At 48.6% G+C, this 72,089-nt stretch overlaps 1 protein-coding gene and 1 long non-coding RNA gene across 2 annotated transcripts; one reads left to right on the top strand and one right to left on the bottom strand.

Moving 5' to 3' along the window:
- Positions 1 to 12,913: 12,913 nt before the first annotated feature.
- On the bottom strand, positions 12,914 to 58,000 carry LOC125942351 (uncharacterized). The gene is made up of 3 exons (XR_007465028.1): positions 57,804 to 58,000; positions 20,800 to 20,863; positions 12,914 to 12,960 (listed from the first exon to the last, which is right to left on the bottom strand). It is a non-coding gene; the product is annotated as an uncharacterized LOC125942351 (long non-coding RNA).
- Positions 58,001 to 64,348: 6,348 nt separating this feature from the next.
- Positions 64,349 to 65,165, top strand: LOC119444600 (transcription factor Sox-9-A). The gene is made up of 2 exons (XM_037708974.1): positions 64,349 to 64,945; positions 65,037 to 65,165. Exons 1-2 carry the CDS (start codon positions 64,349 to 64,351, stop codon positions 65,163 to 65,165), a joined length of 726 nt encoding a protein of 241 aa, XP_037564902.1.
- Positions 65,166 to 72,089: the final 6,924 nt, after the last annotated feature.

Below are 72,089 nucleotides of genomic sequence, written 5' to 3'. Positions count from 1 at the left end.
GCTCCTGGCAAGATCGTTGTCTAGGCAGACACTTTCTTTAGAGTAGTCATCGCGCGTATGGGCATTGAGATTGCAACAATGTCCGAAATTCAACAGTTATTGGGGACTGACATGGGCGTGAGGAACTTGCAAGCGACGAGGCTTTGAACCATTCTCTCATCACGCCTCAGCGGGCTGTGTTCACATGTTTAATTCGTTTTGAGCGTGCGCCAGTGGCGCTGAAAAATTATCTCGATATCGGTAGTGAGATTCTGGCCAGCTTTGTCGATGAATATCGTCTCGTTGGAGATGACAGTGTCCCTGTCTCGGAAATCCAGAAGATCTCAGTTTGCGCTTCCGGAGATGTTCAGCAAGCGCAATCTCTGATGAGCCCGCGGCGACGACATAGAACCAATACGGACGGGGAAAGATGGTTGGCCCGCAGTAGGGTTGACGCGGGTTTCGGAAATCACGTCCACCTCCTGGATGTAGCGATGGCGACATGAAAGCGACGAGGTAAGGAAAGGATGCATCGCGAGCGGTGGTGAAGCACGTATCCTCGCTGTCTGCCTTTATGGTGGACGTGTAGGGCAGATGCAGTGCTCCCGGCCTGGTATCGGCGAGCTCGAAGGCGAGAGCGTTCATCACTCGGTTCCGTGCCGTACCATTGCCAACAAGCGAGCACGTCTCCTCGGGGCTCACCACCCTGTCGATGTCCAGGCGTCTACACTAGAGCACTGCACGGGCTCGGCCTTACCCGAAAGCCCGGGCCCGGCCCGGCCCGTGGGCCGGGCCGGGCCGGGTAGAGCACTTTTTTCCCGGGCTCGGGCCGGGCTCGGGCACGGCGTGTGCTTTTTGACCCGGGCCCGGGCCGGGCTCGGGTTTTTTGACGCGGGCCTGGGCCGGGCTCGGGCTTTCTGCGAGTTATTCTCGGGCTTCTCAACTCTGAAAAACATGTATTTTTTTATCTCGGGCCGGGTTCGGGCCGGTCTCGAGCCGGGCTCGGGCCGGGCTCGGGCTTAAGGTGAAGGGGTGGCGGGCTGGGCCGGGCGGGTAACGTAGATTATTTCCGGGCCCGGGCTGGGCCCGGGTCTCGCCATAGAAGTTTTGATCGGGCTCGGGCGGGCCGTCCAATGTAAAAACGGGCCCGGGCCGGGCCCGGGCCGCAACAATCGGCCCGTGCAGTGCTCTAGTCTACACCACTCGTAGCGGGGAACGGTGTCGTAATGTTGTCTGTCCGGCATGTTCATGTTCCTGTTCTATCGGGATTAATGACACGTAATTTGTATGGCTTGGTTGGCCTGGGTTAGCGTTGATGTTTGTGTCGACACGATTGAACATGGCGTATGCTGACGGTTGCCCTTTGCGAAAAAAAATAAAGCACTTGTGCGTTCTACTTAAAATAAAGAGGTGCGAAAGTAATACGTTAACCACAGAAACAGAGCAAATATAAGTGTTGAAGTATTTTAACAAGGTTTTTCTCGTGGGTGATGTTTTATTGCAATTATATGGACACCTCAAGCGGATTTCTGCCGTCGGCGTTGCTGTCGCCGTGAGGTTTTGTATAGAGTCCAACGGCGATGAAATCGTCGCCGCGCGCCATATGCTGTATGTACGAGTGAAAGCGCGCGAGGGACGAGTTGCGCGAAAGGCCGTGGGGTGGACGGGAGGGAGCGAAGGGAGGCGATGTTTAGCTGTGGCACTAAATGCCTATTTATGTAGAAACGTTGCGAGGCGAGAAGGTGGTAAAGACTTCGGACGCTGCTCGACAAGTGTCCCCTTCTGATCTCGTCGAAATCCTCCGAGCCGCTGCCAGAGGCACCGGCAACAGTCACCAACGCCGCGCGCGTTCGATGCGAATGCGGGCAAAACGCCGACGGCGTCGAAAACAGTTCTGCGCGTTGCTGGTGCTGCTGCATGTCCAAGTTTACACAGCTGATAAAACTACTACCCCTACTCCGTACAGCTCTCTACAAATTTGCTATCGCAATTGATGCTTCGCTTTTCGGTTGAAACTGCGACATTTTTTTGCTCTCCATATTCTCCTTCATCTTCCAATAACTAATGGCGAGAGGATGATCGCGATTAATCGGCCCACTTTTGCAGCTTCTCCAACTTTCATCGTTTGGTTGGTCCGTAGTGCAGTAACACAACCCTTTGCTGAGGTATGGCCTCCCACCTCACCTTTTGTTTTGTAAATCTAATCTCTTCTAAGGGTTGCACGCCGGATGGGTGATGTGCGCGAGTACAGCGCACAGTGCATGGAGACCATACCAAGAAGGAAACCACCACGAGGAGTGGCAGCACGAGTGCACCAACGACATTCGTCGAAGAAGAAGACGACGCGCGGCTGCAGAACGAGGCTGGCAAAGTTACACGGCATTCTTGGTGGAAAGAACAGAAAAAAGGAAGATATTATGGAGATCCCGCGCTCATTTTAGAAGCTATTTGAAGCGAAGCTTTTATGAGGCAGTTATTAAGTGCTATAAATGTGTTCAGGTTCTACAATGCTTTTTGCAGCATAGAGATTACCTGCTTCTCGAGATGCGATTACTCTGGAACCTTCGATGACTCATGTATAAAAGCCGACGCGTTTTGACCGTCAGATCAGATTTTCGACGATTGTTCATTGAAGAATACACTTACAGGTTTTTACGTGCCAAAACCATGATCTGATTAGTATGGGCAGGCCATAGTGAGGACTCCGGAATGATTTGGACCACCTGAGGTTCTTTAACATGCACTTAGATTGTACACCGGTGTGTTCGCATTTAGCCCCTATCGAAATGCGGGCGCCGTGGCCGGTATTCGATCCCATAATCTCGTGCTTAGCAGTCCAACACCTCAGCGACTGAGTAACCACGGCTGGTAGAGGATTGTTCATGTTGTCGGTGCCTTTATGCGGCCAAATCACAATATTTCTAATATTTGCTGTAGTTGGCTAATTAGTCCAGATTAAATATTCAACTCAGCAAGTCATATATTTAGGGACAACCACGTACCATGAGGAAATAGTAGAGCGCGCTTGGAAACGTCCGATTCAGCAATAGTTAAATCCGTACCTATTGCACAGTATTTTTTCCGTGTCATATCGAATCGAGGTATCCCGGAGTTCCAGCATCCGCCACCACCGTCGCAAAGGAACGAACACCGTGCAACCAACTGACCGGGGCCGCGCTTCGGGTGCTGGTCACAGAATGCCGCTCCCTAGGCCGACTACCACATTCACGGCCACGGCGTCGGCTCGCTCTGCAGCGCGGCCCTACAACGGGCACCAGTTCCCCGGTCCTCTGCCACAATTACTGCGTGGGGCGAACAGAGAAAATGCCTTGTCCTCCGGTCAGTTAACGGCAGCTGGCGCACTCAAAGAGCCTAAATGCCATATGCACAAAAAATGCTTTATAATCAGCTATCCCCCACGATTCTGGAGGACGAAGACGACAACACATCTGCGGGCAAGTCGTCGTTCGACCAGGGCAGATTCCTGGGGACCCTAGGCTCTGCACACTGCGCCCCCCGGCGGAGGTCAGCCATCATCGTTAATTGGCCAATGCTCCACTGCAGCCTAGGACCACCAGAACGCGCCTGCCAAGCGTTCGGTGCCTGCTGCTGTTACAGACAGGATATCAGAAGCACAAGTTTGCGCGATCCTCATTCGCATTGTCGCGATTAGTGCCTGGATGCCGGACTGCAGTAATAGTTCATAAGTTCTATTCATCATGTCAAAGAATGAAAATATGATGCAATGGCTTTGTCTTCTTGCTTTAATGAAGAAACAGTTACCCCCTCAGTGGTGTCACGCATGACTGGCATCAATTACGCTAAGATCTCTGTTGCAGACGCCGACTACACTACGCCAGAAAAACTGCGGAGAAGAGTGAATACATGTCGCTTTCCTAGGAAATGAAGTGGGAGGCTAGGTACTCGCAAGCTCTATTCTGTTCCAGGGTCAAACTAGTTGATTTGATCACCGCTTGTGAGCTTCTGAGAGCTGTTGAAACAAAACAATCTCTGGCTCAGCGGCGTTGGTCATCGTAGCATTTATTAGCTGATCCACACGCAAAGCCGTTCGAATTGGCCAAGCTCGCCCATCTCCTGAATCATCTCATGCGGAGACATAGCTTTTCGCATCTTTAATGTCGCGGGGCAGAGCCACCAGCACCGTCCTCTAATAGGCAGATGAGGGTTGACATTCACCTTATGTGGTAAAGGCTAACATGAAACAGTTGATGTATAACATGTTGCTATCATTAGACCTTCAGAATTGAGCAGAACAATTTTTGCTCTTGAATGCAAAGTTTGTGCTTGAACTTGCGATTACCTAGATGTGCTGCCATAAATGGGGTTACGCGCTTAGCGGCAGTTTTATAATTATACTTCGTCTGTTTCATCATAAAGGTGAGATAGGCAGAGAAGGAAAGCTGAACAAACAGCTTGACTGGTTCCCGGCTAAGGTCCCAGTGCAGTAATCTAGTAGAGAATCCAAGTGTACATACCCAGTCACTCCTGTGGCAAACGATTTTGGACTGGACATCACCGTGACCGGCCCACGAAAACGGTGAGATAGGCTGGCCCGCCGAAAAGTGGCTAGACTTGGAGAAGGAAGCCCAGCATTAAAATCCCGCAGAACCCATTTCACGATAAAGAGGTTAATCCAATTAACATAAAGCATTGTAGCGACACACAGAGAGAGAAACTTTAATGAAAAACAAAAATTTGAGGTCACGTGGTTGGAGCCCCTAGTCCAGGGCTCCACTGTCGCGAGCTGCTCGTATTGCCAACTTAAAATGCGTCATGTATGCTAGGTATGTATGCAGCAGGCGCCGCCCTTGCGCATGGATGCGCAAGATGGATGGATGGATGGATGCTAGGAGCGTCCCCTTTGGAACGATGCGGTGAGTTGTGCCACCAAGCTCTTGTTATCATATTGCCGAATGTCCTACCTACCTAAAAAAATAGAAAAAAGAAAAAAAAGATCGTCGGCCCTTTCACTCCTTGAAGATGGTCAACCAGCGAAGCTGAAAGGTGCGGTCCCGGTGTTTATCAGTGGGTTAATCCCGAGGGTTCATTAAAGTGTTTCTCAATTATGAGATTGCACACGCGTTCGGCTGCGACGGAGAGAATGACGTCACTGACGCTATGCCCGCAGTCCACCGTTGTCGCTTGTGTTCGGTGTCTCGAGTTTGCTCAGTGGCGTGGTTAGCAGCGTTCGCCCGCCACATTGGCTTGCGATTTTTCGAAATTAAATTGCTTCAAAATTAAATCAGTCCGTCACGTTTGTTAAGGCAATGAATGGCTCGTACCCGCTTAAACAATGGCTCATACCCCCGTAAATGCGGCCACCTTGTTACGACGACAGAAGAGAAGTGACATTCTACGCTGGAATGATGAGCGGCAACGTAGCCAGCTGTGGAAGATGACGACGACGACGACAAACGCGGGAGCAGTGGCACGAGCGCGTGCCGAGCACGAGCACGAGTGCAACCCGAGGGGCACCAAAGAGCCAGCTGCGGAAGAAGACGACGACGATCGAGTCAATGCTGATGATGAGAGTTTTCTGTACACAGGTGATTACGCCCAGCCATTACGATTTCGCCTAGACATAAAGCTTCGCTTTAAAAATACTAGACAAATTCTGTGAATCGTCTACTAATGCATAAGCATTCTTTGGCTCCGGAAAAAGCGATGAGTATAACCATCGTATGCATGTCTATAGACATGCACACGCTAGCAACATATGTCAGCAAAAGCAAAGTAACAGCCTTGGTAAAGAATGCTTACGCATTAGTAGACAATTCTCATAATTTCTGTAGCATTTCTTTGTTTCCACCCTTTGCGTGTATTTTACTGTCTTTGTGTCGCAAATTTCCTTTCAATTATTTTGTGCATTGGTGCCAATTTTCTCGATCTCTTCCTCCATTCTGTGTCCTACCTTTTGAGTAACAGGTACTTGTGCACTTCAGCCGCCCATTTATTTTCTTCCATATTCCTGGCTTTTTCTTCAAAACTAATTTTATTGGCGCTTTTCCGACTTCAAAAGAGGCCCAACCTTTGTTGCCCTGCACCGCCTCGTTTGTGCTTTTACCATGGGCCCCCAAAGCAAACCAGCCTACCGATCTTTGGTTAACATACAACCCGGAGAAGATGTCTGATTTTAGGCACAGAACTGTTTTTGTGAACGTTAGCGCTGGCCCCATTAATCCTTTCCAGATTCCTCGCACCGCCTTATATTTATTGTATCCCTAAAGTGCTTCATGTTTCGTTATTGCAAAATTTAGCTTCCCCTTCTTTCTTGGCTTATCATGGTGTAGGGTTGAGATATGTCCTTGCTTCGTTTTTCGAGATACCCAGGTATTTGTATTGCTTCACTATGCGTATGGGTTCTCTCTATCTTATACCTTTCTATCTGCAAAAGCATTGCGGGCGTCGTAAGAAACACTCCCACAGCGTTAAGCGGGAGTTTCATGACTGAAAGAAAAAGCATTGAAAAAGAGTGATTGTACACATGCGTTGCAAGTTACAATGCCCATGTCTGAATTTTCGTTGAACAGCGCGCAAACGCGTTCAGAGACGTACTAGTGAACATTCGTAAATTATTCATTTATTTATTCGATCAATCACTCAATCAGTCATTAATTTTTTTACCATATTGTCACGAGCCTCGAGAAGTAGTCCTGAAGGTTTAATAAGCGTAGAGCAGCTGGCTCTTGGAAGACGCGGCCGTCGGGGCTGGCTCGAGCAGAGAAGGAGCGCGCGGTCTTCTTTCTTCTCTTGGGCTCGACCCACTCTTGCCCTCGACCAACTACCTACAGGTGGCAATATCCCCCCTTCCGAACAAAAGCATCGCCTCGATGCTTAAAAATGAATAGGCGTAGAAGACAAAGAAGAGGAAGCCAGGCAAAGCGAAAGTACACAAAAAAATGTAGCCGTCACGCCGGCACAATCAATGAACGAAGAAGCAAGCTCCCAAAGATAAATGAAAAGTAGAAACAAAGAAGGGAATGAGAGAAAAAAAATGAAAACAAAAAAAAATTACAAACGCGCAATGTACGGCTTCATGCGCACAACATGAACTATGTCTGAGGTCGGTTGTCTTTGTGTCCTACTCCGTGTCTGCGATGTTGTGTCCGGAACAACATCGTAGTTTACGTCACTGATGCGGCGGAGCACTTTATACGGACCGAAATACCGGCTCAGAAGCTTTTCACAGAGGCCACGACGGCGAACGGGGGTCCACACCAGAACTTGGTCCCCGGGGTTGTAGGACACGTCCCTGTGGCGGATGTTGTAGCATCGTGCGTCTGCCTGCTGCTGCTGGCCGATATGCAGCCGCGCGAGCTGCCGAGCTTCCTCAGCACGCTGTGCAAATTCCTCGGCGTCAGTTGTGAATAGGTCAGCGTCTTGACACGGCAGCATAGCGTCCAGCATCGTCTGGACTTCGCGACCGTAGAGAAGGCGGAAGGGCGTGAAGCGCGTCGTCTCTTGCACGGCGGTGTTATACGCGAAGGTCACGTAAGGCAAGATCCGATCCCATGTTTTGTGTTGAACGTCGATGTACATGGCGAGCATGTCTGTGACAGTCTTATTTAGTCGCTCGGTAAGTCCGTTGGTCTGCGGACGGTACGCGGTCGTCTTGCGATGTCTGGTGTTGCTCAATTCAAAAACTTCGTCCATAAGCTGCGCTGTGAATGCTGTCCCTCTGTCTGTTATTACAGTGGAGGGAGCACCGTGACGCAAGACGATGTGGCGCATAAAGAACTGCGCTACCTCTGAGGCCGTGGCTCGTGGGATCGCCTGCGTCTCAGCATAGCGTGTTAAATAATCAGTCGCGCCGATCACCCATTTGTTACCGTTGACCAAGAGAGGAAACGGTCCGAGAATGTCCATGCCGGCTTGGTCGAAAGGCGTATGAGGTGCTTCAATTGGCTGAAGTAAGCCAGCCGGTTTAACGGATGGTGTCTTGCGGCGCTGGCATTCACGGCAGCCTTTAACGTACTGTTTGACGCTTGCCGAAAGCCCGGGCCAATAGTACATTTCGCTTACTCTAGCGAGTGTTCGTGAAAAGCCTAAATGACCAGATGTCGGTTCGTCATGGCAAGCGAAGAGGATGTCGTCGCGCATGTCCCTTGGAACCACCAGGAGGTAAGCACGGCTGGTCGAACGAGCATTCTTCTTATAAAGCACGTTGTCTCGCAGACAGAAGGACGTCAGCGAGCGGGACAGATGGCGTGGTATGGTTGTGTCGTGGCCCTCTAAATGATCGATGATCGGTCTAATCTCAGCGTCGTCACGCTGCCGTCTGCTCAAGTCCGACGAACTAATGGCGCCCAGGAAGCCGTCATCATCCTCTGTTTCCTGACTGGCAGGATCAATGGGTGCGCGGGACAGCGTGTCAGCGTCTTCATGCTTACGGCCAGACTTAAAAACGATGGTGATGTCAAATTCCTGTAGCCGCAAGCTCCACCGTGCTAGTCGTTCTGAAGGGTCGCGCATGCTTGCCAACCAACAGAGGGCATGGTGGTCCGTCACTACTTTGAAGGGACGACCATAGAGATAGGGGCGAAACTTGATGATCGCCCACACGACCGCGAGGCACTCTTTCTCCGTAGTCGAATAATTCGCCTCGGCACGGGACAGGGAGCGGCTGGCATACGCTATAACTCTTTCCACTCCATCTTGAAGCTGGACGATCACTGCGCCAAGGCGAATGCTGCTGGCGTCGGTATGCACCTCAGTATCAGCATCATCGTCAAAATGTGCAAGAACGGGTGCCGACTGCAGGCGCTGTCGTAATTCAGCAAAAGCCGCCTGTTGCTCATTATGCCACACAAATGGCGTATCGTCCCTCGTAAAACGTGTCAGGGGTTCCGCTATCTTCGAAAAGCCTTTAATAAACCGGCGATAGTAGGCTCACAAACCCAGGAAGCGCCGGACGGCCTTCTTATCGGCAGGAGCTGGAAACGCGGCCACTGCGGCAAGCTTGTCGGGATCGGGTCGGACCCCTTTGGCGCTTACTACATGCCCGAGGAACTTGAGCTCTTCGTAACCAAAGTGGCACTTTTCGGGCTTAAGTGTGAGGTCTGCCGATCGGATGGCTTCTAGCACACTCCGTAGGCGGTGAAGATGCTGCTCGAACGTTTCAGAGAAGATGACCACATCATCCAGGTACACAAGACAGGCCTGCCACTTCAGTCCAGTAAGGACAGTGTCCATCATTCGCTGGAAAGTAGCCGGGGCTGAACTCAAGCCAAAAGGAAGCACTCGAAATTCATAGAGCCCATCTGGAGTCACAAAGGCTGTTTTCTCGCGGTCGCGTTCGTCTACATCGATTTGCCAGTACCCGCTTTTTAAATCGAGAGAAGAAAAATAGGGGGCACGCCGTAGTCTATCTAACGAGTCGTCGATACGCGGCAGCGGGTACACGTCCTTTTTAGTCACGTTGTTGAGCTTGCGGTAGTCGACACAGAAGCGTAGCGTTCCGTCTTTCGTTTTGACAAGAAGGACCGGAGACGACCACGGGCTGTTGGAAGGTTCGATGACGCCATCGTCAAGCATCTCCCGGACTTGCGTACGTATGGCTTCGCGTTCTTTTGCCGACACGCGGTAAGGCTGCTGGCGTATCGGGCGTGCGTCTTCGTACGTGATGATCCTGTGTTTAGTGATGGAAGTCTGGCGTACCTTGGAAGAATGTGCGAAGCAGGTCCTGAATTCAAGCTAGAGCTTGCGCAGTGCTGTCTGGCTATCGGTGGACAGTTCAGAATTGATGTCGAAATGGCCCAGAGACGTGTCTGCTGTCTCCACTACTTCTGACGTGAAGCAGTTGTTAACGTTTGCTACTGCGTCAGCAAACGCTAACGAAGTGCCGCGGAACAGGTGTCGGTGCTCGTAGCTAAAGTTGGTAACAAGCAATTTCGAATGACCAGCACGAATCTGTATAACATTTTGAGGCACACAAACACCTTGCTTCAGTAGGTGTTCCAAGTTACTTTCGGCCACCGCTTCGCCATCACGTAAGCCACAGCATGTAACGTCGACGAGGACACTGGCTCGTGGAGGAAGCATTACACTGTCTGCCGAAACACGAAGTACGTCGTCGCGCCGTTGGCCGTCTTGCACGTCGATTGCTCGTGCGGCAGAGAAAGTGATACGACGCTCTTGCAGATCGATAATCGCGCCGTACTCCTGCAGGAAGTCAACCCCAAGAATAACTTCGCGGGAGCATTCGCGTAAGACAAGGCAGCTCGCAACGAATGTAGATCCTTGAATCTCCACTCTAGACGTTCAGGCGCCCAACGGAGTAACGACGTGGCCGGCAGCCGTCCGAATCTGCGAGTTATGCCAGGGCGTGATCACTTTCTTCAGCTGCGTTGCTATTTTCCCGCTTAGTATCGTGTAGTCTGCGCCGGTGTCCACTAAAGCACTCACAGCATAACCGTCAATAGTCACTGGTATATCGAGCGAAAGCCGGTTGTCTCGTTCAGCTGCAGGTGATGGCGGAACGGTATGTTTCCGTAAGTGCGTCCGTCGGAGGTCTTCAGCGCTTCGACCGTCAGCGACCTCGCCCCCAAAGATCGCCTCAGTTAGTTTTCCCGGCGGGGACTGGTCGACCGCTCGGGAGAATAGCGCTGGGGCGGAGGTGAAAATCGTCTGGGAGACGGCGATCGCGACTGCCGCCTGGCAGGCGGTGGGAGGCGCTGCTGAGAGAGGTAGTCCTCAATGTCCCGGGGTCGCTGGCCGTATCGGGGTGGCGGCGAGTATGCGGAAAAGCCATGAATCCCAAGGCGCCGGTATGGGCACTGGCGGTACAGGTGGTCAGCTTCTCCGCAGTGGAAGCACAGAGGCCGATGATCGGGTGTGCGCCAAACATCCGACTTCCGAGGGGGCGGGCGTCTGTCGTCGACGTAGTGAACCGCTTGCTCCGAATGGTGGGCAAATGGAGCGGCATGAACAACCGGAGGCGGTGTATACCCAGCGTCGTAGTACGACATCGGCTGCGCCGACTGAATTGACACCGTAGGAGGAGCACGAACGAACAGCGGCGGAGAGGGAGCAGGGCGCTTCAGGGCTTCCGCATAGCTCGTACGCGGATATTCAGGAGGTACTGCCGCAGCGTTAGCAGGAGGCAAGGTGTCACGGAGTGCCTGGTGCACTTCGTCCTTGATAATGCTCGCTTTGGAGCTTACCGTAGGGTGAGGTGTTACGGCGGCCTTTTGCAACTCTTCACGCACGACAGAGCGGATGAGTTCTCGCAGACAGTCACCTTTGCTTCCTATGGCCGTGAAAATGTCAGCAGCAGACATGCTGTTCGCTTGTCGCTCATACATGTTAGCGATGCAGAAGCATCTTTTCCATAGTCACGGCCTCGGACAAGAACTCTGCGACCGCCTTCGGAGGGCTCCGTACGAGGCCAGCGAAGAGTTGCTCCTTGACCCCGCGCATCAGATGACGTAACTTCTTCTCCTCCGTCATGCTTGGATCCGCCCGTCGGAAGAGGCGCGTCATGTCTTCGACGTAAGTGGTCACAGTTTCGTTTGGCAACGGGACGCGGGCCTGAATCGCACGTTCCGCTCGTTCGTGGCGATCAGCACTGGTGTATGTCTCCAAAAGCTGACGACAAAACTCGCGCCAAGACGTCAGTTGCGCCTCGCGGTTCTGAAACCATGTACACGCGCCATCCTCCAGGTAGAAGTAGACGTGTCGGAGTTTTTCCGTGTCGTTCCGATCGTTCACGGAGGCCACACGCTCATATTCGACCATCCAGTCTTCGACGTCTTCGAAGACAGTGCCATGAAACGTCTTCGGGATCCGTGGGCTCTCAAGTGTGTAACGGTTCGACATCGTGCTTCCCGTACCGGTTGGGGCGGTTTGAAGAGAAGCGCTGGCCATACCGGTTGATGTGGTGGGAACTGTAGCGTTGACGACTTCTGGAGACAGTCCCCTGATCCTGCGGTTGGCCCGATGCACGGGAGTGTCGACAGGCACTGGATTCGTAGCGCGGATCCTTGGAGGGGTCTGCAACATACGTGAAGACGCTTACCCAGCACCTCCACCAGTTTGTCACGAGCCTCGAGAAGTAGTCCTGAAGGTTTAATAAACGTAGAGCAGCTGGCTCTTGGAAGACGCGGCCGTCGGGGCTGGCTCGAGCAGAGAAGGAGCGCGCGGTCTTCTTTCTTCTCTTGGGCTCGACCCACTCTTGCCCTCGACCAACTACCTACAGGTGGCAATACCGAGGAAAAAACCCTAAGGTCCGAGTGCTACTACATAACTACATTAGTGATACATTACTACTACTACTACTACTACTACTATTACTACAACTATTATTATAATGACTACGGACAAAATCATCTCGTCAGCCCTCTTATGGGGCCAAATCACACAATTTCTTGCATTTTCTTTAGTTGCTTAATTAGTCTAGATTAATTATGCGACTCAGCAAGTCATATATTTAGTGGCAAACACTTACAGTGCGGAAATTGTAGAGCGCTCTTGGAAACGTCCGATTCAGAAATATTTAAATTCGTACATATTACACAATATTTTTTCCGCGTCATAAAGAAATATTGCTAATTTATCGTTTCTCAAATTTTCATGCGGGATTTAACTACTAAGTTCATTGGCTTTTCCCACTCGTATCCTCGCGAGCCACGAGAGGGCATAGGCCACGAGCTAAGAAGAAGAAGAAGCAGCTCGTCGTTCAACCACGGCGATTGTCTGGACATCTAAATCTTTGGACGCCATGGGCTCTGTAGAGGCCGCTCCCGGTGACAGTCAGCCTTTGTCGTCGTCGGCTTCGCTTCAGCAGAGGACCACCAGCACGAGCCTGCGAAGCATTCCGCTCCTTCTGTCACAAAACGCAGCCGCACAGGCGACGGCGGTGCCTTCACTGGCCTCTCTTCCCGGCATGGCGGGTTCATCGATGAGCAGTGAGGTTCAGCACCGCTACCAGCTGCGGTCACGCATTCCGCGACCTCCAAGCGCCTTCATGCAAGCCGAAGAATGGCTGTTCCGGGGACCAGGAGCAGCAGCGAAGCATTTCCACGGCCGTGGCCTAAGATCCAGGTTTCCAGGAGTTCCATCATCCCCCACCACCGTCGCAAAGGAACGAACGCCGTGGAACCAGCGCTGCCCGTGGCGGCGCTTCAGGCGCTCTGGTCAGAGAATGCCGCTGCCTAGGCCGACGGCCACTGTCACGGCCACGGCGTCGGCTCGCTCGGCTGTGCGGCCCTACAACGTGCACCGGTTCATCGGTCCCCTTCCACCGTCACTGCGTGGGGCGAACAGAGAAAACGCCTTGCCCACCGCTCTGTTGACGACAGCGCGTGCTTTCAAACAACTTAAAACGCCACGTGCCCGAATAATGCTTCACAACGAGGTATCCTACACAGTCCTGAACGACGACGACGACAACTCGTCAGCGGGCACGTCGTCGTTCGACCAGAGTGAATTCCTGGAGAGCCTGGGCTCTGCAGGCGGTGCCCCAGGCGCAGGTCAGCCATCGTAGTCGGCAGCTGGCTCCCGTCCAGCATATTTGTATGACCACCAGTATGCGCCTGCCAAGCGACCGGTGCCTCCTGCTACAGGCGGGGTATTAGTAAAATAATATCGCGCGGAACTCATCTGCATTGTCGCGATTTGCGCGATTATACCGTATATTACTAATAGTTCACACGTTCTATTCATCATGACAAATAAAGAAAAGGTGATGAAATGGCTGCGTCCTCTTTCTTTAATGCAGAAAGAGTTACGCCCTCTGAGGTGTCACGCATGACTGGCATCAATTACGCTGAAATGTCGGTTGCAGACGCCGACGGCTGGTCGAAGCAGTTATAGACCCCGATGGAAAGGTACATGGACGCCGGAAAGTGCGTGCAGTATCCTTAAAATGCGTATCGTATAAAAACATACTTTAAGACGCGCCGCGAACAGCAGAAGCTAGGCAGAAAGCGATGGAGTTGGTTCTGCTCCGCACTAACTCTTGGAACTACCCTGCCGAACTTCGGGAATTTCCTAAGGTCCTTTTATCGCCCTGACGCATGGGAAAAGACATTCGACACTGTGGTTTTAGTGAAAAAAGTTGGAAAAAGAATAGCTAATCAATTTTACTATATTATGCAGCGTCCAGCAGGTGCTTTAAACACGACTCTCATTTACAACTTTGTCACGGAAACGCATACTATGAAATTGAGGTTCAATTCACAACGCTGTAACCATACCCCGAAGCGATATTGGCCGCTTTACTGAAGAACCAAAATGTGCGCTTGAATATAGCAGTCAGTAGACTACTGTGGATACAGGTGGTACAAGCTACAGTACTTAAGAAAAACGTGGGTCTCGAAAAAATATATTCAATTCGAAGCAGAACACTAAATTCAGCTGTACGTCCAGACGGGTTCCACTAAAGTGGTTTGAAAAAAACAAACAAAAACCTGGCTCCAACAGAAATATATTAATTGCAAGTACACAGTGATATATCGATTTCAGAACAACTCTCACCGATGTGTATAAGAGCTTGAGCAGTTAGTCAAGCGCCTGGAACAGTTCTTCAATTCCGCCGCACATTTCTAGGGGCCGCAAAAGCGTTGTCTGTGTGAGATCGGTTGCAAGAGCTTTAGCGATGATAGAAATCGCTCCTGTCAAGATCGTTGCCTAGGCAGACACTTTCTTTAGAGTAGTCATCGCGCGTGTGTAGCATTGAGATTACAACAATGTCCGAAATTCAATATTTATTGGGACTGACATGGGTGTCAGGAACTCGTAAGCGACGATGCTTTCAACCATTCTCTCATCACGCCTCAGTGGGCTGTGTTCATATGTGTAATTCGTTTTTGAGCATGCGCTGGTGGCGCTGGAAAATTCCGGAGATGTTCAGCAAGCGCAGTCTCTGATGAGCCCGCGGCGACGACATACAACCAATACGGCCGGGAAAAGATGGTTGTGCCCCCAGTAGGGTTGGCGCTGGTTGCGCATATCACGTCCACCGCCTGGATGCAGTGGTGGCGACACGAAAGCGACGAGGTAGGGACGAGGTAAGCACGTATCCTCGCTGTCTGCCTTTACGGTGGACGTGCAGGGCAGATGCAGTGCTCTCGGCCTGGTATCGGTGAGCTCGAAGGCGAGCGCGTTCATCACTCGGTTCCGTGCCGTAACGTGGCCACAAAGCGAGCACGTCTCCTCGGGGCTCACCACGTCACACACCCTGTCGATGTCCAGGCGTCTACACCACTCGTAGCGGGGAACGGTGTCGTAATGTTCCCTGTACGGCATGCTGATGTTCCTGTTCTATCGGGATTAATGACACGTAATTGGAATGGCTGACTGGCCTGGGTCAGCGTTGATGTTTGTGTCGATAAGATTGAACATGGCGTATGCTGAGGGTTGCTCTTTGCGGAAAAAATAAAGTACTTGTGCGTTATATTTAAAATAAAGAGGTGCGAAAGTAAAACCTTGAACACAGAAAGCAAGCAAAAATAAGTGTTGAAATATTTTTAACAAGGTTTTTCTCGTTGGTGCTGTTTTTTGCTCTCCTTCTTCTTCTTCAGCTTCCAATAACTAATGGCGAGTGGATGATCCTCATTGATGGGCCGACTTTTTCAGCTTCTCCAACTTTCAGCGATTGGTTAGTCCGTAGTGCAGTGACCCAACCCTTTCTGAGGTAGTGCTTCCCACCTCGCCTTATGTTTTGTAAATCGAATCTCTTCGAAGGGTTGCACGACGGATGGGTGATGTGCGCGAGTACAGCGCACAGTGCATGGAGACCATACGAAGAAGGAAACCACCACGAGGAGTGGTAGCACGAGTGCACCAACGACATTCGTCGAAGACGAAGACGACGCGCGGCTGCAGAACGAGGCTGGCAAAGTTACACGGCATTCTTGGTGGAAAGTAGAGAAAAAAGGAAGATATTACGGAGATCCCGCGCTCATGTTAAAATCTATTTGAAGCGAAGCTTTTATGAAGCGGTTATTAAGTTCTATAAATGTGTTCATGTTCTGCAACGCTTTTTGCAGCCTAGAGATTACCTGCTTCTCGGCAAATGAGAGAGATGTGATTACTCTGGAACCTTCGATGACTCATGTATAAAAGCCGACGCGCTTGACCGTCAGATCAGATTTTCGACGATTGTTCATTAAAAAATACACTTACAGGTTTTTACGTGCCAAAACCATGATCTGATTAGTAGGCACGCCATAGTGAGGACTCCGGAATGATTTGGACCACCTGGGGCTCTTTAACGTGCACTTAGATTGTACACGGGTGTGTTCGCAATTCGCCCCTACCGAAATGCGGCCGCCGTGGCCGGTATTCGATCCCATGTCCTCGTGCTTAGCAGCCCAACAGCTTAGCCCCTGAGTAACCACGGCTGTTAGAGGATTGTTCATGTTGTTGGCCCCTTTATGGGGCCAAATCACAAAATTTCTTATATATGCTTTAGTTGGCTAATTAGTCCTGATTAAATATTCAACTCCGCAAGTCATATATTTAGGGACAACCACTTACCATGAGGAAATTGTAGAGTGCTCTTGGAAACGTCTGATTCAGCAATATTTAAATTCGTACCTATTACACAGTATTTTTTCCGTGTCATAACGAATCGAGGTATCCCGGAGTTCAAGCATCCGCCACCACCGTCGCGAAGGAACGAACACCGTGCAACCAACTGCCAGGGGTAGCGCTTCGGGTGCTGGTCACAGAATGCCGCTCCCTAGGCCGACTGCCACTGTCACGCCCACGGCGTCGGTTCGGTCGGCTGAGCGGCCCTACAACGTGCACCGGTTCCCCGGTCCTCTGCCACCGTCACTGCGTGGGGCGAACAGAGAAAACACCTTGTCCTCCGCTCAGTTAACGGCAGCTGGCGCACTCAAAGAGCCTAAATGCCATATGCCCGAACAATGCTTTATAATCAGCTATCCCCCACGATTCTGGAGGACGAAGACGACAACTCATTTGCGGGCAAGTCGTCGTTCGACCAGGGCTGATTCCTGGGGACCCTAGGCTCTGCACACTGCGTCCCCCGGCGAAGGTCAGCCATCATCGTTAATTGGCCAATGCTCCACTGCAGCCAAGGACCACCAGAACGCGCCTGCCAAGCGTTCGGTGCCGGCTGCTGTTACAGACAGGTTATCAGAAGCACAAGATTGCGCGATCCTCATCCGCGTTGTCGCGATTAGTGCCTGAATGCCGGACTGCAGTAATAGTTCATAAGTTCTATTCATCATATGTCAAAAGAATGAAAATGTGGTGCAATGGCTTTGTCTTCTTGCTTTAATGAAGAAACAGTTACGCCCTCAGCGGTGTCACGTATGATTGGCATCTATTACGCTAAGATGTCTTTTGCTGACGCTGACTACACTACGCCAGAAAAACTGCGCAGAAGAGTGAATACATCTCGCTTTCCTAGGAAATGAAGTGGGAGGCTAGGTTCTCGCAAGCTCTATTCTGTTCCAGGGTCAAACTAGTTGATTTGATCACCGCTTGTGAGCTTCTGAGAGCTGTTAAAACAAAACAATCTCCGGCTCAGCGGCTTTGGTCATCGTAGCTTTTATTAGCTGATAATGATCCACATGCAAAGCCATTCGAATTGGCCAAGCTCGCCCATCTCCTGAATCATCTCTGTGCGGAGATATAGCTGTTCGCATCTTTACTGTCGCGTCGCAGAGCCACCAGCACCGTCCTCTAATAGGCAGATGAGGGTTATCATTCACCTTATGTGGTAAAGGGTAACATGAAACAGTTGATGTATAACATGTTGCTATCATTGGATCTTCAGAATTGAGCAGAACAAATTTTGCTCTTGAATGCTAGATTTGTTCTTGAACTTGCAATTACCTAGATGTGCTGCCATAAATGGGGTTACGCGCTTAGCGGCAGTTTTATAATAATACTTCGTCTGTTTCATCATAAAGGTAAGATAGGCATAGAAGGAAAGCTGAACAAACAGCTTGACTGGTTCCCGGCTAAGGTCCCAGTGCAGTAATCTAGTAGAGAATCCAAGTGTACATACCCAGTCAATCCTGCGGCACACGATTTTGGACTGGACATCACCGTGACCGGCCCACGAAAACGGTGAGATAGGCTGGCCTGCCGAAAAGTGGCTAGACTTGGAGAAGGAAGCCCAGCATTAAAATCGCGCAGAACCCATCTCACGATGAAGAGGTTAATCCAATTAACATAAAAGCATTCTAGCGACACACACAGAGAGAAACTTTAATGAAAAAAAAACAAAATTTGGGTCCCGTGGTTGGAGCCCCTAGTCCAGGGCTCCACTGTCGCGAGCGGCTCGTATTGATAACTCTAAAATGCGTCATGTATGCTAGGTATGTATGCAGCAGGCGCCGCTCTTGCGCATGGATGCGCAAGATGGATGGATGGATGGATGCTAGGAGCGTCCCCTTTAGAACGAGGCGGTGGGTTGTGCCACCAAGCTCTTGTTATCATATTGCCTAATGTCCTACCTACCTAAAAAAATAGAAAAAAGAAAAAAGATCGTTCGCCCTTCCACTCCTTCAAGATGGTCAACCAGCGAAGCTGAAAGGTGCGGCCCCGGTGTTTATCACTGGGTTAATCGCGAGGGTTCATTTTCGCTTGCGATTCTTCGAAATTAAATTGCTTCAAAATTAAATCAGTCCGTCACGTTCGTTAAGACAATGAATGGCTCGTACCCGCTTAAACAATGGCTCATACCCCTGTAAATGCGACCACCTTGTTATGACGACGGAAGACAAGTGACATTCTAAGCTGGAATGATGAGCGGCAATGTAACCAGCTGTGGAAGATGACGACGACGACGACGAACGCGGGAGCAGTGGCACGAGCGCCTGCCGAGCACGAGCACGAGCGCAACCCAAGGGGCACCAACGAGCCAGCTGCGGAAGAAGACGACGACGATCGAGTCAATGCTGATGATGAGAGTTTTCTGTACACAGGTGATTACGCCCAGCCATTACGATTTCGCCTAGACATAAAGCTTCGCTTTAAAAATACTAGACAAATTATGAGAATAGTCTACTAATGCGTAAGCATTCTTTGGCTTCAGAAAAAGCGATAAGTAGACAAGCATACGCTAGCAACATATGTCAGCAAAAGCGAAGTAACAACCGTGGTAAAGAATTCTCATAATTCTGTAGCATTTCTTTGTTTCCACCCTTTGCATCTATTTTTCTGTCTTTGTTTCGCTAATTTCCTTTCAATTAATCTGTGCATTGGTGCCGATTTTCTCGATCTCTTCCTCCATTCTGTGTCCTACTTTTTGAGTAACAGGTACTTGTGCACTTTAGCTGCCCATTTACTTTCTTCCATATTCGCCCCTCTTTCTTCAAAACTAATTTTAATTGGCGCTTTTCTGACTTCAAAAGATGCCCAACCCTTGTTGCCCTGCACTGCCTCGTTAGTGCTTTTACCATGGTCCCCAAAGCAAACCAGCCTACCGAACTTTGGTTAACATACAACGCGGAGAAGATGTCTGATTTTGGACAGAGAACTGTTTTTGCGAACGTTCGCGCTGGCCCCATTAATCCTTTCCAGATTCCTCGCACCGCCTTATATTTATTGTATCCCTAAAGTGCTCTATGTGTCCTTATTGAAAAATTCCGCTTCCCCTTCTTTCTTGGCTTATCATGGTGTAGGGTTGAGATATGTCCTTGCTTCGTTTTTCGATACAGCAAGGTATTTGTATTGCTTCACTATGCGTATGCGTTCTCTCTATCTTACCTTTCTATCTGCGCCAGCATTGCGGGCGTCGTATGAAACACTCCCAAAGCGTTAAGCGGGAGTTTCATGACTAGAAGAAAAGCATTGAAGGAGAGTGATTGTGCAAGTTACAATGCCCTTGTCTGAATTTTCGTTGAACAGCGCGTAAGCGCGTTCAGAGACGTAATAGTGAAAATTCATTTACCATACCGAGGGAAAAACTCTAAGCTCCGAGTGCTACTTTATAACTACATTAGTGATACTACTACAACTACAACTTCTACCACCACTACTACTACTTCTACAACTACTACCACCACTACTTCCACTACATCTACTACTAATTTCTTGCATTTTCTATTACTACAGCCGCTGCTGTGCTGCCGCCGCCACCACTACCACCACTGCCACTACCACCACTACCACTACTACTGCGACGACTACTACTACTACTACTACTACTTCTACTACTATTATTATAATGACTACGGACAAAATCATCTCGTCAGCCCTCTTATGGGGCCAAATAACACAATTTTTTGCATTTTCTTTAGTTGCTTAATTAGTCTAGAATAATTAATCGACTCAGCAAGTCATATATTTAGTGGCAAACACTTACAGTGAGAAAATTGTAGAGCGCTCTTGGAAACGTCCGATTCAGAAATATTTAAATTCTTACCTATTACACAATATTTTTTTCCGCGTCATAAAGAAAGATTGCTAATTTATCGTTTTTCAAATGTTATGTGGAATTCAACTGCTAAGTTCATTGGCTTTTTCCACTGGTATCCTCGCGAGCCACGAGAGGGCATAGGCCACGAGCTATGAACAAGAAGAAGCCTGTCGTTCGACCACGGCGAATCTCTGGACATCTACATCTTTGGACGCCCTGGGCTCTTCAGAGGCCGCTTCCGGTGAAAGTCAGCCATTGTCGTCGTCGGCTTTTCTTCAGAGGAGGACCACCAGCACGAGCCTGCGAAGCATACCGCGCCTTCTGTCACAGGCAGCAGCAGAAGCGGCGACGGCAGTGCCTTCACTGGCCTCTCTTCCCGGCATGGCGGGTTCATCGATGAGCAGTGAGGTTCAGCACCGCTACCAGCTGCGGTCGCGCATTCCGCGACCTTCAAGCACCTTCATGCTGTTGGCGCAGGAAAAGAGGCGATCGGTGGCCGCTGAGAACCCGAACGAGAACAACCTGCGCGTAAGCAGCCACCTGGGGAAGCTGTGGCGTTCCCTCAGTGCCGTCGTCAAGGAGCCGTACCAGCGCAAGTTGGCCGAAGCTGCAGTCGCCCACCGAAAGAATCACCCGGACTACGTCTACAACCCACGTGAGGCCCACCAGCACAAGGGGCAGGAGCGCAGGGCCATGCAAGGCGGTTGTTAGCAAGCCGAAGAATGGCTGTTCCGGGGACAACGAGCAGCAGCCGAGCATTTCCACGGCCGTGGCCCAAGATCGAGGTTTCCAGGAGTTCCATCATCCGCCACCACCGTCGCAAAGGAACGAACGCCGTGGAACCAGCGCTGGCCGTGGCGGCGCTTCGGGCGCTCTGGTCAGAGAATGCCGCTGCCTAGGCCGACGGCCACTGTCACGGCCACGGCGTCGGCTCGCTCGGCTGTGCGGCCCTACAACGTGCACCGGTTCACCGGTCCTCTTCCACCGTCACTACGTGGGGCGAACAGAGAAAACGCCTTGCCCACCGCTCTGTTGACGGCAGCGCGTGCCTTCAACCAACTTCAAACGCCATGTGCCGGAATAATGCTTCACAACCAGGTATCCTCCACATTCCTGAACGACGAAGACGACGACTCGTCAGCGGGCACGTCGTCGTTCGACCAGAGTGAATTCCTGGAGAGCCTGGGCTCTGCAGGCGGTGCACCAGGCGCAGGTCAGCCATCGTAGTCGGCAGCTGGCACCCCTCCAGCATATTCGTATGACCACCAGTATGCGCCTGCCAAGCGACCGGCGCCTGCTGCTAGAGGCGGGGTATTAGTAAAATAAGATCGCGCGGACCTGATCTGCATTATCGCGATTTGTGCGAGTATGCCGGACATTACTAATAGTTCATACGTTCTATTTATCATGTCAAATAAAGAAAAGGTGATGAAATGGCTGTGTCCTCTTTCTTTAATGCAGAAACAGTTACGCCCTCTGAGATGTCACGCATGACTGGCATCAATTACACTGAAATGTCGGTTGCTGACGCCGACGGCTTGTCGAAACAGTTATAGACACCGATGGAAAGGTATATGGAAGCCGGAAATTGCGTGCAGTATCCTTAAAATGCGTATCGTATAAAAAAATACTTTAAGACGCGCCACGAACAGCAGAAGCTATAGGCAGAAAGCGATGGAGTAGGTTCTGCTCCGTACTAACTCTTAGAACTACCCTGTCGAACTTCGGGAATTTTCTAAGGTCCTTTTGTGGCCTTGACGCATAGGAAAAGAGATTCGTGACTGTGGTTTTAGTGAACAAAGTTGGAGAAACAATCGCTGATGAATTTTGCGATATTATGCAGCGTCCAGCAGGTGCTTTAAACACGACTCTCATTTACAACTTTGTCACGGAAAAGCATATTATTAAATTGAGGTTCAATTCACAACGCTGTAACCATAACCCGAAGCGATATAATAATAATAATAATAATAATAATAATAATAATAATAATAATAATAATAATAATAATAATAATAATAATAATAATAATAATAATAATAATAATAATAATAATAATAATAATAATCTTTATTTTCATCAGTTCACTGACAGGAAAGCTGCGGGTAAAAGCTGCTCTTTGTAGAGGCAGCTTGACAAGAGCCCGCAACTACCTTTGTGTAGTAAATACAACAGTGGCATGTGTTAAAAAAAAAAGAGGCATAGCACACTTTAGTCAAACAAAAACAAAAAGACATACATAGCAGTAACGCAACTTAGATTCCTAACATATGTAGCTCACGTAGTTTAGGCAGTGTACACTTGTAGGGATCAACACAGGCTTTCACATATTCATTAAGTAGTTTAGGAAGAATGTGCGATAGTTTACCTTCTGAGTAATTTGTTCTGGGTGTTTTTACTTTCCACGTGTCTTTACTTCGTGTGTCAAGCGATGTAACGTTTTGCTGTAGGTTGGAAAGGTCATGTAAAAATGTCTATTTTCTTTGACGTCGCGTCTGATTGCTAAAGTAAATTTAAATGCATACAGGTTATGAACGGGTAATATTCCAGCCTGCTCAAACAAGCCGCGCGTGTGGGCATCATACGGCAAATTGGAAAGTATTCTTATGTATTTCTTCTGCATCAAGTATAACTTTTGTAGGTTTGTGTAAGTTGTAGTGCCCCATACCAAAAACAATAGGTAAGGTGTTAATAAATAAGTGATTTATACAGTAAAAGCTTTACATTATATGGTAACACTGTTTTGCAACGGTGTACCATGCCCACAACGCGCGATAACTGTTCCAACACGCTGTTGATATGTTCTTTCCAAAGCATATTACTTGAAAATGTAACTCCTAGAATTTTTATATGATTTACTAACCCTATTTCGGTAGCACCGTACACAAGATGTAAATTATCGTTTGCCGGTTTGTTCTTTGGTCTGAAAAGTACCGCCTTTGTTTTACTTGTGTTTATACCTAAATTATTGGAACATGACCATATTTTTAGTTGTGCAAGAATCTGGTTCATCTTTTGCTGAAGTATTTCGCTGTTTGCAGCAGAAATAAATATGCTGACATCATCAGCATATAGAACATACATAGCATCAGGATAAATGCGTATCAAATCATTTATAAAGGCAATGAACAGAAGAGGACCAAGGATGCTTCCCTGTGGCACACCTTTAGTTATTGGCTTTAACGTCGAACAGTTACGATTTATTTCAACTACCTGTTTCCGATGTTTCAAATAACTTTTAAACAAGTCCAACGCATGACCACGAATTCCATAGCAGTATAGCTTTTCAAGTAATGTAGAGTGCTGAATGTTATCGAAAGCTTTGCTAAAGTCTACGTACAATCCCAAGACGACATGTTTCTTTTTTTTTTTCAAATTGAGACAAAATGAATTCCTTTGTTGCAGTAATGCCATTTCTGTGGACCGGTGTTTTCTAAAACCAAACTGAGTAGGTGAGATTACATTGTGATTGTCGAAGAATTGGTATAGCTGACGGTGCATTAGCTTTTCTAATCCTTTGGATACTACTGATAGAATAGATATGGGCCTATAGTTCATTACATCATTTTTGTCACCTTTTTTAAACAAAACACTAACTTTCGCTATCTGCATTCTTTCGGGGAAGACTGCGTTCGACAAACAAAGATTAAATATTTGAGTAATACAAGGCACGAATATATCCAGCACATATTTGATAGGCCTAATTTTTATGCCATCAATATCACGAGAGGAACCATTTTTAAGTTGCCAAATACTGAATAAACATCTTGTTCTGAAACAGGTTTGAAAAACATACAGAATGAATTTGGCCGCTGTACCGAAGAACCGAAATGTGCGCTTGAATATAGCAGTTAGCAGACTACTGTGGTTGCAGGTGATACAAGCTACAGCACTTAGGAAAAACCTGGGTCTCGAAAAAATATATTCAATTAGAAGCAGAACACTGAATACACGTCCAGACGGGTTCCACTAAAGCGCGTTGAAAAAAACGAAAACAAACACCTGGCTCCAACAGAAATATATTTATTGCAAGTACACAGTGATATATCGATTTCAGAACAACTCTCGCCGATGTGTATAACAGCTAGAGCGGTTAGTCAAGCGCCTGGAACAGTTCTTCAATTCGGCCGCACATTTCTAGGGGCCGCAAGAGCGTTGTCTGTGTGAGATCGCTTGCAAGAGCTTTAGCGATGATAGAAATCGCTCCTGGCGAGATCGTTGCCTAGGCAGAAACTTCCTTTAGAGTAGTCATCGCGTGTATGGGCATTGAGATTGCAACTATGTCCGAAATTTAACATTTATTGGAGACTGACGCGGGTGTCAGGAACTGGTAAGCGACGAGGCTTTGAACCATTCTCTCATCCCGCCTCAGCGGACTGTGTTCACATGTTTAATTCGTTTTGAGCATGCGCTGGTGGCGCTGGAAAGTTATCTCGATATCGTCAGTGATATTCTGCCTAGCTTTGTCGATAAATATTGTCTCGTTGAAGATGACAGCGTCCCTGTCTCGGTAATACATAAGATCACAGTTTGCACTTCCGGAGATGTTCAGAAAGCGGAGTCCCTGATGAGCCCGCGGCGACGACATACAACCAATACGGACGGGAATGATGGTTGGCCCGCAGTAGGGTTGGCGCGTGTTGCGCAGATCACGTCCACCTACTGGATGCAGCGGTGGCGACATGAAAGCGACGAGGTAGGGCACGACGAGGTAGGGACGAGGTAAGCACATATCCTCGCTGTCTGCCTTTACGGTGTACGTGTAGGGCAGATGCAGTGCTCCCGGCCTGGTATCGGTGAGCTTGCAGGCGAGCGCGTTCATCACTCGGTTCCGTGCCGTAACGTGGCCACAAAGCGAGCACGTCTCCTCGGGGTTCACCATGTAACACACCCTGTCGATGTCCAGGCGTCTACACCACTCGTAGCGGGGAACGGTGTCGTAATGTTCCCTGTACGGCATGCTGATGTTCCTGTTCTGTCGAGATTAATGACACGTAATTGGAATGGTTGACGGGCCTGGGTTAGCGTTGATGTTTGTGTCGATAAGATTGAACATGGCGTATGCTGACGGTTGCTCCTTGCGGAAAAAATAAAGGTACTTGTGCGTTCCATTTAAAATAAAGAGGAGCAAAAGTAAAACCTTGAAGCACAGAAAGCAAGCAAAAATAAGTGTTGAAATATTTTTAACAAGGTTTTTCTCATTGGGGCTGTTTTTGCTCTAATCCTTCACCTTCCAATAACTAATGGCGAGTGGATGATCCCCATTAATCGGCCGACACAGCTTCTCCAACTTTCATCGATTGGTTGGTCCGTAGTGCAGTGACACAACCCTTTCCTGTGGTATTGCCTCCCACCTCGCCTTTTGTTTTGTAAATCCAATCTCTTCGAAGGGTTGCACGCCGGATGGGTGATGTGCGCATGTACAGCGCACAGTGCATGTAGACCATACGAAGAAGGAAACCACCACGAGGAGTGGCAGGTCGAGTGCACCAACGACATTCGTCGAAGACGACGACGCGCGGCTGGAGTACGAGACTGCAAAGTTACACGGCATTCTTGGTTGAAAGTAGAGAAAAAAGGAAGATATTATGGAGATCCCGCGCTTATTTTAGAACCTATTTGAAGCGAAGATTTTATGAAGCAGTTATTAAGTGCTATAAATGTGTTCATGTTCTGCAACGCTTTTTGCAGCATAGAGATTACCTCCTTCTCGGCAAATGAACGAGACGCAATTATTCTGGAACCTTCGATAACTCATGTATAAAAGCCGAAGCGATTTACCCTCAGATCAGATTTTCGACGATTGATCATTAAAAAAATACACTTACAGGTTTTTACATGCCAAAACCATGATTTGATTAATAGGCACGCCGTCGTGAGGACTCCGGAATGATTTGGACCACCTGGGGTTCTTTAACGTGCACCTAAATCTAAGTACACGGGTGTGTTCGTATTTCGCCCCAGTCGAAATGCGGCCGCCGTGGCCGGGATTCGATCCCGCGACCTCGTGCTTAGCAGCCCAACACCTCAGCCACTGATTAACCACGGCGGGTAGGGCATTGTTCATGTTGTCGCCTCTTTATGGGGCCAAATCACAAAATTTCTTATATTTGCTTTAGTTCGTTTATTAGTCTAGAATAAATATTCAACTCAGCAAGTCATATATTTAGGAACAATCACTTACCACGAGAAAATTGTAGAGCACTCTTGAAAACGTCCGATTCAGGAATATTGAAATTCGCACCTATTACGCAGTATTTTTTCCGTGTCATAACGAAAGCCCGCGAATTCATCTTTTATAAAATTTCAAGTGGAATTGAACGTCTAAATTCATTAGCTTTGCGCACTCGTGTCCTCGCGCTCCACGAGAGGGCACGAGCTGCGAGCTATGAAGAAGTAGAAGAAGAAGCTCGACGTTCGACCACGGCGGATCTCGCGACGTCTATATCTTCGGACACCCAGGGCGCTGCTGCCGACGTTCCCGGTTGAAAGTCAGCCATCGCCGTCGGCTTCGCTTCAGCAGAGGAGCTGCGAAGCATTCCGCGCCTTCTGTCACAGGCAGCAGCAGAAACGGCGACGGCGGTGCCTTCACTGGCCTCTCTTCCCGGCGTGGCGGGTTCATCGATGAGCAGTGAGGTTCAGCACAGCTACCAGCTGCGGTCGAGCATTCCGCGACCTCGAAGCGCCTTCATGCTGTGAGCGGAGGAAAAGAGGCGATCGGTGGCCGATGAGAACCCAAAAGAGAACAACCAGCGCGTGAGCAGATGCCTGCGCAAGCTGTGGCGTTCTCTCAGCGCCGCCGTCAAGGAGCCGTACCAGCGCAAGGCAGCCGAAACTGCCATCGTCCACCGAAGAAATCACCCGGACTACGTCTACAACCCACGTGAGGCCCACCGGCGCAAGGGCCAGGAGCACAGGGCCAAGGCGGTTGTTAGCAAGCCCAAGAATGGCAGTTCTGGGGACCAGGAGCAGCAGCCGAGCATTTCCACAGCCGTGGCCCAAGATCGAGGTTTCCCGGAGTTCCAGCATCCACCACCACCACCGTCGCAAAGGAACGAACGCCGTGGGACCAGCGCTTCCCGTGGCAGCGGTTCGGGTGCTGCTCAGAGAATGCCGCTCCCTAGGCCGACGGCCACTGTCACGGCCACGGCGTCGGCTCGCTCGGATGCTCGGCCGTACAACGTGCACCGGTTCACCGGTCCTCTTCGACCGTCACTGCGTTGGGCGAACAGAGAAAACGCCTTGCCCACCACTCTGTTAACGGCAGCGCGCGCATTCAAACAGGCTAAAACGTCATATGCCCGAATAATGCTTCACAACCAGGTATCCTCGACACTTCTGAACGACGAAGACGACGACTCGACAGCGTGCACGTCGTCGTTCGACCAGAGTGGATTCCTAGGGAGCCTGGGCTCTGCAGCGGTGCCCCAGGCGAAGATCAGCCATCGTAGTCGGCAGCTGGCTCCCATCCAGCTTATTTTTGTCTGCCAGTACGCGCCCGCCAAGCGATCCGTGCCTGCTGCTGCAGGCGGGGTAGCAGCGAATTAAGATCGCATGGTTCTCACCTGCATTGCCGCGATTAGCGCGAGGATGCCAGATTGTACTAATAGTTCAGACGTTCTATTCATCATGTCAAAAAAAGAAAAGGCGATGAAATGGTTGTGTCTTTTTCTTTCTTTAATGCAGAAACGGTTACGCCCTCCGACTTGTCACGCATGACTGGCATCAATTACGCTGAGATGTCGGTTGCAGACGCCGGCGGCTGGTCGAAACAGTTAGAGACACAGATGGATAGATATATGGACACCGGAAAGTGCGTGCAGTATCCTTAAAATGCGTATCGCATTAAAACATTAAGACGCGCCGCGAACAGCAGAAGCTAGGCAGAAAGCGATGGAGTTGGTTCTGCTCCGCACTAACTCTTAGAACTACCCTGCCGAACTTCGGGAATTTTCTAAGGTCCTTTTGTGGCCTTGACGCATAGGAAAAGAGATTAGTGACTGTGGTTTTAGTGAACAAAGTTGGAGAAACAATAGCTAATGAATTTTGAACTAATGAACTGGTGAACTAATGAACTCGGTCACTGAAACGCATACTATGACATTGAAGTTCAGTTCACAACGCTGTGACCATAACCCAAAGCGATATTGGCCGCTTTACTGAAGAACAGAAATGTTCGCTTGAATATAGTAGTCAGACTACTGTGGTTACGGATGGTACGAGCTACAAGATATTCAATTAGAAGCAGAACACTGAATACAGCTGTACGTCTAGACGGGTTACACAAAAGTGCCTTGAAAAAAAAACATGGCTCCAACAGAAATATATTAATTGCAAGTACACAGTGATATATCGATTTCAGAACAGCTCTCACCCATGTATATAAGAGCTAGAGCAGTTAGTCAAGCGCCTGGAACAGTTCTTCAATTCGGCCGCACATTTCTAGAGGCCGCAAAAGCGTTGTCTGTGTGAGATTGGTTGCAAGAGCTTTAGCGATGATAGAAATCGCTCCTGTCAAACTCGTTGCCTAGGCAGATACTTCCATTAGAGTAGTCATCGCGCATATGAGCATTGAGATTGTAACAATGTCCGAAATTACACATTTATTGGGGACTGACATGGGTGTCAGGAACTCGTAAGCGACGAGGCTTTGAACCATTCACTCGTCAAGCCTCAGCGGGCTGTGTTGACATGTTTAATTCGTTTTTGAGCATGCGCTGGTGGCGCTGGAAAATTATCTCGTGGAAGATGACAGCGTCGCTGTCTCGGTAATACAGAATATCACAGTTTGCGCTTCCGGAGATGTTCAGCAAGCGGAGTCTCTGATGAGCCCGCGGCGACGACATAGGACCGATACGGACGGGAAAAGATGGTTGGCCCCCAGTAGGGTTGGCACGGGTTTCGGAAATCACGTCCACCTACTGGATGCAGCGGTGGCGACATGAAAGCGACGAGGTAGGGCACGACAAGGTAGAGACGAGGTAAGCACGTATCCTCGCTGTCTGCCTTTACGGTGGACGTGTAGGGCAGATACAGTGCTCCCTGCCTGGTATCGGTGAGCTCGAAGGCGAGCGCGTTCATCACTCGGTTCCGTGCCGTACCATCGCCACAAAGCGACAACGTCTCCTCGGGGCTTACCAGGTCACACACCCTGTCGATGTTCAGGCGTCGACTCGACTCGTAGCGGGGAACGGTGTCGTAATGTTCCTTGTACGGCATGCTGATGTTCCTGTTCTATCGGGATTAATGACACGTATTTGGAATGGCTGACCTGCCTGGGTCAGCGTTGCTGTTCGTGTCGATAAGATTGAACATGGCGTATGATGACGGTTACTCTTTGCGGAAAAAATAAAGGTACTTGTGCGTTCGATTTAAAATAAAGAGGTGCGAAAGTAATACCTTGAACACAGAAAGCAAGCAAAAATAAGTGTTGAAGTATTTTTAACAAGGTTTTTCTCGTTGGTGCTGGTTTTTGCTCTCGTTCTTCTTCTTCAGCTTCCAATAACTAATGGCGAGTGGATAATCCCCAATAATCGGCCGACTTTTTCAGCTTCTCCAACTGTCATCGATTGGTTGGTCCGTAGTGGAGTGACACAACCCTTTGCTGAGGTATTGCCTCCCACCTCGCCTTTTGTTTTGTAAATCCAATCTCTTCGAAGGGTTGCACGCCGGATGGGTGATGTGCGCGAGTACAGCGCACAGTGCATGTAGACCATACGAAGAAGGAAACCACCACGAGGAGTGGCAGGTCGAGTGCACCAACGACATTCGTCGAAGTGGGCACGAGAGCAGTGCTACCGGCATGGCTCTTAATCGCTTCCCCTTGGTGATGCAGGCTTTCATCGCCGTGCTTTTCGTCTGGCTGCCAACTGATTACCATGCTACGCCACTATCTTCTTCGCAACCGTCATCCGTGCAAATGCTGATCCGCGGCATCGTCAAGAGCGTTCCTTTCTTTGATGCAACCTCACCTGGCGGGCTCGTTTACCCGAGTCCAGCCACATCGTCAACGCCTGCAGTACAAGCCGGTGACATAAATACGCCACTTGCGCCGGTCAACTTCAGTGGGCACGAGAGGAGTGCTACCGGCATGGCTCTGTTGCGTCCCGAATCGGCCGGGCGCATTCTTTGATTGTTTTCCATCGAGGCAGGCCCTTTCATGAGCGTCGCCGAGACGGCGACAGTGCCAGACACCGACGAGACGGGCAAACAAGCGCCCCAACTCGGCAGTGCCCATTCTTTGGGTGCTTCCCCCGACGCCATCCCTTTCATCATCGTCGTCCAGACGGCGACAGTGCCAGACACCGACGAGACGGGCAAACAAGCGCCCCAACTCGGCAGTGCCCATTCTTTGGGTGCTTCCCCCGACGTCATCCCTTTCATCAGCGTCGTCCAGACGGCGACAGTGCCAGACACCGACGAGACGGGCAAACAAGCGCCCCAACTCGGCAGTGCCCATTCTTTGGGTGCTTCCCCCGACGCCATCCCTTTCATCAGCGTCGTCCAGACGGCGACAGTGCCAGACACCGACGAGACGGGCAAACAAGCGCCCCAACTCGGCAGTGCCCATTCTTTGGGTGCTTCCCCCGACGCCATCCCTTTCATCAGCGTCGTCCAGACGGCGACAGTGCCAGACACCGACGAGACGGGCAAACAAGCGCCCCAACTCGGCAGTGCCCATTCTTTGGGTGCTTCCCCCGACGCCATCCCTTTCATCAGCGTCGTCCAGACGGCGACAGTGCCAGACAGTGGCAGTGACGCCATGACAAAGAAGCTCACTTAGAAGCGAGCGACCACAACCGCCACCCTTCGTTAGACGCGGGGATTAGTGCAATAGGCCATTCTCCCGACCCTGGCAACATGACCGTCGGAGGGCAAGAAACAGGTCACCGACTTTCATGGAAGTAGTGTCAACCCCCTGTTTCCGGATTGCCTCGTCCTTGCTTCGAAGGTGCAACATTAGAGGCGGAGTTCAGCGAACAAGACGGCCCGTCTGATTGGCCGCATCAAGGTCATCTGATTCCCTAGTCGGGTCAACTAGGGAAGGCCGATGTTTTATAAGGAGACACCTTGAGTGCAGTGGGGTGTCCTGACCTGTTCTGATATGTGCTCAGACATGTAGTGAGCTGAGACTTTCAAAGTGCTCCCCCATGGAGTGGGCTTCCATATTTGGAGCCACTGTAAATAGTGTAAAATAACCCCTTTTTTTTCTCGCTCTTACTCCCGGACGTACTCATCCCTTTGGCTGAAGGATCACCGGCCTAAACGCTACCCGAGTCTCAACAAACTGGCAGCAGCGGCTGAATAATCTCCGACCCGCAACAAGGGATGGCAGCGCTGAGAGGAAACGCCAACCCGTTCGCAACAGCTCTTAATCGCTTCCCCTTGGTCATGCAGGTTGGGGCAAAACTATCGTTATATGCTAAGCGATTTAATTCCTTGTGTCTGCTACTGTTCCCGTGCCCACGGGTATTGAGCGAGACGTTATGTGAATGCTTCTATATGACTTTTCTACTTTTATGTGCCGGTGACATTGAGACTAACCCTGGCCCTCAGACTCGTTCTGAATCCCTTCTAGAAATCGATTCCCTTCCTAATAAGCCCGCTGAACAAATGAAGGTTCTCTTTGACTTTATAAAAGATGTGCATAATCGCTGACTTCAAAGCAGCTGGTTCCAAGCTGAATTTGCTGCAGATATTAAAGCGGTTAAGAATGGACAAAACAGCTTGGATAATAAGATTAGTGGAATGAACAAAAGACTAGAAGTGCTTGAACAAAGAACAAAAACACTAGACCGGTACGAGGAACAACTCGGAACAATGCAAAAATCACTTGAAGAGCTCACTACTAGGAATGAGCTGTTAGAATCTCGACTGAATGAACAAGAAGATCGGTCACGTCGTGACAATTTAATCATTCATGGTCTACTAGACACCAATGAAACTTGGCAACAAAGTGAACAAAAAATAGTAGCAACTTTTACCTCGGTTCTTGAAAGCTTTTCTTTCGACCTAATCGAGCGAGCACATCGAATTGGTCGCTTTGCACCCAATAAATGTCGGCCATAAATTATAAAGTTCAGTTGCTTTAAAACCAAAGAAAGGCTTCTTTCGATGCTCAACTTGTTTAAACAAAAAGGCATGGCTATAAGCGAATACTTCTCGCCTGCTACACGCTTCGCTAGAAAGAGGCTTTTCGATTTTGGTAAAAGCCGGGCTTCTACTGAACCTATCAAGCTTCATCATGATAAGCTGTATCTAAATGGAAGGTGCTATTTCTTTAACGCTACTACTGCCTTCGTTCATGAATTCTTGGCACAGCGTAACAACACAATGAACACTGGCAATCATTCACCCCATCCGACACGTGTACCATCGTAGGAAAACACGAGGGGTAGTGGCTGTCTACCGCCGTCACGTCCTCCAACATCAGTCCTGTTTACCAACGTTCGCAACATTCTTAATAAATATGACCCCTTATCATCCGCAAGAGACTCGTGCGAGGCCCAAATCGTTGCCTTAACCGAAACATGGTTGCCACCTCATGTGAGTGACGTTGAACTTTTTCACTGTGCGCAGAACTACACTGTATATCGTTGCTATCGCGGAGCACACAGAAGAGGCGGTGTTCTCCTCGCAGTATCAAACGACATACCTTCATCTGCGATCAGCGTCATTGGGGTCCTGGAAACAGTCTGGGCTTCCATTACACTTGATCATCAAACCATAATAATAGGTGTGTTCTACCGCCCTCCTTCTACGTCATCTTTATTTGCAAATGAATTCCATGACACTATTTGTCATGTACGCAATCAATTTCCTTCATCGCCCATAGTAGTCCTCGGTGACTTCAACTTTCCAAACATTACGTGGAAAGCTGACCAACCCACGCTATCGCCTTTTTCCCAACAAGCTAAGGAATTTTTAGACGCATGCTCTGTTTTCTCGCTTTCATAACTCGTTACCGATCCTACCCGATCTTGTGTCAATGTAGCAAACACCCTAGACTTAATTCTAACGTCCCATCCCGACCGCATATCTTCCATCACACATTTACCTGGCATAAGCGATCATTTTCTTCATTTCACTTTCAACTCATCAATTCCCAAAACCACTAAACAACGGAAGATTATACACGATTACAAAAACGCAACTTTGACGCAATTAACAGAGAATTAACCTCATTCCTAGACGACTTCTTCCCTGACTTTGAAAACCGTTCAATTCAAACTAACTGAGACCTTTTCGTGTCTAAAGTAAACGAACTAACCAACAAACACATACCAACTCGCAAAATTGTTGTAAATCCACAAGCCCCCTGGTATGATACCCATATCAAGTGGCTTGCCAATCGAAAGAAACGTTTTTTTTTTTTTCGCTTGGCTAAAAACTCACCCACCGAATCGAGGTGGGCTACTTATAAATTAGCATTTGATGCTTACGTAGCCGCATTGAAGGTTGCTAAGCATAAATTTTTGTCTACCACTCTTCCATCAATGCTAACAAATAATGCTAAAAACTTTTGGAGAACTATCAATCCAACATCTAGTGACCACATCGCCTTGGATGACTCTTCTGGTTCCCGTCTTCCACGTGACCAGTGTGCTGGTCTCTTAAATGAAACCTTTGTCAAAAACTTTTCCACCAAGTGTAAAAGTGTTCTGCCTGCCACACGTGAATATGACTATATACAAATGTCTGCAATTATTGTTGAAACGTCTGGTTTCCTAAAACTGATAAATTCCCTCGTTATTAACTCTTCTCCCGGCTATGATTCAATTAATACAAAATTTTTAAAAAGTACTAATGTTGTTAGTTCACTTATTCTTACAAAGCTTTTTCAGCAGTCCCTAGATACGTCAACACTACCTAAAGAATGGACGGTCGGGAAAGTGGTTCCTCTACATAAGTCATGCAACAAACATTCACCAAATAATTACCGTCCCATTTCATTGACTAGTACGTGTTGTAAACTACTTGAACATATCATTTTTTCTAACCTTGTCAATTTCCTCGGGTATAATTCATTCTTCACCCCAGCTCAGCACGGCTTTCGCAAAACATTTTCATGTGAAACACAACTTGTTTCATTCAGTCACGACCTACATAAAATTTTGGATCGTTCTTCGTTTGCCGATTGTATTTTCTCAGATCTCTCTAAAGCGTTTGACAAAGTTTGCCACAGACTTCTCTTGTACAAATCAAATGAACTAAATCTACATCCTAACCTTCTCAAGTGGATTAAGTTTTTTCTAACAAATCGCACTCAGTTTGTTACAGCTAATGGTTTTAATTCTTCTTTCAATGATGTAGATTCTGGGGTTCCCCAAGGTTCAGTTCTGGGCCCTCTCCTTTTTCTCATCTATATTAACGACCTTCCTGCTTCATTATCCTCTAACGTACACTTGTTAACTGACGATTGTGTTATTTTTCGCGAAATAACCAATAAAACCGACAAAACTAGTGGCAACTCGATCTTAATGCAATATCCAAATGGTGTGACTCGTGGTTAATGGAACTAAATACTAACAAATGTAAAGTGCTTCCTGTTTCCCGTGTTTTTCGTCAATAAGCTACTTACCAATTAAACAACGTTCCTTTAGAAACAGTAAACTCTTACAAATACTTAGGTGTCCATATAACTACAAATCTGTCATGGGCAATTCACACCGAATACGTTATTAACAACGCTAACCGCATGTTAGGTTACTTGCGCCGTAACTTCTCTAGCTCACCATCTAACCTAAAACAACTACTCTATAAAACTCTAAAACGGCCTAAATTAGAATATTCTACTTCTGTATGGGATCCCTGCTAGGATGCCCTGAAAACCCGCTTAGAACTAGTCCAAAATAACTCAGTTCGATTGATCTTTTGTAATTATAATTGAACTGCAAGCATTTCTTCCATGAAGTATAATCTTGGTCTTCCCTTATTGTCTATTCGACGTAAGATGGCACGTCTAGCACTCTTTCATAGGCTTTATCATCATCGTACCTTGCACACGCAATTCTTTACAAGACCCCATTATGTATCACACCGTGTTGATCATTGTCATAAAGTCGGGACATATGTATGTAACACAAAGCATTTTTCCCAGTCTTATTTCCCTCGAACATGTATAGATTGGAACCACCTTCCCGCTGATATTGTAAAGATTACTGATAACAGCCTTTTTCGTGAAACATTAGCTAACTTTGTATAACCAGGAGTTAATTTTTTGTTACGCAGCACCTAACATTATATTGAAAGAAACCTCTTGTATTCTAGCATTGTGTTTTGTTATATTAATCACTACGTTTTGCTTACTTCCTATGTACCACATTTGCTTTTGTGCCACTCCCCTCTATAATGCCTCTGGCGCTGAGGGTATTATGAATAAATAAATTATAAATAAAAGACGAAGACGACGCGCGGCGGCAGCACGAGGCTGGCAAAGTTACACGGCATTCTTGGTGGGAAGTAGAGAAAAAAGGAAGATATTATGGAGATCCCGAGCTCATTTTAGAACATATTTGAAGCGAAGCTTTTATGAAGCAGTTATTAAGTGCTATAAATGTGTTCAGGTTCTACAACGCTTTTTGCAGCATAGAGATTACCTGCTTCTCGGCCAATGAAAGAGACGCGATTACTCTGGAACCTTCGATGACTCATGTATAATAGCCTGAGATCAGATTTTCGACGATTGTTCATTAAAAAAATACGCTTACAGGTTTTTACGTGCGAAAACCATGATCTGATTAATAGGCACGCCGTCGTGAGGACTCCGGAATGATTTGGACCACCTGAGGTTCTTTAACGTGCACCTAAATCTAAGTACACGGGTGTGTTCGTATTTCGCCCCAGTCGAAATGCGGCCGCCGTGGCCAGGATTCGATCCCGCGACCTTGTCCTTAGCAGCCCAACACCTCAGCCACTGAGTAACCACGGCGGGTAGGGCATTGTTCATGTTGTCGCCTCTTTATGGGGCCAAATCACAAAATTTCTTATATTTGCTTTAGTTCGTTTATTAGTCTAGAATAAATATTCAACTCAGCAAGTCATATATTTAGGAACAATCACTTACCACGAGAAAATTGTAGAGCACTCTTGAAAACGTCCGATTCAGGAATATTGAAATTCGCACCTATTACGCAGTATTTTTTCCGTGTCATAACGAAAGCCCGCGAATTCATCTTTTATAAAATTTTCAAGTGGAATTGAACGTCTAAATTTATTAGCTTTGCGCACTCGTGTCCTCGCGCTCCACGAGAGGGCACGAGCTGCGAGCTATGAAGAAGTAGAAGAAGAAGCTCGACGTTCGACCACGGCGGATCTCACGACGTCTATATCTTCGGACACCCAGGGCGCTGCTGCCGACGTTCCCGGTTGAAAGTCAGCCATCGCCGTCGGCTTCGCTTCAGCAGAGGAGCTGCCAAGCTTTCCGCGCCTTCTGTAACAGGCAGCAGAGAGGCGGCGACGGCGGTGCCTTCACTGGCCTCTCTTCCCGGCGTGGCGGGTTCATCGATGAGCAGTGAGGTTCAGCACAGCTACCAGCTGCGGTCGCGCATTCCCCGACCTCGAAGCGCCTTCATGCTGTGAGCGGAGGAAAAGAGGCGATCGGTGGCCGATGAGAACCCAAAACAGAACAACCAGCGCGTGAGCAGATGCCTGCGCAAGCTGTGGCGTTCTCTCAGCGCCGCCGTCAAGGAGCCGTACCAGCGCAAGGCGGCTGAAGCTGCCATCGTCCACCGAAGAAATCACCCGGAATACGTCTACAACCCACGTGAGGCCCACCGGCGCAAGGGCCAGGAGCGCAGGGCCAAGGCGGTTGTTAGCAAGCCCAAGAATGGCAGTTCCGGGGACCAGGAGCAGCAGCCGAGCATTGACACAGCCATGGCCCAAGATCGAGGTTTCCCGGAGTTCCAGCATCCACCACCACCACCGTCGCAAAAGAACGAACGCCGTGGGACCAGCGCTGCCCGTGGCAGCGGTTCGGGTGCTGCTCAGAGAATGCCGCTCCCTAGGCCGACGGCCACTGTCACGGCCACGGCGTCGGCTCTCTCGGATGCTCGGCCCAACAACGTGCACCGGTTCAATGCTCCTCTTCAACCGTCACTGCATTGGGTGAACAGAGAAAACGCCTTGCCCACCACTCTGTTAACAGCCGCGCGCGTATTCAAACAGGCTAAAACGTCATATGCCCGAATAATGCATCACAACCAGGTATCCTCGACACTTCTGAACGACGAAGACGACGACTCGACAGCGGGCACGTCGTCGTTTGACCAGAGTGGATTCCTGGGGAGCCTGGGCTCTGCAGGCGGTGCCCCAGGCGAAGATCAGCCATCGTAGTCGGCAGCTGGCTCCCGTCCAGCATATTTTTGTCTGCCAGTACGCGCCCGCCAAGCGTCCGTGCCTGCTGCTGCAGGCGGGGTATCAGCGAAATAAGATCGCATGGTTCTCAACTGCATTGCCGCGATTAGCGCGAGGATGCCATATTGTACTAATAGTTCAGACGTTCTATTCATCATGTCAAAGAAAGACAAGGTGATGAAATGGCTGTGTCTTTTTCTTTCTGTAATGCAGAAACGGTTACGCCCTCTGAGGTGTCACGCATGACTGGCATCAATTACGCTGAGATGTCGGTTGCAGACGCCGGCGGCTGGTCGAAACAGTTAGAGACACAGATAGATAGATATATGGACATCGGAAATTGCCTAAAGTATCCTTAAAATGCGTACCGCATTAAAACATTAAGACGCGCCGCGAACAGCAGAAGCTAGGCAGAAAGCGATGGAGTTGGTTTTGCTCCGCACTAACTCTTAGAACTACCCTGTCGAACTTCGGGAATTTTCTAAGGTCCTTTTGTGGCCTTGACGCATAGGAAAAGAGATTCGTGACTGCGGTTTTTAGTGAACAAAGTTGGAGAAACAATAGCTGATGAATTTTGCGATATTATGCAGCGTCCAGCAGGTGCTTTAAACACGACTATCATTTACAACTCGGTCACTGAAGCGCATACTATGAAATTGAAGTTCAATTCACAACGCTGTGACCATAACCCAAAGCGATATTGGCCGCTTTACTGAAGAACAGTAATGTGCGCTTGAATATAGCAGTCAGACTACTGTGGTTACGGATGGTACGAGCTACAAGATATTCAATTAGAAGCAGAACACTGAATACAGCTGTACGTCTAGACGGGTTACACAAAAGTGCCTTGAAAAAAAAACATGGCTCCAACAGAAATATATTAATTGCAAGTACACAGTGATATATCGATTTCAGAACAACTCTCGCCGATGTGTATAACAGCTAGAGCAGTTAGTCAAGCGCCTGGAACAGTTCTTCAATTCGGCCGCACATATCTAGGGTCCGCAAGAGCGTTGTCTGTGTGAGATCGCTTGCAAGAGCTTTAGGGATGATAGAAATTGCTCCTGGCAAGACCGTTGCCTAGGAAGATACTTCCATTAGAGTAGTCATCGCGCGTATGAGCATTGAGATTGCAACAATGTAAGAAATTACACATTTATTGGGGACTGACATGGGTGTCAGGAACTCGTAAGCGACGAGGCTTTTAACCATTCTCTCATCACGCCTCAGCGGGCTTTGTTCACATGTTTAATTCGTTTTTGAGCATGCGCTGGTGGCGCTGGAAAATTATCTCGTTGAAGATGACAGCGCCGCTGTCTCTGTAATACAGAAGATCACAGTTTGCGCTTCCGGAGATGTTCAGCAAGCGGAGTCTCTGATGAGCCCGCGGCGACGACATAGGACCAATACGGACGGGAAAAGATGGTTGGCCCGCAGTCGAGTTGGCGCGGCTTGCGCATATTACGTCCACCGCCTGGATGCAGCGGTGGCGACATGAAAGGGACGAGGTAGGGAAGAGGTAAGCACGTATCCTCGCTGTCTGCCTTTACGGTGAACGTGCAGGGCAGATGCAGTGCTCCCGGCCTTGTGTCGGTGAGCTCGAAGGCGAGCGCGTTCTTCACTCGGTTCCGTGCCGTAACGTGGCCACAAAACGAGCACGTCTCCTCGGGGCTCACCACGTCACACACCCTGTCGATGTCCAGGCGTCTACACCACTCGTAGCGGGGAACGGTGGCGTAATGTTCCCTGTACGGCATGCTGATGTTCCTGTTCTATCGGGATTAATGACACGTAATTGGAATGGCTGACTGGCCTGGGTCAGCGTTGATGTTTGTGTCGATAAGATTGAACACGGCGTATGCTGGCGGTTGCTCTTTGCGGAAAAAATAAAGTACTTGTGCGTTATATTTAAAATAAAGAAGAGCGAAAGTAATATTTAAAAAACAGAAAGCAAGCAAAAGTAAGGGTTGAATTATTTTAACAAGGTTTTTCTCGTGGGTGATGTTTTATTGCGATAGCAATTATATGGACACTTAAAACGGATTTCTGCCGTCAGCGTTGCTGTCGCCGTGAGGTTTTGTATAGAGTCCAACGGCGATGAAATCGTCGCCGCGCGCCGTATGCTGTATGTGCGACTGAAAGCGCGCGAGGGACGAGTTGCGCGAAAGGCCGTGGGGGGGACGGGAGGGAGCGAAGGGAGGCGATGTTTAGGTGTGACACTAAATGCGTATTTATATAAAAACGTTGCGAGGCAAGAAGGTGGTAAAGACTTCCGACGCTGCTCGACGAGTGTCCCCTTCTGATCTCGTCCAAATCCTCCGAGCCGCTGCCAGAGGCAACGGCAACAGTCACCAACGCCGCGCGCGTTGGGTGCCAATGCGGGCAAAATGCCGACGGCGTCGACAACAGTTCTGCGCGTTGCTGGTGCAGCTGCATGTCCAAGTTTATACAGCTGATAAAACTACTATCATTTCTCCGTACAGCTCTCTACTAATTTGCTTTCGCAACTGATGCTTCGCCTTTCGGGTGAAACTGCGACATTTTTTTGCTCTCCACCTTCTCCTTCATCTTCCAATAACTAATGGCGAGTGGATGATCGCCATTAATCGGCCGACTTTTGCAGCTTCTCCAACTTTCATCGTTTGGTTGGTCCGTAGTGCAGTGACACAACCCTTTGCTGAGGTATTGCCTCCCACCTCGCCTTTTGTTTTGTAAATCGAATCTCTTCGAAGTGTTGCGCGCCGGATGGGTGATGTGCGCGAGTACAGCGCACAGTGCATGGAGACCATACTAAGAAGGAAACCACCACGAGGAGTGGCAGCACGAGTGCACCAACGACATTCGTCGAAGACGAAGACGACGCGCGGCTGCAGAACGAGGCTGGCAAAGTTACACGGCATTCTTGGTGGAAAGTAGAGAAAAAAGGAAGATATTATGGAGATCCCGCGCTCACTTTAGAACCTATTTGAAGCGAAGCTTTTATGAAGCAGTTATTAAGTGCTATAAATGTGTTCATGTTCTACAACGCTTTTTTCAGCTTAGAGATTACCTGCTTCTCGGCAAATGAGAGAGATGTGATTACTCTGGAACCTTCGATGACTCATGTATAAAAGCCGACGCGCTTGACCGCCAGATCAGATTTTCGACGATTTTTCATTAAAAAATACACTTACAGGTTTTTACGTGCCAAAACCAAGATCTGATTAGTAGGCAAGCCATAGTGAGGACTCCAGAATGATTTGGACCACCTGGGGTTCTTTAACGTGCACTTAGATTGTACACGGGTGTGTTCGCAATTCGCCCCTGCCGAAATGCGGCCGCCGTGGCCGGTATTCGATCCCATGACCTCGTGCTTAGCAGCCCAACAGCTCAGCCCCGATTGTTCATGTTGTTGGCCCCTTTATGAGGCCAAATCACAAAATTTCTTATATATGCTTTAGTTGGCTAATTAGTCCTGATGAAATATTCAACTCAGCAAGTGATATATTTAGGGACAACCACTTACCATGAGGAAATTGTAGAGTACTGTTGGAAACGTCTGATTCAGCAATAATTAAATTCTTACCTTTTACGCAGTATTTTTTCCGTGTCATAACGAATCGAGGTATCCCGGAGTTCCAGCATCCGCCACCACCGTCGCAAAGGAACGAACACCGTGCAACAAACTGCCAGGGGCAGCGCTTCGGGTGCTGGTCACAGAATGCCGCTCCCTAGGCCGACTGCCACTGTCACGGCCACGGCGTCGGCTTGCTCTGCTGCGCGGCCCTACAACGTGCACCAGTTTTCCTGTCCTCTGCCACCATCACTGCGTGGGGCGAACAGAGAAAACGCCTTGTCCTCCGGTCGGTTAACGGCAGCTGGCGCACTCAAAGAGCCGAAATGCCATATGCCCGAACAATGCTTTATAATCAGCTATCCCCCACGATTCTAGACGACGAAGACGACAACACATCTGCGGGCAAGTCGTCGTTCGACCAGGGCGGATTCCTGGGGACCCTAGGCTCTGCACACCGCGCCCCCAGGCGAAGGTCAGCCATCATCGTTGGCCATGGCTCCACTGCAGCATAGGACCACCAGAACGCGCCTGCCAAGCGTTCGGTGCCTGCTGCTGTTACAGACAGGTTATCAGAAGCACGAGATTGCGCGATCCTCATCCGCATTGTCGCGATTAGTGCCTGAATGCCGGACTGCAGTAATAGTTCATAAGTTCTATTCATCATGTGAAAGAATGAAGATGTGGTGCAATGCCTTTGTCTTCTTGCTTTAATGAAGAAACAGCTACGCCCTCAGCGGTGTCACGTATGACTGGCATCAATTACGCCAAGATGTCTGTTGCAGTCGCCGACTACACTACGCCAGAAAAACTGCGGAGAAGAGTGACTTTTCTAGGAAATGAAGTGGGAGACTGGGTAGTCGCAAGCTCTATTCTGTTCCAGGGTCAAACTAGTTGATTTGATCACCGCTTGTGAGCTTCTGAGAGCTGTTAAAACAAAACAATCTCCGGCTCAGGGGCTTTGGTCATCGTAGCTTTTATTAGCTGATAATGATCCACATGCAAAGCCATTCGAATTGGCCAAGCTCGCCCATCTCCTGAATCATCTCATGCGGAGACATAGCTGTTCGCATCTTTACTGTCGCGTCGCAGAGGCACCAGCACCGTCCTTTAATAGGCAGATGAGGGTTATCATTCACCTTATGTGGTAAAGGGTAACATGAAACAGTTGATGTATAACATGTTGCTATCGTTGGATCTTCAGAATTGAGCAGAACAAATTTTGCTCTTGAATGCTAGATTTGTTATTGAACTTGCAATTACCTAGATGTGCTGCCATAAATGGGGTTACGCGCTTAGCGGCAGTTTTATAATAATACTTCGTGTGTTTCATCATAAAGGTGAGATAGGCAGAGAAGGAAAGCTGAACAAACAGCTTGACTGGTTCCCGGCTAAGGTCCCAGTGCAGTAATCTAGTAGAGAATCCAAGTGTACATACCCAGTCAATCCTGCGGCACACGATTTTGGACTGGACATCAGCGTGACCGGCCCACGAAAACGGTGAGATTGGCTGGCCCGCCGAAAAGTGGCTATAGACTTGGAGAAGGAAGCCCAGCATTAAAATCCCGCAGAACCCATCTCACGATAAAGAGGTTAATCCAATTAACTTAAAAGCATTGTAGCGACACACAGAGAGAGAAACTTTATTGAAAAAAAATTTGAGGTCCCGTGGTTGGAGCCCCTAGTCCAGTGCTCCACTGTCGCGAGCGGCTCGTATTAATAACTCTAAAATGCGTCATGTATGCTAGGTATGTATCACGGAGTAAGATAAACAGGAGCGCCGACTCCGCCGCCGCGCAACGCATTCGCTCGGGACAAACCGTGCAACGCAAATTATACATCGCGTAGCGCCATCTGTCGAGGCGCGTGGAAAACACTCAACAGCTTGCTTCCATGTGCGCATGCGCTGAGTGGCGGCGACGGCGGCGCAGAACGGGCAGCGCGGCACCCGCAGAGCGTGTCGTCTGCTACAAACGTGGACCCTCGGCCGTCTCAATTTGACAGCAATGAAACACAAAAATATGTGCGCACGAATCATAAAAGCGCAAATAAACACGCGGTAGCGCTTTTATGCACGCATACGAATCATTTTTAGATGTCTTTAGAGGGAACAGACGATAAATGATGCTCTACAAAAAGACACAACAGAAGTACTTGTTTTTCACTCCTCTACGTCTGCGCGGAAACGAAGGTGGGAAATTTTCGTCTTCCTCGCTTTGTTTACCATGTCTGCAGTATGTTTATTCATGCCTGACGGAACAAGGTATTTTGATACTTCTGCGTGAAGAGACTGAGCAACAGGACAGTGCTTTGTTCCCGGCTGTAAATTTGGTTATGGCAAAGGACGCGAGAAGTTTTCGCTCTTCGCTTCGCCATCTGATCTTCAACTACTCCACCAGTGGCGTCAAAAAATGCCTCAAATAAGCGAGCGCTTAAAGCAATGGACAAAATATGTGCGCGACACTTCGAGAAGCAGCTTATTTTTATAGTTACTTCAGCAAAGACAAAGGTGATGTCCTACTAGATGTAAAGAAAGTGCCTCGACTTCAAAGCGGAGCAGTTCCTTCAATTTGTTTAGGGAAGCCTGCCGTAGCTCAATGATGCTGAATGCCAGGAGGAACCAGAAGACGCCAATGCGGAAGGACGGGAGGAGCTCAATTTAAATTTGTCTACAACTACACACAGTGCAGGTGCTTTTTTTGTCCAGAGACATGCCGTAATGTAGAGAGAGAGAAAGGAAAAGGAAGACAAGGAGGTTAGCCAGTGTAAATATCGGCTGACTACCCTGTAAATTCTCAGCCTTGCCTTCGAGATGATTCCCCGAGTTATGCAGACACATAATCAGAGCTTCTCTTGTGAAATAATGAGCAAGAAACACTGGCAGGAATTCCAAATTATTATGTTTAATGAGAATGTGGCGATTCTGCTCGCAAGAGAACCGGGCGACACGAAACGCACCGCGAGAAGCAAAGAAGCAAGCGAAGCATCTTAGCACTTGATGCGTGCTCAGATAAAAAAGAGTGATAAACGTCAGCTTTTGCGTAAAACTTCTTTTTGCTGTCGTCTTTCATTGCTTGAGACCACCCGAACTGCCGTTTATCGCCTTACCATTGCTATAGTTTTTCATTCCATCTTTGTTTATTTTCTGTTCCTGTGCCTTGTAAAGTTCTATGTAGGCCACCTGACAAATGCCCCGCATTTGGCCTGTATAAAATAAACTAAATAACATGATACATGACTTGTTTCTCCTGCTAACGTCACTCCGTGAACCGCAAGAGCGCCAGGGCGTGCGCGGAGCAGACGACAAAACGGATAGGCAAGCAGGTGCCGCGAGAGAGCCCCCGCGCCTTTGCTCCTCTCCGCTGCAGAGTTTTTCTTCATTCGTAGCGCCGTCTGGCGAACACGCTGTGAAGCAGGAGCCGGCGTTGCAGAATGTGTCCCTTCCAGACGAGCGGAGTCGGCGCTCCTGTCTTATCTTACTCCGTGGTATGTATTCAGGAGGCGCCGCTCATGCGCATGGATGCGCAAGATGGATGGATGGATGTATGCTAGGACGGTCCCCTTTGGAACGACGCGATGGGTTGTGCCACCAAGCTCTTGTTATCATATTGCCTAATGTCCTACCTACCTAAAAAATAGAAAAAAGATCGTCGGCCCTTCCACTCCTTGAATATGGTCAACCAGCGAAGCTGAAAGGTGCGGCCCCGGTGTTTATCACTGGGTTAATCCCGAGGGTTCATTAAAGTATTTCTCAATTATGAGGTTACACACGCGTTCGGCTGCGACGGAGAGAATGACGTCACTGACGTTATGCCCGCAGTCCGCCGCTGTCGCTTGCGTTCGATGTCTCGAGTTTGCTCAGTGGCGTGGTTAGCAGCGTTCGCCCGCCATTTTCGCTTGCGAGTCTTCGAAATAAATTGCTTCAAAATTAAATCTGTCCGTCACGTAAGACGATGAATGGCTCGTATCGGCTTAAGCAATGGCTCATACCCCCGTAAATGCGGCCACCTTGTTACGACGACGGAAGAGAAGTGACATTCTACGCTGGAATGATGAGCGGCAACGTAGCCAGCTGTGGAAGATGACGACGACGACGACGAACGCGGGAGCAGTGGCACGAGCGCGTGCCGAGCACGAGCACGAGCGCAACCCAAGGGGCACCAAAGAGCCAGCTGCGGAAGAAGACGACGACGATCGAGTCAATGCTGATGATGAGAGTTTTCTGTACACAGGTGATTACGCCCAGCCATTACGATTTCGCCTAGACATAAAAGCTTCGCTTTAAAAATGCTCGACAAATTCTGAGAATCGTCTACTAATGCGTAAGCATTCTTTGGTTTCGGAAAAAGCGATGGGTAGACATGCACACGCTAGCAACATATGTCAGCAAAAGCGAAGTAAAAGCCGTGGTAAAGAATGCTCATAATTCTGTAGCATTTCTTTGTTTCCACCCTTTGGATCTATTTTACTGTCTTTGTTTCGCTAATTTCCTTTCAACTATTCTGTGCATATGTGCCAATTTTCTCGGTCTCTTCCTCCATTCTGTGTCCTACCTTTTGAGTAACAGGTACTTCTGAACTTTAGCCGCCCATTTACTTTCTTCCATATTCCTGGCTCTTTCTTCAAAACTAATTTTAATTTGCACTTTTCTGACTTCAAAAGAGGCCCAACCCTTGTTGCCCTGCACTGCCTCGTTAGTGCTTTTACCATGGGCCCCCAAAGCAAACCAGCCTACCGATCTTTAGGTTAACATACAACCCGGAGACGATGTCTAATTTTAGGCACAGAACTGTTTTTGCGAACGTTAGCGCTGGCCCCGTTAATTATTTCCAGATTCCTCGCACCGCCTTATATTTATTGTATCCCTCAAGTGCTCTATGTTTCCTTATTGAAAAATTCCGCTTCCCCTTCTTTCTTGGCTTATCATGGTGTAGGGATGAGATATGTCCTTGCTTCGTTTTTCGATACACCCAGGTATTTGTATTGCTTCACTATGGGTACGGGTTCTCTCTATCTTACCTTTCTATCGGCGCCAGCATTTCGGGCGTCGTATTAAACACTCCCACAGCGTAAGCGGGAGTTTGATGACTAGAAGAAAAGCATTGAAGGAGAGTGATTGTACACATCTGTTGCAAGTTACAATGCCCTTGTCTGAATTGTCGTTGAACAGCGGGTAAGCGCGCTCAGAGACGTAATAGTGAAATTCATTTACCATACCGAGGGAAAAATTCTAATGGTCCGAGTGCTACTATATAACTACATTAGGAATACTACTACCACTACTACCACCACTACTACTACTGCTACCTATACTTGTACTACTACTACTACTACTACTACCACTACTACCACCACTACTACTACAACTACTACCACCACTACTACTACTACTACTACTAATTTCTTGCATTTTCTACTACTACTGCCGCTGCTGTGCTGCCGCCGCCGCAGCCGCCACCACTACTACCACCACTACCACTAGTACTGCCACTACTACTACTACTACTACTATTATTATAATGACTACCGACAAAATCACCTCGTCAGCCCTCTTATGGGCCAAATAACACAATTTTCTTGCATTTTTCTTCAGTTGCTTAATTAGTCATGAATAATTAATCGATTCAGCAAGTCATATATTTAGTGGGAAACACATAACAGTGAGGAAATTGTAGAGCGCTCTTGGAAACGTACGATTCAGAAATATTTAAATTCGTACCTATTACACAATCCTTTTTTCCGCGTCATAAAGAAAGATTGCTAATTTGTCGTTTTTCAATTTTATGTGGATTTAACCACTAAATTCATTGCTTTTCCACTCGTATCCTCGCGAGCGACGAGAGGGCATAGGCCACGAGGTATGAAGAAGAAGAAGCCTGTCGTTCGACCACGGCGAATCTCTGGATATCTACATCTTTGGACGCCCTGTGGTCTGCAGAGGCCGCTCCGGAGAAGAGTCAGCCATTGTCGTCGTCGGGCTTTGCTTCAGAGGAAGACCACCAGCACGAGCCTGTGAAGCATACCGCGCCTTCTGTCACAGGCAGCCGCAGAAGCGCGACGGCGGTCCCTTCACTGGCCTCTCTTCGCGGCATGGCGGGTTCATCGATGAGCAGTGAGGTTCAGCACCGCTACCAGATGCTGGTCGCGCATTCCGCGACCCCTCAAGCACCTTCATGATGTTGGGCGCAGGAAAAGAGGCGACGGTGGCCTGCTGAGAACCCGAACGAGAACAACCAGCGCGTTAGCAGCCACCTGGGCGAGCTGTGGCGTTCTCTCAGTGCGGCCGTCAAGGAGCCGTACCAACGCAAGGCGGCCGAAGCTGCCATCGTCCACCGAAGAAATCACCCGGACTACGTCTACAACCCACGTGAGGCCCACCAACACAAGGGGCAGGAGCGCAGGGCCAAGGCGGTTGTTAGCAAGCCAAAGAATGGCCTTTCCGGGGACCAGGAGCAGCAGCCGAGCATTTCCACAGCCGTGGCCCAAGATCGAGGTTTCCAGGAGTTCCAACATCCGCCACCACCGTCGCAAAGGAACGAATGCCGTGGAACCAGCGCTGCCTGTGGCGGCGCTTCGGGCGCTCTGGTCAGGGAATGCCGCTGCCTAGGCGGACGGCCACTGTCACGGCCACGGCGTCGGCTCGCTCGGCTGTGCGGCCCTACAATGTGCACCGGTTCACCGGTCCTCTTCCACCGTCACTACGTGGGGCGAACAGAGAAAACGCTTTGCCCACCACTCTGTTGACGGCAGCGCGTGCCTTCAACCAACTTCACAAACGCCATGTCGCCCGAATAATGCTTCACAACCGGCTATCCTCGACATTCTGAACGACGAAGACGACGACTCGAACAGCGGGCACGTACCGTCGTTCGACCAAAGGTGGATTCCTGGGGAGCCTGGGCTCTGCAGGCGGTGCCCCAGGCCGAAGATCAGCCATCGTAGTCGGCAGCTGGCTCACCGGGGTTTTCCAGGCATATTTTGTCTGCCAGTACGGCGCCCGCCAAAGCGATCCGGCCTGCTGCTGCAGGCGGGGTAGGCAGCGAATTAAGATTCGCAGGTGGTCTCACCTGCATTGCCGCGATTTAGCGCGCAGGATGCCAGATTGTACTAATATTTCAGACATTTCTATGCATCAATGTCAAGAAGAAAAGGCGACTGAAATGGTTTTGTGTCTTTTTCTTTCTTTAATGCAGATACGGTTACGCCCTATCCAAGTGTCACGCTATGACTGCATAAATTACGCTGAGATGTCGGTTGCAGACGCCGGCGGCTGGGTCGAAAACAGTTAGAGACACAGATGGATAGATATATGGACACCGGAAAGTGCCTAGAGTATCCTTAAAATGCGTACCGCATTAAAACATTAAGACGCGCCGCGAACAGCAGAAGCTAGGCAGAAAGCGATGGAGTTGGTTTTGCTCCGCACTAACTCTTAGAACTACCCTGTCGAACTTCGGGAATTTTCTAAGGTCCTTTTGTGACCTTGACGCATAGGAAAGAGATTCGTGACTGTGGTTTTAGTGAAAAAAGTTGGAGAAAGAATAGCTGATGAATTTTGCGATATTATGCAGCGTCCAGCAGGTGCTTTAAACACGACTCTCATTTACAACTCGGTCACTGAAACGCATACTATGAAATTGAAGTTCAGTTCACAACGCTGTGACCATAACCCAAAGCGATATTGGCCGCTTTACTGAAGAACAGAAATGTTCGCTTGAATATAGCAGTCAGACTACTGTGGTTACGGATGGTACGAGCTACAAGATATTCAATTAGCAGCAGAACACTGAATACAGCTGTACGTCCAGACGGGTTACACAAAAGTGCCTTGAAAAAAAAAAAAACATGGCTCCAACAGAAATATATCTTTTGCAAGTACACAATGATATATGACTTCAGAACAACTCTCACCGATGTGTATAAGAGCTAGAGGCAGTTAGTCAAGCGCCTGGAACAGTTCTTCAATCGGCCCGCACATTTCTAGAGGCCGCAAAAGCGTTGTCTGTGTGAGATCGATGCAAGAGTTTAGCGATGATAGAATCACTCCTGTCAAACTTGTTGCTATGCAGATACTTTCTTAGAGTAGTCATCGCGCGTATGAGCATTGAGATTGCAACAATGTTCCGAAATTACACATTTATTGGGACCTGACATGGGTGTCAGGACTCGTAAGCGACGATGCTTTGAACCATTCTCTCATCACGCCTCAGTGGGCTGTGTTTCACATGTTTAATTCGTTTTTGAGCATGCGCTGGTGGCGCTGAAAATTGCGGAGATGTTCAGCAAGCGGAGTCTTTGATGAGCCCGCGGCGACGACATACAACCAATACGGCCGGGAAGAGATGGTTGTGCCCCCAGTAGGGTTGGCGCTGGTTGCGCATATCACGTCCACCGCCAGGATGCAGCGGTGGCGACATGAAGCGACGAGGTAGGGCACGACGAGGTAGGGACGAGGTAAGCACGTATCCTCGCTGTCTGCCCTTTACTGGTGGACGTGCAGGGCAGATGCAGTGCTACCCGGCCTTGTAATCGTTGAGCTCGAAGGCGAGCGCGTTCATCACTCGGTTCCGTGCCGTAACTTGACACAAAGCGAAGCACGTCTCCTCGGGGCTCTCCACGTCACACACCCTGTCGATGTCCAGGCGGTCTACAACACTCGTAGCGGGGAACGGTGTCGTAATGTTCCCTGTACGGCATGCTGATGTTCCTGTTCTATCGGGATTAATGACACGTAATTGGAATGGCTGACTAGCCTGGGTCAGCGTTGATGTTTGTGTCGATAAGATTGAACATGGCGTATGCTGACGGTTGCTCATTGCGGAAAAATAAAGGTACTTGATGCGTTCGATTTTAAAATAAAGAGGTGCGAAAGTAATACCTTGAGCACAGAAAGCAAGCAAAAATAAGTGTTGAAGTATTTTTAACAAGGTTTTTCTCGTTGGTGCTGTTGATGATGATGATGATGTCCTCAGCACATGGCTCGTACCCACTTCGGGGGATTGGCCAAAGAATTGAGCATCTGAACTTTTAGATATGCATTCGAAAACTACAGTTAATGTGCATTTTAGTAATCAGAACAACAGGACAGATAATTTTTCTGAACTGCATAATTTATAATACTAATGCCATAAATTAAAACTGAAATATCTCTCAGAGAATTGTAAAAGTGGGAATTTAAAATTTTATTCGTTTTGTTGATTGAATGAAACCACAAACGGCATCAAATACGTCCCTGTGGCTAAAGCCCAATACCGAGGCACCGAAAGTGAGTACTGATTCTGATGTTAAATTAACCCTAATTTAGCAAGTGGTATTTCAAGAAGTCTTTTTGTTTGTAATTTATACTGACGACAGATTAAAATATAGTGTTCTACGGTTTCCATTTCTAGGCAGAATTGGCACAGCGGCGATATCGCTGTTTTTTGCTCTCCTTCTTCTTCTTCAGCTTCCAATAACTAATGGCGAGAGGATGATCCCCATTAATGGGCCGACTTTTGCAGCATCTCCAACTTTCATCGTTTGGTTGGTCCGTATAGTGCAGTGACACAACCCTTTGCTGAGGTATTGCCTCCCACCTCGCCTTTTGTTTTGTAAATCGAATCTCTTCGAAGTGTTGCGCGCCGGATGGGTGATGTGCGCGAGTACAGCGCACAGTGCATGGAGACCATACGAAGAAGGAAACCACCACGAGGAGTGGCAGGTCGAGTGTAGATGTAGATGTAGAGCCTTGGAGTTACTGGCACATACCCACTCTGGGGGATTGGCCAAGAACCGGGTAGTTTGAAATAACAATCAGAAGGGAGATGTATAAAACAAAACAAACATAAATGTGGGAATATATACGCATCTGAGAATGAATAATTAGAATATATCAAATGACTTGAATAGAATAAGGAGTAAATGATGAATTAAAAAAAAGTAGACAGCTAGTCATCAAATTTGTAAAAATATTTCGGAACCCTAAGCCCTGATTTTTTCATCTAAATCTTTCTGACCCTGTAATGTAATTCTGAATGGCATCGACAACATTCCCGTCGCTGTGCCCAAGGGTAGAGGCCCCCATGATAGTAAATTTTGAACATTAATTCTAATCTAAGAAGGCGGAACGGTGTTTCTAAGGTTCTTTTTCGCAATCAGAATATCTTTGACAGGCAATGAGAAAGTGATCTAATGTTTCATGTTGTCCACAATAGGGACAGTTAGGTGAGGGAACCAGACCAGCTCTGTGTAGGTAAAATCTTAAAAATGGAATTCTGCAGCGTAGTCTAGTGATTGCGACTTCAAGTGATCGCGTTTGACAGAGTTTGCTATTCCAATAATGCGACAAGTGCTGAAAATCTGACGAGTTGTTAAAGAAGGGGCGTGAAATTCACGCAGCATCATTTTTCTCCGAAATCTAGCCCCTATGATGAAGCTGAAATCGGTAGGATATGAATTACCGGGCCATTCAGGGGACGCTTTTCGCCAACGAATCTGCTATTTCGTTTAGAAATAGGCCCTAATGCCCTGGTACCCACACCAATCTAATCAAAGCTAAGTGAGGGGGCACTAACGATTTGAAAGCTCGCAAAACTGGGAATTATCGGACGCTGTGAGGGAGGAGCACAGAGATAAAGAATCCTTCACGATTACTGTAGAACATGTTGATGTATTGAGTTTACGGAGGGCTAGAACGACAGCTAAAAATTCCGCTAGAAAGATCGGTCGAAGTCTGGGAGGCGAATGGAGAACGACCAATCAAGAATAGGAGAAAATATTCCAATTCCACACTTTTCTTCATTTTGAGAAGCATCAGTGGCAATAACGTGTCTCGATCGGAACGTGCAAAAGTAATCATTTAATATTGAGCTTAGCATGCGGTAAGATAATGCCTTTGCATTTTTAGGAAAAATATCATCATACTGAATTTTAATGGAATTGGTGTTGTAAACAACAGGACTCACCTCACGAATTTGTATGTTTATTTGATCTAGGAGAGTTTGAATAAAATAATTTGTGGTGTGTGGAATCGCGGCCAGTACAATCCGAAAAACACGTCCGGCTGGGAGATGAAAACTGTTTGTGAACGCCTTATAGGGGATTCATATAGTCTTAAATATGACTGCACAGCTAATAATCGAAACCTCGTAACAAGAGATGGCATCCTAGCTTCCAGATGCAAAACTTCATTTGCTACAAATTTAGGTAGCCCTAAACATTGTCGCAAGGCCTGCCTCTCCAGAAGAACAAGGGGGCGAAGTTTATATGCAGGAGCTCCAGAGTACAGTACGCATCAAATTCCAATACCGGTCGAACATACATGCGGTATATGTTTAAAGCGTTGTTCTTCGCATTCCTGATCGACTATTGCTCAGCCTACGCAGCAAGCCAACCGCACGAATACCTTTTGTTGACAATATAGTCAATGTGTGCCTTCCATGACAGTGAACCGTCATATATCACCCCAAGATACTTGACTGTCTCTACTTGTGGGATAATATTTAGATGATAAGAGAGTGAAATATATATGGGGTCCGTTAATGGAAACGTTAGCACTGAGCATTTGTTTACGTTGAGACAGAGATGCATCGCATCAAGCCATCTTTCTATAGCAGACAAGTATGTCTGTAATACTTGATAAAGTTTTTGGATGTCATTTGCCGATGAAAAAAACGCTATGTCATCAGCGTACACATAAGTATGTACATCATCATGACATGGGATGGAACTCATTAGAATATTAAATAAGACTGGAGAAAGTACTGCCCCTTGTGGAACGCCTCTTGACTGCGCGTACCTAGCCGAAGAAATGCCGCTTAGGGAGCAATAAAATTCTCTGTTCCTTAAAAATTCTGAAATCCATACTTGAAGGTATTTTGGAAGGTTAATCTTTTGAAGCTGATTGATAAATATCACATGTTCAACACTGTCATATGCTTTTGAGATATCTAGAGTGACTAATGCCGCATACTGTCTTTGGCGCCTGCCAACTGAATACGGCTTTCAAGGTCAATATGGGCCATGCCATATAGAGCACTGTGATCTGAAACCAATTTGTTTCGGACTTAGAATCGATCGCTCATTAAGAAAATTTACGATACGAATATTGATAACTCTTTCAATCAATTTTACCTAAATTGAAGTTAACGCGATTGGCCTTATATTGTCTAATATATAGCCGTCACTCGGATTTTTAAGCAACGGAATGACCTTGGCAATTTTCCACTCCAATGGAACCCATGCCCTTCTGACGGAATAATTGATTATGTCTAATAGACATTCTTGTGATTCTTTATATAAAATTTTTAACATGGTCGTAGTGATTCCATCGGGGCCCGGAGCCGCTGATAGGAAAGTTTTGTAAGACATCTGATAATTCAGTCTTCGAAATTTCCGTGAAATCTTCCTCAGATGGGGGATAGCGATGGAGCTAAAGGCTTGTTGGGCAGAAAAGCGACTTTCTAGCCCTCTAGCGATTACCTCCAACGAATTCTTTATTTCTTCTGGAGACAAAAACTGCGGATTCTGCATTTATTGGTCGCGGAATCATTTTCTTGGCGGTAGAAACCTAAACAGCGCGCGTTTATTGTTTGATTAGAAAGAAATGCAAAATGCTGGGTTGTCGTACTCATCTTTAGCCTTCAACACTGTCCGTCTAAATGTACCTGCATAGAATTTGTAATCCAGCCAGTTTTGAGGGCATTGATATGTAATAGTTTTTTTCCAAGCTGCCTTCCTTCGCCTGTAGTCACGCGAACAGTCATATTCCACCAAGGGGAAGAATTCGTTTTAACTGATTGTATAACAAATTGAGATTTTTCCCGCGAATCTTTTAAAACAGAACAAATGCTCAGTGCTTTCGATTTGAGATTAACATCAGTCAGAGAAGTCAATGCGGATCGCAAGGAATTTTGAAATTACTGTAGTTTATGAAAGTACGCGCATTAGAAAGGCAGGAGGTAACTGGACGTAAAATATCAAAAATGATCGGTATGTGGTCGCTATTTGTGGCATGATCAACAGTCGACCAGGTGGCCAGGGAAATGCTTGAGCTTGCAAAAGTCAAGTCTAAGGCAGAAGCAGCCTGACCTCTGACGAAAGTAGGTCGTCCGGAATTTTGCGCACGTAAGATTATTGTCCTGGGACCAGTTCATAAGCGATTGCCACTCTGATCTGTTTTTAATCCCCATGTAATATGGTGGGAGTTAAAGTCCCCAGCTAGTAAACATCTTTTCCGCAAGTAGTAATGATAGTATCCAAAGGGCGCGTGTCCTGAACACCTGAGGGAAAATATGCATTGGCTATAAGAATGGCCGACAGGATGGAAGGCTTATGTCTAACACTAGTATTTCGTACTCGGAGGACAGTAGCTTTAGAGCTATCTTCGCCTTATGGCAAATTTTGGAAGATATCAGTGTCAATAAACCACCTCCTCTCGAAGATCGATCTAATCGGAATGAACGATAATTTTTTTAATGAAAATTTCTATCTGGTGTAAGCCAAGTTTCTTGCAACAAGATAATATCAGGATTTAACTGAACGGTAAGACAATCTAAATCTGTATAAGCAGCAATATCGAACGACAGTTCCACTGTAATACTCTCAAGGATCCTATTTTGAAGATAGTATTGCAGAAGCAACAACCTTCTCCAAAATGTTCTCCTTGAGAACTGTACTGGGCGGAGACTTTTTGGACTTGTTCTGAGGGGACATAGAAGAAGCTCGGTTCAACGGGGACGGCTGCGTTTTTGAGCCCGTGCATCCAGGTCAACGTCTGTGGAGACGTGCAAGTCAAGAGTAGGTTGGTCAGGTTTCGAGGAAGATGCAGAGTTTTCATGGCTGTTTTCAGAGGGAAGAGCGCCAACGTTATTAATATCTCTCGTTTCTCTAATAGGTGGAAGTTTAGAGGTGTCAGGAGTCATTGCTGTTGTTAACTGCAGAATATTAGCGATCTGGGTATTGACTACCTGAGATATGCATTCAGAGATGCTGACTACTAATCGCTCCATTGCGTTGGCCATTGCTTTTTCAACTGCGGCGTTAATTGCCTGCGTAAGAGTCGCGTCTGTGAAAGAAGGATGACGAGCAGTAACACCAGCATACCCGTGAGTCCTCTCCTTAATAGTGGCAATAGCTTCTCTCCTAGAACACCTCCTTTTATCAATTATTTCCAACACCTGCGTTTCTTCTACTCGAGCTGGACAGTCTGAATAGTCAGCAGGGTGAGATCCATCACAAAGGCAACACTTCTGATCTTGGGATGTACAATCACTGTTAGAGTGACCCTCACCACATGTGCAGCATCGTAGACCAGATTTGCATCGTAGACCAGAGTGCACCTACGAAATTCGTCGAAGACGAAGACGACGCGCGGCTGGAGTACGAGACTGGCAAAGTTACACGGCATTCTTGGTTGAAAGTAGAGAAAAAAGGAAGATATTATGGAGATTCCGCGCTCATTTTAGAACCTATTTGAAGCGAAGCTTTTATGAAGCAGTATTAAGTGCTATAAATGTGTTCCTGTTCTGCAACGCTTTTTGCAGCCTAGAGATTACCTGCTTCTCGGCAAATGAGCGAGACGCGATTACTCTGAAACCTTGGATGACTCACGTATAATAGCTGAAGCGCTTTACCCTCAGATCAAATTTTCGACGATTGATCATTAAAAAAATACACTTACAGGTTTTTACATGCCAAAACCATGATCTGATTAATAGGCACGCCGTCGTGAGGACTCCGGAATGATTTGGACCACCTGGGGTTCTTTAACGTGCACCTAAATCTAAGTACACGGGTGTGTTCGTATTTCGCCCCAGTCGAAATGCGGCCGCCGTGGCCGGGATTCGATCCCGCGACCTCGTGCTTAGCAGCCCAACACCTCAGCCCCTGAGTAACCACGGCTGTTAGAGGATTGTTCATGCTGTCGGCCCCTTTATGGGCCAAATCACAAAATTTCTTATATTTGCTTCAGTTGGATTATTATTCTAGAATAAATATTCAACTCAGCAAGTCATATATTTAAGAACAACCACTTACCTCGAGGAAATTGTAGAGCGCTCTTGAAAACGTCCGATTCAGGAATATTGAAATTCGTACCTATTACGCAGTGTTTTTCCGTGTCATAACGGAAGCGCGCGAATTCATCTTTATCAAATTTTCAAGTGGAATTGACCGTCTAAATTCATTAGCTTTGTGCACTCGTGTACTCGCGTGCCACGAGAGGGCACGAGCTGCGAGCTATGAAGAAGAAGAAGAAGCTCGTCGTTCGACCACAGAACCACGAAAAGGCAGGCGTAGGAATTTTTTCTCATTCGCTAGATTGGTCCTATTCGATTAGACTTCCAGAGTTTACTCCTATCTACACAGCGGAATTCTTAGCTGTGGTTTTAGCATTACGGAAGTTGAACCCCTCTCATTCATCAGTTGCTATTATCACCGACTCACTCTCTCTATGTTCGTCGCTTACAACGCGTAGTGACTCAAAAATTTGCAAGCGTTACATCTGTTAGCTCCGTCTCATTGAGTTTACTTCGCTTAATTTGGGTGCCCGGGCACAAAGGTTTGCCTTTGAATGAGTGTGCAGATTCATTAGCGAAGGCTTCCCTAGGGGGTCCTTTAGTACCTGCCGTTCCCCCCAACCGGCCTATATCACTGCCGCCTAGGTTTAGGAGATTAACAATGATGAATAGATATATAATTCTAGTATGGCTTCGCATTCTGACTACCACCATCTACTATTCCCTTGGAATCGTAAATTCTGCCCAACACGAAAATTAGAGATTACACTAACCAGGATACGTTGCCGCACCCCGACACTAAATTTCTATACACACAGGGCTGGTTTGGCGGCATCTCCATTGTGTATACAGTGCGGCGAACCAGAAACTATGATCATGTTCTCCTTGCTTGCCGACGATTCTCCTCAGTAGGAAAAGGGTGCTTGAGGACCCTGTAACAAACTTGCCTACAGTATGAACGCTACCGTCTTGCTTTCGTTTGGAGCTTCCACATTAGGGTACAGCCACCAGAATGTTTGCACGGCAATGCAAACGTTATCATAATTCGAACGACTGCCTTCCTAAAATAGTCAATTATAATAGTAATTGAGACCAAGCAGAATTCTCTTCCTTTTTCTTCTTTTTATCTTTTTCTAATTTTCTTTAAATCCATTTTCTCGCCAAACCGCCCAATTCTTGGCCGATCCCCCACGGTGGGTATGTGCCATTTGTCTGTGGATCATCATCATCATCGACCACGGCGGTCTCACGATGTCTATATCTCGGACACCCTGGCGCTGCTCGACGACTTCGCGGTTGAAAGTCAGCCATCGCCGTCGCTTCGCTTCAGCAGAGGAGCTGCCAAGCATTCCGCGCCTCTGTCAAGGCAGCAGCAGAATCGGCGACGGCGGTGCCTTCACTGGCCTCTCTTCGCGGCGTGGCGGGTTCATCGATGAGCAGTGAGGTTCAGCACAGCTACCAGCTGCGGTCGAGCATTCCGCGACCTCGAAGCGCCTTCATGCTGTTCGCGGAGGAAAAGAGGCGATCGGTGGCCGATGAGAACCCAAACGAGAACAACCAGCGCGTGAGCAGCCGCCTGCGCAAGCTGTGGCGTTCTCTCAGCGGCGGCGTCAAGGAGCCGTACCAGCGCAAGGTGGCCGAAGCTGCCATCGTACACCGAAGAAATCACCCGGACTACGTCTACAACCCACGTGAGGCCCACCGGCACAAGGCGCAGGAGCGCAGGGCAAGGCGGTTGTTAGCAAGCCCAAGAATGGCAGTTCCGGGGACCAGGAGCAGCAGCCGAGCATTTCCACAGCCGTGGCCCAAGATCGAGGTTTCCCGGAGTTCCAGCATCCACCACCACCACCGTCGCAAAGGAACGAACGCCGTGGGACCAGCGCTTCCCGTGGCAGCGGTTCGGGTGCTGCTCAGAGAATGCCGCTCCCTAGGCCGACGGCCACTGTCACAGCCACGGCGTCGGCTCGCTCGGCTGTGCGGCCCTACAACGTGCACCGGTTCACCGGTCCTCTTCAACAGTCACTGCGTTGTGCGAACTAAGAAAACGCCTTGCCTACCACTCTGTTAACGGCAGCGCGCGCATTCAAACAGGCTAAAACGTCATATGCCCGAATAATGCTTCACAACCAGGTATCTTCGACACTTCTGAACGACGAAGACGACGACTCGACAGCGGGCACGTCGTCGTTCTACCAGAGTGGATTCCTGGGGAGCCTGGGCTCTGCAGGCGGTGCCCCAGGCGAAGATCAGCCATCGTAGTCGGCAGCTGGCTACCGTCCAGCATATTTTTGTCTGCCAGTACGCGCCCGCCAAGCGATCCGTGCCTGCTGCTGCAGGCTGGGTAGCAGCGAATTAAGATCGCATGGTTCTCACCTGCATTGCGCGATTAGCGCGAGGATGCCAGATTGTACTAATAGTTCAGACTTCTATTCATCATGTCAAAGAAAGAAAAGGCGATGAAATGGTTGTCTTTTTCTTTCTTTAATGCAGAAACGTTACGCCCTCCGAGTTGTCACGCATGACTGGCATAAATTACGCTGAGATGTCGGTTGCAGACGCCGGCGGCTGGTCGAAACAGTTAGAGACACAGATGGATAGATATATGGACACCGGAAAGTGCCTAAAGTATCCTTAAAATGTGTACCGCATTAAAACATTAAGACGCGGCGCGAACAGCAGAAGCTATAGGGAGAAAGCGATGGAGTAGGTTCTGCTCCGTGCTAACTCTTAGAACTACCCTGTCGAACTTCGGGAATTTTCTAAGGTCCTTTTGTGGTCCTGACGAATAGGAAAAGAGATTAGCGACTGTGGTTTTAGTGAACAAAGTGGGAGAAAGAATAGCTGATGAATTTTGCGATATTTGTAAGTGTGCGCAGGTGCTTTAAACACGACTCTCATTTACAACTCTGTCATGGAAACGTATACTATGAAATTGAAGTTCAATTCACAACGCTGTAACCATAACCCGAAGCGATATTGGCCGCTTTACTAAAGAACCGAAATGTGCGTTTGAATATGGCAGTCAGTAGACTACTGTGGTTACGGATGGTACAAGCTACAGTACTTAGGAAGAATGTGGGTCTCTAAAAATGATATTCAATTAGAAGCAGAACACTGAATACAGCATTGCGTCCAGACGGGTTCCACTAAAGCGCTTTGAAAAAAAAAAACTGGCTCCAACAGAAATATATTTATTGAAGTACACAGTGATATATCGATTTCAGAACAACTCTCGCCGAGGTGTATAACAGCAAGCGCCGTTAGTCAAGCGCCTGGAACAGTTCTTCAATTGGGCCGCACATTTCTAGGGGCCGCAAGAGCGTTGTCTGTGTGAGATCGCTTGCAAGAGCTTTAGGGATGATAGAAATCGCTCCTGGCGAGATCGTTGCCTAGGCAGAAACTTCCTTTAGAGTAGTCCACAATATTTACCCTGACTCTATGGCGGGATTTCGACGAGGCCGTTAATCGATTGACAATGTGGTCAATCTAGTGTCATCTGTTGAGCAGCAAAAAGTCTTGAAAACGATTATCAGTAGCACTCTTTCTTGACGTGAAAGGCGCATACGACAACGTTTCCCATCAAGCCATCCTAGACGCACTTTTGACATTGGAACTAGGAGGGCGAGTATTTCGATGGATCCAAAGCTACTTGACACAAAGGTCCTGTTTGTACGCACAGAAGATGGTCCGACTGCTGACCACTACACATTGCCGTGGCGTTCCTCAAGGCGGTGTTCTAAGCCCTATTCTTTTTACCCTCACACTTCTTGGGCTGGCCGATTCCCTACCGGAAACAGTGAGTCTCTCCATCTACGCCGACGACATCTGCATCTGGGCATCAGCGGTGACTCGCCCGCAGGTTCGTGCAAGGTTACAGAAGGCAGCAACACAGGCAACTGGCTATCTTTGCACACAAGGCCTAACCATCTCGACAGAAAAATGTGCGTTAGTCGCTTTTGCACGACGAAAAGCGATGTCTGGTTATCCAGTGTGCATCAATGGCCAGCGTATCTCCTACAAGAGAAATAATCGGTTTTTGGGTGTCTTGTTGACCGAGACCTCTCCTGGAGCCCTCAGGTTGCCCACTTGAAGAAGAAGCTCACATCTATGGTTTACGTTTTCAAATTCATTGCCGGTAAAACGTGGGGATCATCAGTTGTACCGAGCACTTTTTATCGGCTTCCTACGCTATAGCTCTCCCGTGCTTGCTAAAACATGCAAATCAAATCTTCGAGCCCTTCAGAGCGTGCAAGCACAGGCATTACGTGTTTGCCTTGGCCTTCCGCGGAGCGCCTCAACAGCAGGAACAGTTATCACGGCTCAAGACCGTTCGATCACGACTATACATGACCATCGACACGCTTAGGGCCCATATTCGCCACGTTTCACGGATGCAATCAAGCTCTCTTGCCTCCCTGCCAGAACGACGACCACAGGCGTCATTCTCCAACGTGGTCAGCATTCATCGTGCCTCCCTACCATCGGGGTTCACACCCTCGACACGTTCACCGTCAGCGTTGTGGTGTTAAAAACAACCTGAAGTGCGCCTTTACGTTCCAGGAATACGAAAAAAGACAGACCTGCCTACTTCGGCCTTGAAGCAAGCAGCTATCGATTGCTTGCACTCTTTCTACTCTGACCGAATCCACATATATACGGATGGCTCTTCCACTCAAACCAGCTCCACCGGCGCAGTGGTTATACCATCACGATCAATGAGCATCACATACAAGACTTCTCACGTGACATCATCGACCGCTTCGCCGCTTCGGAGCTTCTTGCCCTCCGAGTTGCCATTGATTATATTAAAAACCAACCGGTTAATCGGTGGGTATTATTATGTGATTCAAAGGCGGCCCTACAATGTCTTTTGTCAGCTCTCCGCCGCGGGTCCTGCGAACAACTCGTCTCGGAGATACGAGAAATGCACCACCATACGATCGCAAAAGGACACGACGTCGTGTTTCAGTGGCTGTCGAGTTATTGCGGCATCACCGGCAACGACATCGCCAATGAAGCTGCTAGGAAAGCACACGAAGGAGCGAATCTTGTTTCTGTACCTTTATCGAGGACTGACGCAGCCCAACACATAAGCAAGCTAGCGCAAACTATGACATTGGAGAAGTGGCATACAACTGAATTCGCCCAACATTGGTTGCATTCTCTCGACCCATCTATACAGCTGCGGCTGTTGCCTGGATTTCCGCGAAATAAGGAAACAATGCTGTGCCGCTTACGCTTGGGTGTTGCATTCACCAATTCTTACATGTGTTTGATTGGAATGACGGATAGCGCCGAGTGTAATGCCTGCGGTGTCGATGAGATTATAGAACACCTACTATGCTACTGTCCATCTTTTCAAAACGAAAGACATGTCCTCTGCAACGTTCTTAATAGGCTAGATAGAAGACCGTTCATTTTGAGCAAGATCTTGGGACCATGGCCTCGAATATCACAGCTGCAAAAGACCACAAAAGCGCTGCTGCGATTTTTAAAAACTAACAGGACTCAGTGACCGTCTATGACCCGGATTGATTGATCATCAGTGATAGAACAGAGATCTGTTGCTACGTCGGCGATATCAACAGTGGACTTTCTATTCTTCTCTTAATCTCTCTGTCCCCTTTTTCCTTCCCCAGTGTAGGGTAGCCAACCGGGCTCAGTCCTGGTTAACCTCCCTGCCTTTCATTATATCATTTTCTCTCACTCTCCTTTAGAGTAGTCAGCGCGCGTATGGGCATTGAGATTGCAACAATGTCCGAAATTCAACATTTATTGGGGACTGACATGGTTGTCAGTAACTCGTAAGCGACGAGGCTTTGAACCATTCTCTCATCACGCATCAGCGGACTGTGTTCACATGTTTAATTCGTTTTGAGCATGCGCTGGTGGCGCTGGAAAATTATCTCGATATCGTCAGTGATATTCTGGCTAGCTTTGTCGATAAATATTGTCTCGCTGAAGATGACAGCGTCCCTGTCTCGGTATTACAGTAGATCACAGTTTGCGCTTCCGGAGATGTTCAGCAAGCGGAGTCTCTGATGAGCCCACGGCGACGACATCGGACCAATACGGACGGGAATGATGGTTGGCCCGCAGTAGGGTTGGCGCGTGTTGCGCAGATCACGTCCACCTACTGGATGCAGCGGTGGCGACATGAAAGCGACGAGGTAGGGACGAGTTAAGCACGTATCCTCGCTGTCTGACTTTACGGTGGACGTGCAGGGCAGATGCAGTGCTCCCGGTGTGGTATCGGTGAGCTCGAAGGCGAGCGCGTTCATCACTCGGTTCCGTGCCGTAACGTGGCCACAAAGCGAGCACGTCTCCTCGGGGCTCACCACGTCACACACCCTGTCGATGTCCAGGCGTCTACTCAACTCGTAGCGGGGAACGGGGTCGTAATGTTCCCTGTATGGCATGCCGATGTTCCTGTTCTATCGAGATTAATGACACGTAATTGGAATGGCTGAGTGGCCTGGGTCAGCGTTGATGTGTGTGTCGATAAGATTGAACATGGCGTATGCTGACGGTTACTCTTTGCGGAAAAAATAAAGGTACTTGTGCGTTCGATTTAAAAAAAGAGGTGCGAAAATAATACCTTGAACACAGAAAGCAAGCAAAAATAAGTGTTGAACTATTTTTAACAAGGTTTTTCTCGTTGGTGATGTTTTTTGCTCTCCTTCTTCTTCTTCAGCTTCCAATAACTAATGGCGAGTGGATGATCCCGATTAATGGGCCGACTTTTGTAGCTTCTCCAACTTTCATCTATTGGTTGGTCCGTAGTGCAGCGACACAACCCTTTGCTGAGGTATTGCCTCCCGCCTCGCCTTTTGTTTTTTAATTCGAATCTCTTCGAAAGGTTGCACGCAGGATGGGCGATTTGCGCGAGTACAGCGCACAGTGCATGTAGACCATACGAAGAAGGAAACCACCACGAGGAGTGGCAGGTCCAGTGCACCAACGACATTCGTCGAAGACGACGACGCGCAGCTGCAGCACGAGGCTGGCAAAGTTACACGGTATTCTTGGTTGAAAGTAGAGAAAAAAGGAAGATATTATGGAGATTTCGCGCTCATTTTAGAACCTATTTGAAGCGAAGATTTTATGAAGCAGTTATTAAGTGCTATAAATGTGTTCATGTTCTGCAACGCTTTTTGCAGCATAGAGATTACCTGCTTCTCGGCAAATTAGTGAGACACGATTACTCTGGAACCTTCGATGACTCACGTACGTATAATAGCCGAAGCGCTTTACCCTCAGATCAAATTTTCGACGATTGTTCATTATAAAAAATACACTCACAAGTTTTTACGTGCCAAAACCATGATCTGATTAGTAGGCACGCCGTAGTGAGGACTCCGGAATGATTTGGGCCACCTGGGGTTCTTTAACGTGCACCTAAATCTAAGTACACGGGTGTGTTCGTATTTCGCCCCAGTCGAAATGCGGCCGCCGTGGCCGGGATTCGATCCCGCGACCTCGTGCTTAGCAGCCCAACACCTCAGCCACTGAGTAACCACGGCGCGTAGGGCATTTTTCATGTTGTCGGCCCCTTTATGGGGCGAAATCACAAAATTTCTTATATTTGCTTTAGTTGGTTTATTAGTCTAGAATAAATATTCAACTCAGCAAGTCATATATTTAGGAACAACCACTTACCACGAGAGAATTGTAGAGCACTCTTGAAAACGTCCGATTCAGGAATATTGAAATTCGTACCTATTACGCAGTATTTTTTCCGTGTCATAACAAAAGCCCGCGAATTCATCTTTTATAAAATTTTCAAGTGGAATTGAACGTCTAAATTCATTAGCTTTGTGCACTCGTGTCCTCGCGCTCCACGAGAGGGCACGAGCTGCGAGCTATGAAGAAGTAGAAGAAGAAGAAGCTCGTCGTTCGACCACGGCGGATCTCGCGACGTCTATATCTTCGGACACCCAAGGCGCTGCTGACGACGTTCCCGGTTGAAAGTCAGCCATCGCCGTCGGCTTCGCTTCAGCAGAGGAGCTGCCAAGCATTCCGCGCCTTCTGTCACAGGCAGCAGCAGAAGCAGCGACGGCGGTGCCTTCACTGGCCTCTCTTCCCGGCGTGGAGGGTTCATCGATGAGCAGTGAGGTTCAGCACAGCTACCAGCTGCGGTCGCGCATTCCGCGACCTCGAAGCGCCTTCATGCTGTTCGCGGAGGAAAAGAGGCGATCGGTGGCCGATGAGAACCCAAACGAGAACAACCAGCGCGTGAGCAGCCGCCTGCGCAAGCTGTGGCGTTCTCTCAGCGGCGGCGTCAAGGAGCCGTACCAGCGCAAGGTGGCCGAAGCTGCCATCGTACACCGAAGAAATCACCCGGACTACGTCTACAACCCACGTGAGGCCCACCGGCACAAGGCGCAGGAGCGCAGGGCAAGGCGGTTGTTAGCAAGCCCAAGAATGGCAGTTCCGGGGACCAGGAGCAGCAGCCGAGCATTTCCACAGCCGTGGCCCAAGATCGAGGTTTCCCGGAGTTCCAGCATCCACCACCACCACCGTCGCAAAGGAACGAACCCCGTGGAACCAGCGCTGCCCGTGGCGGCGCTTCGGGTGCTGCTCAGAGAATGCCGCTCCCTAGGCCGACGGCCACTGTCACAGCCACGGCGTCGGCTCGCTCGGCTGTGCGGCCCTACAACGTGCACCGGTTCACCGGTCCTCTTCAACAGTCACTGCGTTGTGCGAACTAAGAAAACGCCTTGCCTACCACTCTGTTAACGGCAGCGCGCGCATTCAAACGTCATATGCCCGAATATTGCTTCACAACCAGGTATCCTCGACACTTCTGAACGACGAAGACGACAAATCGTCAGCGGGCACGTCGTTGTTCGACCAGAGTGGATTCCTGGAGAACCTGGGCTCTGCAGGCGGTGCCCCAGACGAAGGTCAGCCATCGTAGTTGGCAGCTGGTACCCGTCCAGCATATTTGTATGACCGCCAGTACGCGCCCGCCAAGCGATCGGCGCCTGCTGCTGCAGGCGGGGTATCAGCAAAATAAGATCGCATGGTTCTCACCTGCATTGCCGCTATTAGCGCGAGGATACCAGATTGTACTAATAGTTCAGACATTATATTTATCATGTAAAAGAAAGAAAAGGTGATGAAATTGTTGTGTCTTTTTCTTTCTTTAATGCAGAAACAGTTACGCCCTCTTAGATGTCACGCATGACTGGCATCAATTACGCTGAGATGTCGGTAGCAGACGCCAGCGACTGGTCGAAACAGTTAGAGACAGAGATGGATAGATATATGGGCACCGGAATGTGCCCGAAGTATCCTTAAAATGCGTGTCGCATTAAAACATTAAGACGCGCCGCCAACAGCTGAAGCTAGGCAGAAAGCGATGGAGTAGGTTCTGCTCCGTACTAACTCTTAGAACTACCCTGCCGAACTTCGGGAATTTTCTAAGGTCCTTTTGTGGCCCTGACGCATAGGAAAAGAGATTCGTGACTGTGGTTTTAGTGAACAAAGTTGGAGAAAGAATTGCTGATGAATTTTGCGATATTATGTAACGTCCTGCAGGTGCTCTAAACACGACTCTCATTTACAACTCTGTCACGGAAACGCATACTATGAAATTGAAGTTCAATTCACAACGCTGTGACCATAACCCGAAGCGGTATTGGCCGCTTTACTGAAGAACCGAATTGTGCCCTTGAATATAGCAGTCAGTAGACTACTGTGGTTACGGATGGTACAAGCTACAGTACTAAAAAAGATATTCAATTAGAATCAGAACACTGAATAGAGCTGTACGTCCAGACGGGTTCAACTAAAATGCTTTGAAAAACCAAAACCTGGCTCCAACAGAAATATATCTATTGCAAGTACACAGTGATATATCAATTTCAGAACAACTCTCGTCGATGTGTGTAACAGCTAGAGCAGTTCATGTCAAGCCCCTGGAACAGTTAAATTCGGCCGCACATTTTTAGGGGCCGCAAGAGCGTTGTCTGTGTGAGATCGGTTTCAAGAGCTTGAGTGATGATAGAAACCACTCCCGGCAAGATCGTTGTCTAGGCAGATGCATCCTTTAGAGTAGTCATCGCGCGTATGGGCATTGAGATCACAACAATGTTCGAAATTCAACAGTTATTGGGGACTAACATGGGTGTCAGGAACTGGTAAGCGACGAGGCTTTGAACCATTCTCTCATCACGCCTCAGCGGGCTTTGTTCCCATGTTTAATTCGTTTTGAGCATGCGCTGGTGGTGCTGGAAAATTATCTCGATATCGGCAGTGAGATTCTGGCTAGCTTTGTCGATGAATATTGTCTCGTTGGAGATGACAGCGTCCCTGTCTCGGTAATCCAGACGGACGGGAAAAGATGGTTGGCTCGGGTTGCGCATATCACGTCTACGTCCTGGATGCAGCAGTGGCGACATGAAAGCGACGAGGTAAGGAAACGATGCCTCGCGAGCGGTGGTGAAGCACGTATCCTCGCTGTCTGCCTTTACGGTGGACGTGTACCGCAGAGGCAGTGCTCCCGGCCTGGTTTCGGTGAGCTCAAAAGCGAGCGCATTCATCACTCGGTTCTGTGTCATAACGTCGCCCCAGCGCGAGCACGTATCCTCGGGGCTCACATCTACATTGGACGTGTTGCGCAGCGGCAGTGTTCCCGGCCTGGTCTCGGTGAGCGTGAAGGCGAGCGCGTTCATCACTCGGTTCCGTCTCGTAACGTCGTCACAACGCGAGCACGTAGCATCGGGGCTCACATCTACGTTGGACGTGTAGCGCAGCTGCAGTGTTCCCGTACTGGTCTTGGTGAGGTCGAAGGCGAGCACGTTAATCACTCGGTTCCGTGTCGTAACGCCGCCACAGCGCGAGCACGTATCCTCGGGGCTCAAATATACGTTGGACGTGTAACGCAGCTGCAGTGTTCCCGTACTGGTCTTGGTGAGCTCCAAGGCGAGCGCGTTAATCACTCGGTTCCGTGCCGTAACCTCGCCATAGCGCGAGCACGTATCCTCGGGGCTCACATCTACGTTGGACGTGTAGCGCAGTGGCAGTGTTCCCGGCCTGGTCTCGGTGAGCTCGAAGGCGAGCGCGTTCATCACTCGGTTCCGTGCCGTAACGTCGCCACAGCGCGAGCACGTATCATCGGGGCTCACATCTACGTTGGACGTGTAGCGCAGTGGCAGTGTACCCGTCCTGGTCTCGGTGAGCTCGAAGGCGAGCGCGTTCATCACTCGGTTCCGTGCCGTAACGTCGCCACAGCGCGAGCACGTATCATCGGGGCTCACATCTACGTTGGACGTGTAGCGCAGTGGCATTGTTCCCGGCCTGGTCTCGGTGAGCTCGAAGGCGAGCGCGTTCATCACTCGGTTCTGTGCCGTAACGTCGCCACAGCGCGAGCACGTATCCTCGGGGCTCACATCTACGTTGGACGTGTAGCGCAGTGGCAGTGTACCCGTCCTGGTCTCGGTGAGCTCGAATGCGAGCGCGTTCATCACTCGGTTCTGTGCCGTAACGTCGCCACAGCGCGAGCACGTATCCTCGGGGCTCACATCTACGTTGGACGTGTAGCGCAGTGGCAGTGTACCCGTCCTGGTCTCGGTGAGCTCGAATGCGAGCGCGTTCATCACTCGGTTCTGTGCCGTAACGTCGCCACAGCGCGAGCACGTATCCTCGGGGCTCACATATACGTTGGACGTGTAGCGCAGCGGCAGTGTTCCCGTCCTGGTCTCGGTGAGCTCGAAGGCGAGCGCGTTCATCACTCGGTTCTGTGCCGTAACGTCGCCACAGCGCGAGCACGTATCCTCGGGGCTCACATCTACGTTGGACGTGTAGCGCAGTGGCAGTGTACCCGTCCTGGTCTCGGTGAGCTCGAAGGCGAGCGCGTTCATCACTCGGTTCTGTGCCGTAACGTCGCCACAGCGCGAGCACGTATCCTCGGGGCTCACATATACGTTGGACGTGTAGCGCAGCGGCAGTGTTCCCGTCCTGGTCTCGGTGAGCTCGAATGCGAGCGCGTTCATCACTCGGTTCTGTGCCGTAACGTCGCCACAGCGCGAGCACGTATCCTCGGGGCTCACATATACGTTGGACGTGTAGCGCAGCGGCAGTGTTCCCGTCTTGGTCTCGGTGACTAGCGGTGGCTAGCGACAACAACCACGCGGCAAAAACGCGCGGCAAAAGCGGCAGGAATCGAGGGTTTTGCGGCATGACACGCGAAATGGGTTCGAGACCCATTTCTGCGTCAAATGCCGCGTGCCGCGAGATGAACCAATCAAGAGCGATGAGGGTGACGTCATGGAGATATCACAACCGGACCGCCGCCGGTCCGCGCCGGGTTTTCAATCAACGATCGTCGTCTCTCGCATGAAACAACGAGCGCTCGCGGTGTTGCTATCGGGTTCGGAGACCGCTGGAGTTCTTATCGCGCTGCCGCGCGGCGAGACGCGCTTGCCACGGTGGCCTCGCGGCAAATCGGTGACGCGCGTTTTCTGCCGTTAGCGTGGCCGTAATCTAAGCTGGCGCCGGGCCGGCTGGACCGGCGGCGTCGGCACCCACGCCGGCAGACGCTTGCGTCCCGATAACGGCAGAAAACGAAACTTCAAGGAGGCTAATCTGCACCGAACCGGCTGTACCTGCGGTGCCAGCGGGCGCGCACGGAGACATTCGAAGGTGAGGGAGCTGCGAGGGAGTTGAGAAAGAGCGCGAGGGGAGCCGCCGAAGCTAAAGCCCATATATATTTATATATAGGGGTTTTAACCGAAGCCACTTCCACCGAAGTGGCGGCGTTGCAGAGGCCAAATTTTCTTTCCTGCCGCCCTCCTCCCTCACCTTCAACGGTCTCCACGCGCGCCGTCCGCTCCCTGAAGTTTCGTTTTCTGTCGTTATAGGAACCGAGCGTTGGCCGGCGTGGGCGCAACTCGCTATGCGCTTGCGCGCCGCTAAATTTCACGACTCGCACCGTTCGTTCCTCGTGCTATGGTGCTCGAATACTTCAAAAATACGTCCTTCCGTCAATTCGAACTTCTTTTAATTCGACCAAATTTTCGGGCCCCTTCGAGTTCGAATTATCGAGATTCGACTGTACTAAGGGAATGTTAAGTGTTTAGTGGAGCATCGTACATAACTTCGTGTGTTGAATTTGCAGACATCCTTTTTACACAAAATTTATGGGCAGACACGGCGGATTTCATCATCATCATCATCATCATCAGCCTATAATTTATGTCCACTGCAGGATGAAGGCCTCTCCCTGCGATCTCCAATTACCCCTGTTTTGCGCTAGCGTATTCCAACTTGCACCTGCAAATTTCCTAACTTCATCATCCCATCTGGTTTTCTGCCGACTTCGACTGCGCTTCCCTTCTCTTGGTATCCATTCTGTAACCCTAATGGTCCGCCGGTTATCCATCCTACGCATTACATGGCCTGCCCAGCTCCATTTCTTCAGCTTAAGGTCAACTAGAAGATCGGCTATCCCCGTTTGCTCTCTGATCCACACCGCTCTCTTCCAGTCTCTTAACGTTAGTCCTAAGATTTTTCGTTCCATCGCTCTTTGAGCGGTCCTTAACTTGTTCTCGAGCTTCTTTGTTAACCTCCAAGTTTCTGCCCCTTATGTTAGCACCGGTAGAATGCAATGATTGTACACTTTTCTTTTCAACGACAGTGGTAAGCTCCCATTCAGGATTTGGTAATGCCTGCCGTATGCACTGCAACCCAATTTGATTCTTCTGTAAATTTCTTTCTCGTGATCAGGGTCCCCTGTGAGTAATTGACCTAGATAAACGTACTCCTTTACAGACTCTAGAGGCTGACTGGCGATCCTGAATTCTTGTTCCCTTGCCAGGCTATTGAACGGTGGTGGCGTGGAGCAGAGGTAGAATACCCGGCTTCAAATCTGAAGGTTGTAAGTTCGAATTCTACTCCAATCCACCACATTTTCAGGCATGGAGTGGTGCCTGACACTGGCAAGAAAAAATATATATATCGCCGAGAGCTAGTGGGGCTATACTAGTTCAGATGCAACCAAACTAGGAAGGCCCACTAAGCTTCATCAAAGTCACTCCCTCACCAGAACAGGAATTGACCTCCCTGGTGCAGTGTTCGGCCACTACCTCCCTCATGACTCCGACAATTAACCCATGGCCCTCAGTTCCCAGTGGCTGCGGAGCACCTGACCAAGGCGGCAGTCCGACCTGCTACGCGGTAGAGGGTGCTAAGAATCTCTGGGTCAAGACAGGCTGCCAATGGAAACTGAACCTGGCAACGTTCAACACGCGCACCCTCTCGAGTGAGGCTAGCTTAGCAGGACTATTTGAAGAATTATCAGGCATTTCCTGGTATATTATTGGCCTTAGTGAGGTTAGAAGAACTGGTGAGGCTTACACAGTGCTGACTAACGGCCACGTCCTCTGCTACAGAGGTCTTCCAGATAAGAAAGAATCCGGGGTAGGATTTCTAGTGCATAACAACATAGCGGGACAATTGATGAATTCTACAGCATTAATGAGAGGGTAGCAGTCGTCGTAATAAAGCTGAATAGAAGGTACAAAATCAAGGTAGTACAAGCCTATGCCCCAACCTCTAGTCATGATGATGAAGAAATAGAACAGTTTGATGAAGATGTTGAACTAGCAATGAGAAACGTGCAAAGTCAGTATACTTTAGTCATGGGCGACTTCAATGCAAAAGTGGGGGAAAAGCAGGTTGGTGAGCAAGCAATTGGCAACTACGGCATCGATTCTAGGAATGCAAGAGGAGAGATGTTAGTAGGGTTCGCGGAAAGGAATAGGCTCCGAATAATGAATACCTTCTTCAGGAAGCGCAGCAACAGGAAGTCGACCCGGAAAAGCCCTAATGGAGAAACAAGGAATGAAATAGATTTCATACTCTCTGCCTATCCAAGCATAGTGCAGGATGTAGAAGTGTTAGGTAGGGTTAAGTGCAGTGACCATAGGTTAGTGAGATCTAGGATTTCTGTCAATTTGAAGAGAGAGAGAGTGAAATTATTCAAGAGGAAACAGGCCAACCTAGAGGCAGTAAGGGTAAAAGCAGACCAATTCAGGCTGGTGCTTGCAAACAAATATGCAGCTTTAGAAAAGGAAGATAAAGACAACATAGAGGTAATGAATGAAACCGTAACTAGGTTGATCTTAGAAGCAGCAATTGAAGTGGGAGGTAGGGCACCAAGGCAACCAGTAGGTAAGCTCTCTCAAGAAACAAAGGACCTAATAAAGAAACGACAGAAGATGAAAATGTCCAACTCAAGAGATTAGATAGAATTCGCTGAACTGTCAAAACTAATCAACAAGAAAAAAAGTAAGGGATATTCGAAATTTTAACGTGGGAAAGATTGAGGAAGCCGTAAAATATGGACGCAGCATGAAATCAGTAAGAAGAAAGCTTGGCATAGAACAAGGCAAGATGTATGCACTGAAAGATAAGCATGGTAATATCATCAGCAATTTCGATGACATAGTAAAAGCAGCGGAAGAATTCTATACTGACCAGTACAGTGCCCAAAACAGCCAAGCTACTTTCATTCAAAATAGTGATGAACCGGATACAGAGGCTTCTTCTATATCTAGCGCTGAAGTTAGAAGGGCCTTGAAAGACATGACCAGGGGAAAAGCTGCTGGAGAAGATGGAATAACAATAGATTTAATCAAAGATGGAGGAGATATCATGCTTGAAAAGCTTGCGGCTCTTTATACGCAATGCCTCACAACTTCATGTGTACCAGAGAGCTGGAAGAACGCCAACATTAAACTAATCCATAAGAAGGGAGACGTTAAAGAACTGAAGAATTATAGACCCATTAGCTTGCTTTCAGTATTGTATAAAATATTCACCAAGATAATTTCCAATA

Source organism: Dermacentor silvarum, chromosome 1, assembly GCF_013339745.2.
Source record: "Dermacentor silvarum isolate Dsil-2018 chromosome 1, BIME_Dsil_1.4, whole genome shotgun sequence".
In the NCBI taxonomy this organism is placed as follows: domain Eukaryota; kingdom Metazoa; phylum Arthropoda; class Arachnida; order Ixodida; family Ixodidae; genus Dermacentor; species Dermacentor silvarum.
The sequence above is the reverse complement of the archived record's forward strand: the minus strand, read 5'-3'. Positions and strand labels throughout refer to the sequence as shown.

Bases quoted from the DNA above. Each gene is read 5' to 3' on its own strand.
- LOC119444600 (XM_037708974.1), top strand. From the start codon at position 64,349: ATGAGCAGTGAGGTTCAGCACAGCTACCAGCTGCGGTCGCGCATTCCG. The intron at 64,946-65,036 runs GTGCGAACTAAG...CTTCACAACCAG, and splicing joins TCTTCAACAGTCACTGCGTT to GTATCCTCGACACTTCTGAA.